The sequence below is a fragment of the Dendronephthya gigantea genome, unplaced genomic scaffold (genome assembly GCF_004324835.1).
Source record: "Dendronephthya gigantea isolate DGI-Jeju-01 unplaced genomic scaffold, DenGig_1.0 000036F, whole genome shotgun sequence".
In the NCBI taxonomy this organism is placed as follows: Eukaryota; Metazoa; Cnidaria; class Anthozoa; order Malacalcyonacea; family Nephtheidae; genus Dendronephthya; species Dendronephthya gigantea.
Genome location: NW_021163046.1, coordinates 1699474 through 1771562, shown reverse-complemented (window position 1 = coordinate 1771562; position 72089 = coordinate 1699474). Strand labels below are relative to the sequence as shown.

Genomic DNA, 72089 nt, shown 5'->3' with positions numbered 1-72089 from the left:
CTGATATGCTGAATTTCCTGATTCTATTCTATTTGGTTTACTTCAAAGTTGTAAAAGCTGTATGACGCTCCTCGTGGAAACCAGCGCTTTGCTGACAAAGGCCAACGTACATAAATAAAGTTTTTGCTAAGTATTGAAATTTTTCGCGATTCCTTCGATCTCCTGCCAGGATATCATTTCTAAATCTTGAACTTGGTCGTTTGCTTCAACACGTTTGCTTCAACTCTTTGGATAATATTTTTCCCGGTATTCATGCGATGTTGCAAATGTTTTTACGGCGACGTCTTCTTGTGCTAACTGAAGCAGTTTGTTGACTATTCTTTTTACGCTCAATAGCCAGGTTATTCTAAAAATTAAAAACATCAGAATGATTCAGCCCTGATTATTCTAAACTTTCAAACAGTTTGGGACTTTCTTCCATTATGTTAATTTTACGGCATTATGATAATTTAACCCATGCACAAAAGTAGCTCCATTAGTCCTTGTTTTTAATTATTTTAATTATGATATAAACGAGGTATTCGTGCATTAATTTTAACCCTATCGTCGTAGCACCATTCTATCGTGCCAAAAAATGTCATACCCATGCAAAATTGACTGAGTTGACACCAATTCTGTCAGTTAGCTATGTTTCACAAATGCAAAATATATAGAAGACAATTTTTTATATGAGTATTTTAAGTTATTTGACCTGTTCATAGATTAGCTTTAATTTCGGATTTATTTTTCATATTTCTTTTCGGATTTTTGTTGACATTTTGGGAGAAGCTTGGAGAATAATTAGTCAATAAATGGTACATGTTAATATTTTCGTTCTGCCCGACGGATTTTTTGTTCGTATATACTGTACGTTTGCATAAGAAATGATCCCCCTAGTTTCCTGCAGCTTTTGTACATGTTAGCATATGAAGTACAGAAAAAATAAAATTTTCGAATTTCTGCTACTGAACCGCGAAATTCAAACTTATTCAATAATTGTTTCATTATTATTCGCTAAATACAAAATATCAAGCCCCGTTTACACTACACTCGATTTATTGGTACGGCACGGCTAAAATGGGTACCCGTGCCCATTTCATCTGTGCTCGGCCTTTGTTTTGGTAGCCTGAACACTAATAAAATTGGACACGGGTACATATTTTATCCGTGCCGTGCCGATAAATTCAGTGTAGTGTAAACGGGGCTTCAATCAAATCTACAAATTATAGTTTGTGTGGAATTCTTGAATCCAGAAAAAGTCGGGTTTTGATATATGGCGTGTTTTGCCACAGTTTATAAAACCTTATATTTTACAACATATTTCAATGAATTAACCCTACGACACAGCTTAGATTTTCCAAATGTTTGACGTCGAAGATCGACTTGATTTTAAAATACAATAATAATTTTTATTGAATCTGTTTTGATTTGCGTGATAGAGAGATTTTTAATACGGGCGTCACGCCTTCATGATTAAATTCTAAACTCTCTCGGCAGAAGTCTCTGACTAAGCTAGGATCCAAGAACGTCAGTTGACGGAATTTCACGTTCACGATTTCAAAGCAAACGCTGGCCAAAATCTGCGTTAATAATTCTTAATAAAAATTATGGCGTTCAACCACATCCAATAACTATTTATTGCTTGCGGCAAATACGTCAATTTCTAATATCGTGGATATTAAATCAAGCAGATTACGCACCTGTTCCAGGTTGTTGTATGAAGTGGCCACGTCAGTATGCTTCGGTTCGAATTTCTCTAATCGAATTTTCAGAGCCCGTTGATAATAATCATTAGCAAGATCAAAATCACCTTTACTTTTACACACATCACCCATGTTGCTGTATGAGGTAGCAACTTTTGCATGGTTCGGTCCTAGACGATCCAATTGAATTTCCAACGCACGTTGATAATAATCATTAGCACGATCAAGATCACCTTTACTTTTACACACATCACCCAGGTTGCTGTATGAGATAGCAACATCAGTATGGTTCGGTCCTAGTCGATCCAATTGAATTTCCAAGGAACGTTGATAATAATCATTAGCACGATCAAGATCACCTTTACTTTTACACACATCACCCAGGTTGCTGTACAAGGTAGCAACATTAGTATGTTTCGGTCCTAGTCGATCCAATTCAATTTCCAACGCACGTTGATAATAATCATTAGCACGATCAAGATCACCTTTAATTTCACTCACATTACCCAGGTTGCTGTATGAGGTAGCAACGTTAGTATGTTTCGGTCCTAGTCGATCCAATTGAATTTCCAACGCACGTTGATAATAATCTTTAGCACGATCAAGATCACCTTTACTTTGACACACATCACCCAGGTTGCTGTATGAGGTAGCAACGTTAGTATGTTTCGGTCCTAGTCGACCCAATTGAATTTCCAACGCACGTTGATAATAATCATTAGCACGATCAAGATCACCTTTACTTTCACACACATTGCCTAGGTTGCTGTATGAGATAGCAACACTAGTATGGTTTGGTCCTAGTCGATCCAATTGAATTTCCAAGGCACGTTGATAATAATCATTAGCAGATCAAGATCACCTTTATTTTGACACACACAACCCAGGTTGTTGTTTGAGATGGCAACATTAGTATGTTTCGGTCCTAGTCGATCCAATTGAATTTCCAACGCACGTTGATAATAATCATTAGCACGATCAAGATCACCTTTACTTTTACACACATCACCCAGGTTGCTGTATGAGATAGCAACATTAGTATGGTTCGGTCCTAGTCGATCCAATTGAATTTCCAAGGCACGTTGATAATAATCATTAGCAGATCAAGATCACCTTTACTTTCACACACATGCCCAGGTTGTTGTATGAGTAGCAACATAGTATGTTCGGTCCTAGTCGATCAATTGAATTTCCAACGCACGTTGATAATAATCATTAGCAAGATCAAGATCACCTTTCTTTACAACAATCACCCAGGTTGCTGTATGAGATAGCAACATTAGTATGTTTCGGTCCTAGTCGATCCAATTGAATTTCCAACGCACGTTGATAATAATCATTAGCAAGATCAAGATCACCTTTACTTTTACACACATCACCAGGTTGCTGTATGAGATAGCAACATTAGTATGGTTCGGTCCTAGTCGATCCAATTGAATTTCCAACGCACGTTGATAATAATCATTAGCACGATCAAGATCACCTTTACTGTTACACACATCACCCAGTTTGCTGTATGAGGTAGCAACATTAGTATGCTTCGGTCCTAGTTGATCCAATTGAATTTCCAACGCACGTTGATAATAATCAGCAGCGCATTCCAGATCACATCCTGTTATACATGCCCGACCCAGGTAAACGTATGAAGTAGCAACGTCCATGTGATTTTGTCCAAAATGTTCTACCCGTATTTTCAGTGCGAGCTGATGGAATTCAGTGGAAAGTTTATAGTCAGAACTGTAGTAGTTAAGGGTTTTCCCAAAAAAATCGTATATTCTGCAAATTTCAGTTTTTTCAAAATCGAAACTGATGACGTATAACGCTTGATCAGGTAAAATGTTGTTATTATTTATTTCCTTCTTAAATGCTTTCAAATGCGGAATTAATTTGCTTTTATCTTCTCTATCACTGAAGTAACTCATTGTTTTTACAGCGTCGTGAATAACTTTACTAATGTTTTGTGGGCTTTTTCTGTCCTTGTTTTGAATACCAGTCTCGGAAATATTATCTCCTTTAGTTTTGTTGAAAAGTGTTTTAACAGCTTCATGAACAACACGATGAAGGCGGATATCACCATCATTACAAACTTGAACAAACAACGAGCAGTGTTTTAATGTCGGAATAATATCCTCGGCCTCTAAATCTTCTTGCTGCTGAACATATTTTACAACAAGATCAAGTGGTAGTGGTTCAAATGATATCAAAGAGAAAAGGTTGAAAGCATGTTCAAGGATTGTGTTATTTTCTGCACATTTTTCAACAGCTAGCAGCACTGCTGTGCTCATGGTGGACGAATATGCTGCTGAATTTATCTCATGAAGACGTTGTTCCGTTAAACCTCTTTTACCTTTCTCAAGCTTTCGTAAATAATCTCGCCAAGAAAAATCTGGGCAACTATTGGTTACTTCTCTCATATACACGGCTGCCGCGGCCATTGCCAGTGGTTGACGATCTAACTTCTCCGCCACCTCATCTAGTATTGGGTTATCGACTTCGGTACTCGATAAGAGGACAAGCAGCTGGCAACACTCTTTGTCATTCATTCCATGAATAAGTGAGATATGCTTATTTGAGGTGCTGTCTTGTGGAACAGCATTTGTGTTTTGTGTTGTTAATATAACTTGGCCGTCCTTCCAAACTTCGTCTCCTTTCAAAGGCAGTAGTGGAGATACGAGTTCTAGATTTTCCACATTGTCTACGACGATCCACCACTTTTTCCAATTTTTAATTCTGCAAGATATTTGCGATCTTAAATCTTTGATTTTCTCTTCTTTAGTTTTAGATGAACTTGAAACACTTTGCAATGCGCTCTCGTTACAATTCAGCCGACGACAAAAATCTTCATATGAAGAAAAAAGAGAATCTAAATCTTTTCCGTTCAATGTCATTACAAACATTACTTCGTCCTTCGCATGAACATCTTTGCAAATATCTTCACAAACCTGTCTGGCAAGTTGAGATTTTCCACTGCCTGGATTTCCAGAGATGTAAAAATATGTAAGTTTGCCATCGTTATCGCTTCGCAACTTTTCAAGGTCATTTCTTATCTCGTGTATCTTGTCAGAACGGTAAACGACTTCATGGGCTGGTTCAGGGGGAAGAATTATAAATGATGCAAACAGGTTTTTTATTCGAACGACCTCGTTGATTGACAGTCCCAATGCAGCCAATGCATTCTCAACTTTTGTTGTCATGGTTTGAAAGTCTTTATTACTTAGCGTTTTGTCAGGTATATTATGAGTTATTTCATTTCGCAGTTTTCGAAGGATATCGATTTCAGTCTTTTCTGTTGTATTAAGACTACCACCGATTGAGTTGGAATAAAGAATTGCATCAAAAAGTACGGTACAATCCCACTCATTTGTATTTCCATTTTGAAATTTGGACTGAAGCATTGTCTTACTTGGCCTTGTTCGTTTTTTCTCCAGATTAAACAACTGACTACCACTTACGTTTGTGTCATCCCACGCTCCGAGAGAAGCCTGGTAACGTTTGTTCCATTCCTGAATAAAGAAATCCCTCAATTCCTTCCTTACAGCATCAGTGACAATGTAGTCCGCTCGAATATAGTTTTGACCTTCCTCGCTTTCCCATGGCAATCCGGACATTCTGGTTCCTAGAAGTTTATAACAATTTAACCTAAATATTATAAGGAGCAAAATGAAACAGTCTTTATGGAAGTGTTCTCGTAACAAAAACGGGCGCCGGAATAGGAAAATATTCCATTTTCAACTAAATAGGACTTAGTTAAACCACTCTTGACGAGAACTCTTTATAAAAGAGTTTTGCCGTATTTGCTACTAGTAGATTAGAAAAACTAGAATTGTGTTTCAAAAAATAAATGGATTCTTCTAGACCTATTTTCGACAAGAGAATCACTTAATTGGTGTCTGCCTAAAAAATCCTACTTATAATTGTGATATCAATCATTGCATGGAACGGCTTTTTTCAGGTTCGGGTGGTTTATTTCAGGTTAAGTTGTTAAAGTGGTTTGTTTTATACGAAACATTGCGCTACCGTATCAATCAACATTTGATTTAAATACATTTTGATGATTGTAAATTGGCGGGAAACAAACTTTTACAGCTTTTTGAAACAAACTTCAAAAACTGATGAAAACTGCCACAAAACTAACTCAAGAAAGCCCGTTTTTGAGGTCTTCTGTATGTATTAATCGTTTCCACTTGCAGCTCATGAATTCGGGCTTCGTTCATCTGTATATTTGTCAAATTTAATGTATTATCAGATCAGAGATAACGACAGAAATAAAACCGTATATTGAAAAGGCTATGCAGGCCCTACCTGGGTTTTCGTATCTGAGTAGCTTTTTTTTTAGTATACGGTATCTAGACGTTTACTACCAGTATATTTGATGAGCATCATATATGCACGTAGGGTGGACAATTTACAATGTATACTTTTCATGGTACTTATTCATGGCGTCTGCTTCCGATCCCTTTCGTGCATTCTGTGTTTCTCCGTTTTAACAAAACCTTATGATCGAAATTTAATTAAAGGGCACTCGACAATAAGGAGATTGAAGACCTTTTTTGTCTTTCACTCAACCTCTCAGCACATATACCGTGCGTGTCTGAGAACTCTGCAGCAAAGACAAAACTGGAAGAAGAAGCTCGACGATATCAACATGAATCCTTTGCGTCAATACCGTGGAAAAGAGGGACAACGAGGACTTATGGATAAAACAAAGGCGACGGCCAAACGAACATTGTTATTTGATGGAAATGAAGACCCAATAACTCTACTTATTGTTCGTCAAGACGAAAGCACACACTGTTCTTTGGCTCCTGTTGAATATTTTCAACTTAAGTCAACTTCGACGCCTCGAAGACAGCAACATGAACATGTTGACGCTTCAAGTACCACTGTATCCGTAAAAGTGCGATGGAAAAGCAAAACTTCGTCTCGAATTTTGCCGGGAAATCTAAAATCGTTGGGTAAAATGTTGTGCAGAGGAACATACACACAAGCTGCCCGGGGAGCCTGGCACTGTGAAAAGATCAGAGAACAGATCATCATTTTATTTTTGAAGGGGATAGATCGAGAGTGTGCGGACATGTTTTCAAGAAAGAATCCAAGTATTTTGCGCAAACTGCATGGTTAAGAGGATATTGTTAATTTCTACTTAACAAAATTTGACGGAGAACTTAAAAAGCGAACCTTTGCTGAGAAGTGTTTTAATGGCAGCTTTCGTCCGCAAAAGTAGCTTGGAAAGAACCCAGTTATATTAGATGCCAGCTGTGTGCATGGTCTTGTCAATCTGCATGAAAAATAGCTCACCATATATGACCGTCGTAGAGTTACTCAACACAATTTTTATCTCAAGGGATCCACAACAGGCCTATTTGGAACAGGTTTGTTAAATCCAAGTATGAAATGGGTGGAAACATACCTCTTGGCGTACATTGGAACATTATAATAGTGTGCTAAAAGAGGTTATCAAAATTTTAAACGCTAAATTCTCGAAAAATAAATAATATACATTTACATTATTATCACAAATCACAAATCCCGCCGTACCGCGATTATAGGTATAGCCTAACAATCCGCACGGCGTGACATATTACTGTATCAATGCTTGTATATATCGACTGCAGAGTGCAGTGTTCTAGTTCCGACGAAAGCCTTAAAAAAACTAGTTGTATTATAGTACTGATTTGTATTGTTCATAATGTCAGTCGTCAGTTGACACATTCAGGGGCCGGTTGTATAAAAAGGTAGTTAACGTTTAGGGGCAGAATTGGCCAATCAGAATAATGTATTTTCTAGTAACTACGATTTATCTACTTAAATGTAGTTAAGAGTTTTATACAAACGGTCCCAGGTATTTAAGTATCATTTATAAACATTTGAACGTCTAAGCCTAGCCTGCCAAAACATCCATGATAAATCTTGCTTTCATATAGCCGGAAGTAAACATCGCACCAAACAATATGTAAACGTTGCACCGTAGTAATATGTTCTGTGCATATATATTTTGCATCCTTCGTATATTGTTTGTAAAATGTGGCTTGTATTGTCAGGTATCGTCACTCCTCGCAGCAGTGCCCATATTGCGAGATTTCGATACAAGTGCGCAATGCATCACCGGGTCATCGAGGTCCAAAACGCGACTTACATGAAACCTAGACTCACGCATTCCCCTAGAGCGCGAGTAATAATTACAATTTGTTCATAAATTAACAGCGAATCACAATCGATCATATTCGAATCCCATTTTTTTGGGAATACCAACGTGATTGAACAAGGATCGGCGCTCCAATGCGCAGATGCTTATGCTTGTGCTCCTTTGTAATTCGAAGCATCTTCACCGCAGGCTGAAAAATTATCGCTCAGCGAATGATTCGTAAAAGTAAATTTTGACAAATCAACAATCTTATGAAATATATACACGGACACAGGGGAAAGATAAACTACAAAACCTTCTTCGCTGATCGCAACCAGCCACAAACATATCAGTGTGTATACGATCAAGCAATGAGTCAATTGAGACTCGTGATCAAAAGAATAAACACAAAATATCAAATTCAAATACAAACCTCGTTTTGTACAACCAGGATATTATTGTTCTATAACCAAAGTGTTCCTCAAAAGACACAGTTTTTAATGGAAGAGTTTGTCTTTATTTACAGCCTAATAATTTCGAAACGAATTACTACGAATATTGTTCCGCCTTCGGGGAATTCCAAGCTATTTGATATCCTGTCTTAGGGCCTGTTCATATGAGCCGGGCCAGCCCGGTTGAGCCGGGCTAGCTCGCTTTTGCTGTTTTCATATGAGCCCGTTAAAGGCGAGATCTCGCTTTGTTCAGGCGAGATCTCGCCAAAGCCGGGCTGGCCTGGTTCCATATGAATGCAATTTTACAAATAAAGTAAAATAACATGTGAGGCGAGATCCCGCCACTGCCGTGCTAGCCCGGCTAAACCGGGCTGGCCCGTCTCATATGAACAGGCCCTTAAATAAGAGGCCAATATCATGCATGGTAATGAAACACTTTCATGGATGTTAAGTATCGATTCATTCATACTCTGTTGCTAAACACAATTTTAAATCTTAGTTCCCGTTTACACTACACTTAATTTGTTAGCAAAGCACGGCTTAAACGGGTACAGAGCGGCCAGATGTTTTGTGAGCAAGCACTGATTGGAATGTGACTCGTGACCAAAACAATCAAAACAATATATATCAAATACGAACCTCGATTTTATTTCATGTTCAACCAGGATGGAATTGTTCTATTAACCAAAGTGTTCCTTACAATGGTCTCAAGATAAGATTTTGAAGGATTACGGAGAAGTTAGAAATCGGAAGACCCAGTCTTCACAGTTTTGTCATATAATTTCAAAATGAAAGCGAATATCGCACAGGGAATTTCCCTTGTTATTTGATATTCTATCTTGAATACGTCACGTACGTCTGTAGCAATGAAGATGGCTTAACGGTCCAGCAGGTGATGCACGGAAGTTTTCATATCGTTTGGTCGCCATTGCCATTTTTGTTCTTTCATTTCGTACACTGAAGATTGATTCGAATTAATTTCTTATTAAAACTATAGAACCGTAAAAATTCCGTAAAAAGTAAAAATAAAAAGTAAAATTTTAATTTTGTATATTTCAACTAAAATATAGGCATCGTCAGGCGAAAAGTGATGATGAGAAGTGAAAATTTTCAAGTTTCAACTAAATAGGACTTGTGCATCAAATGTGGTATAACAACTTCCTAAAATAGACAAAACACTTCTCTACGCTTCGACGTAACGGCATTCGTCAGGAGAGTTAGTATAAATAGGACTTAGACTTAGTTAATCCACCATTCACTACAACTCTTTATAGGAGAGTTTTGTCATATTTGCTACTAATAGATTAGAACCGTTGCACTAGAATTGTGAAAATTTTTCGAGCAAACTTCAAAAACTGTAAACTGTGGGTTTGATCTTCTCCAAATTTCATAGGATTGCCAATGTACAGCTATCATATTGGGAAAGTTAGGGTGGATTGTTTGAGCACGCACACACAAATTGCAATAACAATCATAAACTTCCACTTTAATTCAATCTGCGAGCAGGCTAATTAAAAGCGTGTCGCTGCGAATTTTCTACGAACCGTCCTTCGTGCTGGCATTATCCCTTTTATCTTTTTACCACTCAGGCGTCCCTGACCATCATCATACGTCATCAACATTTCGATGAACTGACCGCAGTATGGCAGACACATCACTGATTATCACTTAATACCTGCTAGGGCCGCATTTGCCCGCATATATACCGCTTCATTTGGGGGGGGGGGTATACTGTATTTTATTATTTTCCCTCTATCTCGATCGAACAGAACAGGAAGGGGTTATATCCTGCAGGGTGATGAGAAGCATGATACATGAAACTTTTAAAATATCACATAATTAAATTTACAATAATTTTGCCCTGGCTGAAAACGAAATGAAATCTCGAGGTATACAGGGCCGTCGGCTGTGTTAAAATTATATATTATGTATTTTTTCAAAAGTTCTTTGTTTCTCTAATAGTTTGTTTGTTTTTTGTCATTACTATCCCCCTATGAGGGCAGCCATATGCAAATAAGTTGTAAAACCCTGACCGGAAGCGGTGGTACACTCGACTACCGCACCACAGCTCTTCGAGGAATTCAGTCATTTTCTTTGTATTATTGTGTTTATTATTTGTGATGTTAGTTTGCTTGATATATAATATTTCTACAATAATTTCGGGTACACCAAATGGCTTATTTTATTTAATTTAAGAAGCGGTTATCAAAATACTTTGTTGTCCTCATATTATTGTATTAATATGAAAACCCTTGGCCTTGGTGGAATTTCAGAATTCGCGATTTTAAGAATACGATTTCTCAGCAAAGTTGGAATTTCTTGGTAGCGCGACCCTGTGACTGTGGGACTTTCATATACATACAGACACAAGGGGCATTAATTACGTGAGTACAATTCCTAGAAGCAAAATATTTGTCAGGGCTTTATTACATATGGAGCGTTTTCAGCCTTGGATTAAATATCTTATGCTTGTGTGTGTGTCTATTAATACAAACAACCATAAGTCTCTTCGTTTGAACGATAACTTGTCATGCATTTTGAGCTATAGCTGCATGAATGAAGCTAATCCAATTTGGGCCCTCAAGTCGTGTAGCTTAAACTTATATAGCAATGAAGCTTTGGTAAAATGTCAACCCTAAACTATAGTCACCCAGGCTGAATTCAATTCTGGGTTCTTAATGACACATTTACTTATTGGAATAGCCTCCTTGACCAAAAATGGTTAAGTGGTAGCATTTTTTAAAATGGAAATCCCCAGGAGACAGATTTCTTGGGGTTTAAATTTTAATTCCTCCAGAAGAAAGATTGAGGAATACAACTCCTAAAGGGTAAATTTCACCACTAATGCATAATTCAGTAATCCTTCCACAATTGCCATCTCTCATTGACAGTCCCAAAATGCATGATTTGTAAACATCTTTCCACCTGGATTGAGTTGGAGAATTGCATTTTTCCCATCGGTCTATCAGATCTGCCTGCCGGTAATATATTTTAACATTTTTCTATACCGAGGAGTTAAGAACAACTTGAATTATAACCAACCTCACAGCTGATCCTGTAGATGTAGATTTTAATGACATTTTCTGGTCATTATTTGAAGTTAAATCATACAGGATTATTAGCAGCTATATCAATTATTCTTCATTTTGATTGCTCTTTGTCTGAAAAATTTCCAGTATACAGGTTTAAAATAATTATTTTTTCTATTTTTTAGCAATAAATTCTGATTGGTTGAAATGAGTACAGTTTCCCAAAATGAATAAAATGACAGAAAGGTATTTGTCTAAGTGTAGGTGAACAGATTGCAGGGATTAACAGTGGCCTAGCTTGGGTACAGTCTCAGCATATTTGCTGAAGACTGATTAATAGCCAATAAATGCATGCAGTGTAGATTACATTTCTGAAAGAAGAATAATATTACATTGTTGTTCACATGCATCATTATATTTTGCAGGCTAACTTTATAATCACAGAACCAGAATGATAGAAATCCTTGATTCTTGTCTAAGTGTACTTATTGCACGTTGATCTTGTCAAGATTGTTGAAGCAAAGATTTTGTCAATTTGGACAGCAGGATTCTCTATAATTGTAAGTGCTATATTAGGTAAGATTACTTTCTGTGTGGTTTTCCTCATTGGACAGGATAGGTGGGGTAGTATATAGCACTTCTTCTAGAGGAAATATATACTGTGTGATTGCTCTATTAGCAGTCAAGCATATATTACTTGATGCACACTTGGGGTATAGTAGCACTTTGGCGTTGTTTCTCAAAACAGGGCAAATCTCGCAATCACCAAATTTGCGACATTTGCAAAAGTGTAGAAAAAGTAGCAATCAATTGCCCTATTTGCACAATTGGCCATCGCAAATTTAGAATTTCCCCAGTATGTCATGAATATAGTACTGTGCACTGTGGTATGATTATTGTCATTTATATAGTACTGTACGTGAAATTCATGATCAGTATGTCATGTATATAATAACATAGTACATGTATATTGTGTATAGTACAGTTGTATCATAAAAAAACTGACTGTTTAGGTGCTTTTACTCATGCTTATACTAAATTTCTTACTGTTGGGCAGTGTTGGCAAATCAAGGCAGGGATTTTAATTATTTTATACTGAGGAAAGATTGAAAACTACCATGCTCGTGATTGGTTGAGACAAAAATTTATTGTTTTTTTAAACACACTCAAATGCACATGCGAAGTTTTTGTGAAGTATGTATAATTTCAACTTCATGATCAATATATGGAACATATTCGCTTTCTAATTCTGACGTCACGGCTGAATGCTATGTCTCTCCGAGATTTATGGATGCAACATTTGCCTCGCTTTCGTGTTTTTGTGTTTGCTTCGACTTCCGGGTTTTGTATCCAGTCCTAATTTCACGTGCTTTTCGTATTTTGCGATAAATTAGCACCGGGTATTTGGGCTTTCGTATTCGCTTGTTTATTAAGATGTTGTAGCAAAATTGTATAGATTTTTTTATCATGAATTGTTTGAAATGAGTAAAGATTCTTATCAAAGTATTCGAATCTTGTAGTGTTTTAGCTATGACAAATCCGGAATTTTAATTTGCTCACAAATTATTAAAGAAACCGCATGAGTTCACAACAGAAATAACTCACTCTTCTTGAAGAATTTCAGAACAGACTTAAATTCGCTTTGCTTTAGGGATTTAGATACACCACAAGGATATTCTCTGTGCCAATTTAATTTAATAGATGTTGAAAAAGTAGTGGAATAAATGTTGGCATTTTATTCTCTTTTTCAACGTTCTGCTTGACGTTCATGTTTAAATAGTCAGTTCAAACCTAAGCCAAAAACTTTGAATCGTCAAATCCGTTTTTCTATAATCAAAATAGGATATTCGGCGAAGTTATATAAAATGGAGCAAAAACATTTAAATAGACTGAATGGTGTATATTATTCATTTAGCTTAAAACTATGAATGCTTCCCAAACTCTTTCATCTTACGTTATTTACGATATTAAGAGGATTTGACTGTATGTTTTTAGAATCCAAAATGTCCACTATACCGTGGGAAGACAACGAAAAACGAAACTATATTTTCATGGATGATATTTTTACGAATGTTGTAAGTGAAGAATTAAGGAAAATTTTTGTTCGGGAATGGAACAATCGTTACCAGTCAAAGTTGGGAGCATGGGACAACACCAACATAAGTGGCAGTCAGTTGTTTAATCTGGAGAAATCACGAGCAAGGCCAAATAAGAACACATTCCAATCTAAATTTCACGACGGAGATACAAACGACTGGGATTGTTCTGTCCTCTTCGACGCAATTCTTTTCTCCAACTCGATTGGTAAAAAAAGTCTTAATCCAACTGTCAAAACTGAGGTAGACAATCTCAGAGCATTAAGAAATGAAATTAAGCACATATCTGAAGGTAAACTCGCTGATGCGGATTTTAAAACCATGATAACTCGGGTGGAAAATGCTTTTCAATCTTTAGGACTTACAATAAGAAAAATTATTCAAATGAAAACGAATAGAAGCAGTTTTAAATCGTTTCAAGTTCTTCCTCTTAACCCGGATCATGAGGTCGTTCTACGTTCTGAAAAGGTACATGAGGTGATAGAGGTTCTCGGAAGGTTACGCTGTGATAACGGAGATAAACTTACCTATTTCTATATCAGTGGGAATCCCGGAAGTGGAAAATCTCAACTAGCTAGGCAAGTCTGTGAAAATATTTGGAACGGTATTAATTGGCAAGCTGAATCGGTGTTTGTAATGACATTAGACGGAAGAGACGTTGACTCTCTTTTCTACTCTTATGAAGATTTCTGTCGTCGGTTAAATTGCAACGAAAGTGTATTAGAAGGAATATTAAGCTCGTCTAAGTCAAAAAATGAGAAAATCAAAGACCTAAGATCGCAAATGATGGTTCAAATTAGGAACTGGAAGAAGTGGTGGATTGTAATAGATAACGTTGAGAATCTCGAGCTTATTTCGTCACTTCTTCCTAAGATGGGCGATAGGATTTTGAAAAATGGTCAAATCATATTAACGACGCAAAACAGTACTTCAGTCCCACCTGACAGTTTGTTTTGTAAGCATGTTTCATTGAGCCTGGGCATGAATGACCATGATTGTCGCCAGCTTCTTGCTCTACTATCGAAAACGGATAGCGGAGATCCGATCTTAGATGAAGTTTCAGAAAGGTTGGATCGTCAACCTCTGGCAATGGCCGCAGCTGCAGTGTACATGAGACAAGTTCTCGATCCAGACTGTAATCCTAATTTTTCATGGCTAGACTATTTAGAAAAGTTAAAAAAAGGTAAAAGAAGAATAACAGAAGAACCTCTTCGCCGAATAAATTCTGCATACTCGTCCACCATGTCCGCAGCAGTGCTTTTAGCCGTGGAAAAGTGTCAGGAATGTAGTATGATTTTAAAACACACATTCAATCTGTTTTCTTTGATATCTTTTGAGCCACTGCCACGCGATCTTGTTCTAAAATACATTTTGCAACAAGATAAAGAGTCCGATGACGAAGAAATTTTTCTTGCGATAAAGCATTGCTCCTTGTTTATTCACGTTGGAAATAAAGAGCGAGACATCCGCCTTCATCGTGTTGTTCACGAGGCAATCAAAGTAGCTTGTCATGGCAACAGACGAAATATTGTGAAAGATGTTGTCCAAACAATGCATTATTTTGTGGATAGGGAAGATAAAATCAAATTAATACCACATTTGAAAACATTTAACACGGAAGTTAATGAATTATTTGAAGAGGATGCATTACATTCCATCAGTTTATGCTTTGAGCCAGCAGAAATTACTCTGATCTATTTATTTTTTGGGCAAACTTTACGTGTATTTTCTGAGTTTAGGCTGGCTATGGAATTTCAAAATTCCAACATGCGACTATGGAAGAATTCTGAAAAAGACGTTCGTTTAGCGATTATTTACAACGAACTTGGTTTTTTACATAATGATTTAGGAGATTTCAACGAAGCGAAAAATTATCTACAGAAAGCATTGGAAATTGAATTAGAGCAACCAGGACCGAACTATATCAACATTGCTTCTTCGTACAATAACTTAGGTACAGTATTTAGTGATAAAGGTGACCTTGACAGTGCTGAGAATTACCATCAACGTGCGCTGAAAATTCAATTGGACCAATTAGGGCCAAACCATCTTCATGTCGCTTCCTCATATAACAACCTCGGTACAGTGTGTAGTGATAAAAGTGACCTGGAAAAAGCTGAGAAATATCATCAAAGGGCGCTAGAAATTCAATTACAGGAACTGGAGCCAACCCACATTGATGTTGCTTCCTCATACAACAACCTAGGAACTGTGTTTAGCGATAAAGGTGACCTGAAAAAAGCCGAGAACTATCACACACGCGCCTTGGAAATCCAATTAAAGCAATTCGGACCCAACCATGTCGACGTTGCTTCCTCATATAATAACCTAGCTACTGTGTTTAGTGATAAAGGTGAACTTGAGAAGGCTGGTGATTATCATGAACGCGCACTTAAAATTCAGTTAGAACTATTGGGACCAAACCATATCGATGTAGCTTCTTCATACAACAATCTTGGTACTGTATATAGTGACAAAGGTGATCTGAAAACTGCCAAGGATTATCATGAGCGTGCTCTACAAATTCAGTTAGAACAATTGGGGCCAAAGCATATTGACATTGCATCTTCACTGAACAACTTAGGAACTGTATGTAGTGATAATGGTGAACTGGATGAAGCTCAAGATTTTCATCAACGTGCGTTAGAAATTCAATTAAAACATTTCGGGCCTAACCATGTTGATATCGCTTTTTCTTACAATAACCTAGGCACTGTGTTTAGTGATAAAGATGACCTGGAGACAGCTAAGGATTTTCATCAACGTGCGCTGAAAATTCAATTAGAACAATTAGGTGCAAATCATATTGATGTCGCCGATTCCTACCATAACCTGGGTATGGTGTGTGCGGATAAGGATGAATTAGACCTTGCCATTGATTGTCATGAACGAGCACTGAAAATCAGAATAGAACAATTAGGAACAAGTCATGATGATGTAGCTTCTTCCTACGGGAACCTAAGTCGTGCGTGCATGCGTAAAGGTGAAATGGAGAAAGCTAAGGAATATCAACAAAAAGCACGCGAAATTAAATCAGAATTACCAGGACCAAGCCATAGCACCAGCGTTTCCTCTGTTGACGAACAAGGTTCCTCCTGTGAGAGTGAACAGAGTGAGGATGGGAATGATGAATAATGAGGAAGATTTTAAATGGGATTATTGTCGGGTTCACCACTGATTTTACGAAATGAAAGTAATTTTAATGTACAGAACGCAACACTAATTAATTTACTATTACATACTAATTCATTAATGTGCACAAGATTTCGACTTTTTCCAATTTTAGCTAGTAGAAGTAGTTTTTATCCTTGTAATGATCGGCTGGAAATATAAAAACCGATTTACAAATGCCATGCTGAAATAATTTATATAATATGACATAATAATTAATATAATAATTATTCTCTCTGCGGCTATGGTTAATTAATTACCCCTTAACTGACCCCTTACGTTATTATATCAGATAAAATTTGGCTATATTTTTATACTATCCTGTTTCAAGCGGGCTTTTAGCGAGAAAAATATAGGATTTCAAAATACCTTTTTGGGATCGTTTCAATTTTTTTTCGATATGAGTTGAAGGAGACTGGTATATGCAAGTCAAATCCAGTGCTTTAAGACTGTTTTTTTATTTACACTCCTTTGACATTGTTTTTATTTATTTATTTATTTATTTTGCTTTGCCACTTGAATACAAAGAGATGCAGTACTACAAACACAAACGGCATAAAATTAATACAAATACACGAGCATTCACTTTTCACAAACTGATATTCGTGGCAGGGTATTGCTATCGCTCACGCCAATTACAGCTTCCCTTTCAAAACAAATAAAACCGACATCATACAATCTCCACACCATATCTAGTTTACACTCACGAAAATCTTCCTCATGATAGGAGCAGTATAGAAATGTACTCGTGAGTTTACGAAAGTAAAATGATTGCTCACATCACACAGGAAGGGATATCCACCTGTTAGGAAGTTTACCTGTAACAAAGCTGGACAAAACGAACACAAGGACACACATTTTAATTAATAGCAGCGTGAGTTTGAACACAGTTAATAAAATATACATGGTTTGGAGACCATATAATACTACAATACAACTACTTAACTATGTTGAGGCACACTTATGCAAAAAATTGTTCCTTTCGCATCACATGTCTATTGTATTTTGCACAGATAAACCAATAGCAATCTTATAATTAACATATTTTTCAAGTCAAGGTTGATGAGCTTAGCAAGACGAATGCCATTGGTACGTTTGGCTAAAATACAATAGACACGTGACGAGAAAGGAACCATTTTTTGCATAAACGTGGACAATAGCATAGTTAATGAGTTGTATTGTACTTTTATTTAGTCTCCAAACCATGTACATTCTATTAACTGTGGTTTGAATTAGACAAATTACGGGACGCGTTACAAGAAGCAGACTTCCAAGTTCTAGGATTTTCGGCGTCATATATACTCAAGGCCGAATGCTAATAGTTATAGAGATCGTTTTTGAATCGACAAAAACTTATGTTCTTCGTTGTCAGCCCTTTTGGAAGAACAATCCATACTCTCGCGCACCTAGAAAAGAACGACTTCTGGGATGTTACATAGAACACCAGATCCAAAAATTCATGCCGGTAGCAAAGTGGAACGAGGTCTAACATTTCGAGTCGCTTACTGTAGTTCCACAGTTTGCGGCGCCCAGATTTGAGACGCATAGCATAGCTTTGAGCGTACAAGAGTCAAATACAAAGTACGAATGAACCGAGGTAGATTTTATATCAGTGAAGACCACCTAATGTATCCGAGCATTATCGTTGATTGAGCACATTGGTTTTCAACATGTTTGAACCAAGTCAAATTGAAATAAGTCCATGCTCCTAAGTCACGCTTTTGAACGGTGCTTTCTAGGACGGTATCATGTAGTTTGTAGGGATATTCTATTTCCCGGTGTTTTCGGGTTATTTATGCCCGTGATGGCTTTAAAACAAAAAAAATACATTTCCAAAGTCGGTGAACCAAATGATAGATTGTATTTGTTGACTGCAGTTTTGAATGCTTTTAACCAGTGTTACATTATATCGTAATATCATGTAATTATGATATTGTATATTAGATGAACTTTAGTAAACTTAGATATACATGCATGAGTAAGCAAATATTTATATTCAGAACAGGTTTCTTAAACGCATGAGTAAGCAAATAGCTATATATCCACATGCACCTTATCGTACAAACGTGTAACAAGGCCTCGGCCACAAACAACGATAGCGTGTGCTGCAATGCACTGTATTGCGTAGAGGAAATGACTTGTAGTTTTATAGTTTCTTCTCCTAGCAAGCGTATAAAGTCTGGGCACAACCAGAGAAATCATGCATGATTCATATAAGGCATTAGCCTGAATAACATCACTGTGAAAAGAAATACTGCTAAATAGAAGAAGGCTCAATCTATATATGGCCATACACCTGACGATGATAATTTAAACTGACAAAATGGATTTCGAACTACAGAGCTATTCGCTGTTCAAGTTATCAGTCAACGTTTGAATTATGTTGATCAGACCAGATAAGTTATTATTATGAAATAGGATAATGTTAATCTACTATGTTAAGTTTAAATTACTATCGGTTCACTAAAAGTTTTAAGATGCTCAACACTGTTCTCATTTTTTGTTCGTTCTCACCGGCGAACTTAACACGAGGGTCCTGACTTTGAGGCACGGGGAAGGGGCATGTGCGCTTAAGGATGTCGGGCGATATCCCCACCGATGTGTTCACATATCCTTAGTTACACATTTGATTCACCACCCATTGTCAAAATGTTTGTTCCTTGGAAACAAGTGCGTAGATTTATATCAGATTTCTCTGAGAGTTGTAGCTATATATACACTATAAATACCGGTAACTCGGAGGAATTTTGTTTTAAACTAATCGCTATATTTGTTTACATATTTTTTAGGCAAAGCCAATCACAATACCTTAAATTTAAATACTTCATGTAAAATGGTATATATTGTAGCTTTTCATCAAAACTAATGCATTCTGATTGGGTTATTGAAAATGTATACAAACTTGCTGATTGGTCTAAAACGAAATTCTACCTTGTGGTTCTCGGTAATATATTCAAAGCTTCGGGGAATATCAAACATTGTTTTCGGCAGACGTCCAGACTCGGTGTACGTGATAAAGGCAATTCCAATCAAATCGAGGTAAGTATTTTTTATTCATTTCATTATTACTGTAGCGAAGTGTCAATATATGCGGGGTCTGTTGTGATCTGAGAAAAATACTTGCATGAAAGTTGTGTGCAGTCACCGGGACATACTGCTATAGCATTATAGAAGTAATAAAATATATTTGATGATGTATTCTTCGGACAGTAATTGTTTTAACTATTATAGACTCCCACTCAGTGCCATGTTTTGTTTAATCCGCGATTAATTGTGTGGAATTATATCATTGAGACTCGAGTTTACTACTCAAAAAAGGCATAAATTTATCAGGCCTTAGCATAAGCATAGTCTGTGTGCATTAGTGCATTAAAATTTAAAGGCGTCTGAGCGGCAGTGATTTTTAATCCAATGTATGAAATCGCGTCTTTCGATTTATTACAGGTTCACACAGGTTTTGAGATTACAATCCACAGAGTAACGCGTATCTTATGATCTATCACAGTATTAATTCCTAAAATATTCTAGTCTTTTCAATCAAAACAAACACGATAAAAGATATTTCAAAATAATTCTATGAAATACGATGAGGGCACTTAATGATATCTATCAGATTAATGTAGAATAGTATTCCTTACAGCATGCACTGATGCATATCGATTCTTAGAAATCACTTTCAAATATTCCAAAGATTTTTAGCTCCATGAACATTATTTTTTATGTAACTTGTTGGGAAATAGGACAAAAGAGTTAGAAACTGTCAAATATCAGATATTGTATTGGATATTGTAGGTTTAATTTTGCATGCATTTGTATATATTGGTATCAATTCCGCGCGGTATTTAATTTTATTTCATCAGACAGAATGCTTTATTGTTAAGCTTTAAACTGCTTATCGCAAACCAATAGCAATGACCACTTGGACTTTGGGAACGATAATTTCACGCCATTTTCCAAATACATAGATTCAAATAGACCAATTGCGAAACTTAGTGACCGCGCCTTCGTGCAACATGGAAACGAGGCTTATTATGCAAAAAACAATATTTGTATTTTTTGTAGTACAAAGCTATTCGCCGAGTTATATGCCGTTTTTCGCCTTTGTTTTACATATTTTTCGATACCTTTCAGCTTGGTTTTATCGTTGTTATCATAGTTTTCAGGTTAGGAAGTTTTGCCTTCCATTTGAGGCGTTTTTGTGGTGTTTTCATTAATCTTTTCGGCTGCTTTCGTCGGGGAAGTATGGAAAAGGCCGACACAAACTCAGGTAAAAATTTAGTTTTTCCAAACTATTTCGTCTCAAGTTTTGAAAATGTATTTCATTTTTCTCTCTCTTATTTGTGCAAAATTTGGCGATATATATTTGGTGCAAAATCTATGTTTTTTTATGTCAAAAATTATTGAAAAGTGACAGTCAGATTATATAATTTCAAACCTGATGACTGAAATGGCTTCATTTATTCAAATTCATTCACAAATATCACTGCATTTTTTTCTTTATACCACAGTAATACTGTTAAAATGGTCAAAAGTAACTGACTGAAATGTTTTTGTTTATTTTCGTTTTAATAAAGTATAGACGATGCATAGCTTGCATGCCGACCTGAAGGCCGAATTTTATAAAAGTCGAATTCGAATGCATCGAATGCATTCTGCATTTTTGTTAGTACAAAACACTATTCTTTCTATCTACTACCATGCAATAGATGTTTAATAAGGGTTAACCAGGAATACTTGAAAAGGAAAGGGTCCGGTTCACCATCGTAAACGGAAAAACTCTGGTTTAAATATTTTTCGCTTTCGGCTTTGCCATCATGTAAAGGTGTATCTTAAAAAACGCTGCAGCTCGCATTGTGGCTACCTTTATAGTATGTTATTGCCGGAAAAGGAATATTCAAATGGCAATTCAAAATAGACAATGATATTATGTTTTGGTTATAACTTATAAGTATTTTACTATCCATGTCATGCATGTGCGCCAAGTTGAAGAGTTGTTTTGCTTTTCAGTCGGCATCACATCACATGTACTGTACTCTGTAGTCTACCCTTACGAAAAAAACACATGCGAAAACCACATGTGGAATCACATGTGACTCACATGTGAAATTGGAACCATTATATCACATGTGGTTCACATGTGGTGGTATCACATGTGGTTCACATGTGGTAGTATCACATGTGGTAGTATCACATGTGAGTCACATGTGATTCAGTACATGTGGATCTGGAACAACCACATGTGGTTCACATGTTAGTCTGTTTTGACGTTCACATGTGGTTCACATGTGATCCACACAAACTACTGCATGACACCTTTAATTATCATTAAATCACTCAGACACAGTATTACCAGGTGAAGTAAATTAATGCACATATATTGAAAACCATATTACAAAATGAAGTGAAACATTTGACTATGTTAAAGAGTAAAAGATACATCTGTAAATATAAAAAAATGAATTATAATACTATAATTTATTTAGTCATCCTACTGTCCTTAATTGTTGCTAAGATCTTCCTGATTCTTTCTTCGGTTTTCCATTGACAGCCTAAATTCTTTGCACTCTTGTGTCATAACAGCTTTTAAAATTGTATTATTTGCTTGAGGAAATTTCATGATGACAAAAGCTGGAAAAAATATAAACAGGATTGTTAATTAATAGCAATTGCAGTTCATCGCAATAAATAATTTAAAGTCAAATATAATTTCATTGCCTACAAAATAAAACATTAAATGGAAAGTGAGAATGTTATCTACTGTATACAAAAACATTAACAAAATAACAATCCATTCTTCTGAGAAACTGCTGTTGTTCATGGTCAACAGTGAATAAGGTTGTGCAGACCTAGGGAATGGCTAAGGGAAGGAATGGCTGAGGCAAGAAAGAGGCTTGAATCTTAGGAAAAGATGGTGGAACTTTGATGGTGTACATATTTTCTTGGTTGCAGCAAGTGCTGCTAAAACTGCCTCTTTAAAGTCTTAAATCCATCTGGCCATGTTGCTCAGTTGGTAGTACCAATCTGATACTGTGAGGCTTTTAGACCCAGCCAAAACATACAAAATATTTGAAATATCATATGTAAAAATACATTAATTTCTTCTAAATTAGGTGTTTAGAAAAACAAAATTCTGCTATACTGTATACAGAATATTGCTACTGTTTATAAGACTCCAAAGGTTATTGAATTAAGTTAAGGTGCAAGGGGTATTCCCTAATTTAGACCATATTGTGTACCGGTATATATCAAATGGTAATATGTTTCAAACCTTTATATTCTTCTTTGGTTTCTTATTGTCAGCACTGGTCACATCTAATCGCCTCTTCTTGGCTTTATTATCATCACTGTTATTATCACTGTTATCCTCCAACTGCTCAATTCAAGCTAAGTTTTCATTAGTAACTCATTCTTGCTATCTGTGAAAAAACACAAATACTCGCTTTAGAAAATTTATATATACACAAATATTTTATTGCTATACACAACTAAGTATGAGCGAGCGAGATGTGCACATGTTTGGAAGATAACATTCCACACGACTATATATCCCAGTCTCAGTTGGAAGGACATGTTGATCTAGAAAAAACTATAAACAATATATTTCTAGCGCATATAATGTCACTATGTTCTGCTTCTTTCTTTGCTAAAACATTATTACACCGCTATTGAGGATATTTCCCGGCTATCACTAGTGTGTATGAGCGAAGTATTTATACGAAGATGAATGATGATTGATAAAGTTGAATAAACAATCTTCTGATTACAATAATACAATTCGATGCGGACCTAGGTTAAATTATTATTTATATTATTATTTAAGTGTCACTGAGATGCTTACCACTTTCTGCCAAAACGTTTCAAAATACGATTTCCATGCCGTCTTTGGGGAATTCATCTTTGAGTATCCAAACAAAACCATGCGATCCTTCTCGGGATGTTTTAGCATGCACACTTTTGTCTTTAAATAATATATTCTTTCTTTAAGATGCTTGTCTTATTTGACTCAATCCAGTGAACCAGCACCTATTTCATTTCCAATCGTATTAGGAGAGTGACAAAGATTATCCTTTTATGTCTTTTATCAAATAAAATTGCAATCTCCTCGTAGAACAGCCAAGAATGTCGTTGTAAAAAATTTGAATTTTGAAACGAATGCGCAACCTCGTTCCCAGGGTTTTCGCCTAATGTGGCGTCACACTTGTCGGTCGTTGGGGTTATTACACCGGTCGGAGATTGGCCTCAGATTTATAAATATTAGGACGAATGTATTATTACAACGAGGCTGAGTTTACTATTCGCTCATAGCCAACGAGGCTGAGTTATCTTATTGTTTTATTGTAAACTATAGCATTTAATAAGCAGCAGAATTTTGATATAATTTAAATAACCCGGCATATATAGACAATCCAATGAATATCCACAAGACATCTTCTGGATTGTCTTAATCAGCAGTGTTTTGATGTAAATAACTTTATTTGTAGATTACCAAATATGTTAGATAGAGATTAATTGTAAATAAGAAGACAACTTAAATATACAGTGTTACTTAAACTGAGCAAAGCAGTAACTATTATTTAGATGATTATGCACGTGTATTTGGGGAATAGGTATGTGGTATATGTATGCATTCACATTACAGAAGTTTGCTGATTCATTATTAGTTTGAAATACATTTTCATGTCAACCACATTTCGTTCACATAGGTTTATACATTTTCACATGTAAGCCTTGTGTGATCGCATATAAACCACATGTGATCACATATGAACCACTTGTTTGTAGAGACATTTCTCATGTGAACCACATGTGTATCTCATATAACCACATCTGCATCACATGTGGTTCACATGTGCCCTCATAGAACCACATGTTTTCACATGTGAACCTCATGTGTATCCAATATAACCACATGTACATCACATGTGGTTCACATGTACCCTCCATATAACCACATGTGAACTACATATAATCACATGTGATCACATGTGATCACATGTGATCACATGTGAAGCACATGTGATCACATGTGAAGCACATGTGGTTCACATGTACCCTCCATAAAACCACATGTGAACCACATATAATCACATGTGATCACATGTGAAGCACATGTGATCACATGTGAAGCACATGTGATCACATGTGAAACACATGTGAAACACATGTGGTTTGCATGTGTTTTTTTCGTAAGGGTATATACACAGGGATAATAAACATAAAACTCCGTTGCTTATTTTATCTCTTATAGATCTTTATCTCAACAGATTTCTACTATTTTTTTTGCTGAGCTAAAAAATTGCTGTCAAATTACATCTTATCGATCGATAAAATTGGTATAAAAAAATTTTAGATGAGAAATGTGAACATATGGTGGTTTGTTCGATCGTGACTTTTCAATAATTTTTGACATAAAAAACATAGATTTTGCAGCAAACATATATCGCCAAATTTTGCATAAATAAGAGGGAGAAAAATGAAATACATTTTCAAAACTTGAGACGAAATAGTTTCGAAAAACTAAACTTTTACCTGAGTTTGTGTCGGCCTTTTCTATATTTCCCCGACGAAAGCAGCCGAAAAGATTAATGAAAACACCACAAAAACGCCTCAATTGAAAGGCAAAACTTCCTAACCTGAAAACTATGATAACAACGATGAAACCAAGCTGAAAGGAATCGAAAAATATGTAAAACAAAGGCGAAAAACGGCATATAACTCGGCGAATAGCTTTGTACTACAAAAAATACAAATATTGTTTTTTGCATAATAAGCCTCGTTTCCATGTTGAGCGAAGGCGCGGTTACTAAGTTTCGCAATTGGTCTATGTACAATAAAATTCATGAAGTTTGCAAGACGTCTCCTTCCGAGTGATGTACTTTTGTTAACAGTTCTGATCATGTAGCTATATGGTATTATATATGTAGTTTCACGATTCAAAAATATTAGTCGGGTCTCGATCAGGATAAAACTGATCAGGCTTTGGGATGCACACATATAGTGAGTGATCGAATGAGTGCGCGCATGTCATCTTAATAAAGTCATCCAGAACGGCACGCAGAAAACATACTCCAGTATGTTTTCAACGAACCTGTCACAGTTTGCGCTGGATATTATTATATAAGCTATATAATCTGTTTAATAAAAATATTTGCTTCGACTTGCAAAACGGACATTTTAAAAAAACCCGTCTGTATTGAGCCACTTGAGCATTTGGATGTTTGAAACAGAGATTTGATTGGATTGCGGAAATAGTTATAATTATCTAATAAATATGAAATTGTGTTCTCGAATTTATTAGCTGTTACAGGTTCGGGCTCGTTATATGTATCTCGCGGACATTAAAATCCACAGACCTCTGAATATATCTTATGATCGAATATGATATAAAAGAAATGTTTCTAAAGTTAACATGTTATTCGGTCTTGCACGATCGATATACGCGTGATAACTGTCATTTTAAACTTTCATATTCCTGAAACTTGCGAATTAAAATGTTTCAATATATCTATACGAAACATGATATCCATGCATGTACAATATCGATATTAGATAAATAGATAATATAGCCTGTATTATCATGGAAAAACTTGAAACATGCATACGTTTAAGTTTCATGTTTTTCGTTTAAGTTTATAATATAGCTAGTATAAAATTTTCTGCTATTTACGCCATAATAATGTAAGTACTCAAAATTATATATAAATATAAAAAGACTGTTAAAATATGAAACTATATCAAATGACATTAAAATTCCTTAAAAGGCACTAGCTGTTGTATATCGATTCTCAGTAAACTTGTGGGCTTCGAAGAACATTTGGAGCGAACTTTGTTATCGATCATTTTGACATAATTCATTGGGAATTTGAAGAAAACGTGTTTGGCTTGAAACCGTGCATGTATATGACATGCATTCATACTTACTTCTTTATGTGATCAGGCGGATTGTTTTTTCATATTTGCCTTGCGCAAACCTATATGACTGACCGCTTGTGTTAAAAATAAGCAACATCTTAAACAGCTGATATAGCTAATCAGCGATTTTAAAATGCACAAATATGCACAGTTCTTAGTGCCGAATGGAATATATTTATACCAGAGATTGTGATAAACGTGCGATAAAACTTGCCCGGACGAGTCCGGTGAGAAAGTGCAGAGCTACAATTGTTTCGTTTATTTTGTCAATCTGTGACGATTATTTTTTCTCCCTAATTTTTTTCTAGAATTTAGAAATTTTCGAGCACTGCATGTCTTTAAAGGCGCGAAGATTTTGGGTAAAAGAACAATTTTGTAGACGCCCTCGCTTTTTACAAGTGAAATCGAGGTTTGTATTGAATATTGATTGTTTTTAATTTTTCGGTCACGTCTGAAGAGGTGATCTTTAACCTCTTTTTAGTTGTATACACAGATATAAGATTACGCGGGATAAATGTGCAATCCTTCTCATAACTATATATACCAGCCTTCTCCTCCTACGCGAAATTTTGATGAACGCTCTAAAATGTATAATGTAGTTATAATGCAGATTCAAAATTCAATTGATAGGTTAAGACCCTTAGCATATAAGCATATTCTTTGTGGTAGCTATTTGAATAAGACCGAAATTGAATAAAGTCTAGATTTTCGACACACGTTTTCCCTACAAAGAACTCACGTGAAACGCAGATTTAAGCTTCTCTGAACCCGACGCACGCCACCAAAAGCCAAGCGCACACGACGCGTTTTTTGTCGTACGATTTTATTTACTTTCTAAGCCACAAAAATCGCGTCATGCATGTGCGCCTGGCTTAAGCATGAATCTTACATTAGCTACCATCGGCAAAGCGAAACAGGATAAAGTCTTTTAAAAGATTTAAATTTCACTATAGTTTAAATCGAAGCTTGTCAAAGTTAATATGTACTTCAAATAATTAAACGAAAGCGGATTAAAATTATTTCCATTATTTTTCAACCTAAAGAAAACATTCGACCTTAAAAAGTATACACAAAGTATGTACAGATACATTATTTTAATACCTGGGACATATAGAGCTGCAATACGTTCAAATGAAAAGGTAGCACTATAGCAGTGCGATAATAAGATCTGGTCCAATATAAACAGGAAAATATTTTCGAGCTGTCACAGATTAGCGCAGTTGGGGAAAAGTTGTAGTATATTAATCCGCAGTTTAGAATACTTTAGATGAATGTTTTTCTGTAGACGTCCTCACTTCTTACAAGTGAAATTGAGGTTTGTATTGAATATTGATTGTTTTTATTTTTTCGGTCACGTCTTTAACCTCCATGCAGTTGTATACACAGATATAGGATGACGGGGAATAAATGTGCAATCCTTATCATAACTATACTGATGTTCTAGTCTTCCCTTCTTACCCAAAATTTTGATGAACGCTACATTTGTATATAGTTAGCTATAATGCAGATTCAATTTATATGTGAAGAACCGTTTAGACCTAAGCATATATAAGCATATTCTTTGTGGTAACTATTTGAGTAAGACAGAAATTGAATATCTACCAGATTCTTAACATTTGCTACCATCGGCGAAGCGAAACAGGATAAAGTCTTCTAAAAGATTTAAATTTCACTGTAGTGTAAATCGAAGCTTGTCAAAGTTGATAAGTACTTCAAACGATTAAACAAAAGCTGATTAAAATTATTCCATTATTTTTCAACTTAAAGGAAATATTCTACCTTAAAAAGTATACATAAAGTGTACATAGTACAAATACGTTATTTTAATACTTGGGACTTATAGACGGCTGCAATACGTTCAAATTAATAGTAGTGCGATAATAAGATCTGGTCCAATATAAACAGGAAAAAATATTCGAGCTGTCACAGGTTTGCGCAGGTTGGTGCAGGTGGTATTTTAATCCAGAGTTTAGATGTATGTTTTCTCAATGATCGAATATTTTTCCCCTTAACTTGTCAACTTTTGTACCCGCCAAATGTATTACCTGAAGGGAAAAGGTAGTTTTCAGGTATATAAGAAAATCATACGAATTTAGCAAATAATATTAAATGACTAATGGCACTCTTGGTAGCCTATATATTTTGAGAGATATATTCCCACATATTAGCGGATTATCCCTACACGTATTTTGTTTCTTATTTTATCTATAATCTGCATGCATTGATGCATGTCAACATCGATTCTCACCAATTGTGTCAAACTCCTGGGCTTTAAGTAACAGTTTATGATTATTTTTTATCAATTGAGGATGCAAAATTTAGTGGGAAGTAGCGCAGAAATAATTGAGGCAAATTTTAGAAACCAGAGCGTTATATATTAAAAAGTATGGACCCAAAAATTGCCTTTTATATCGTTATTACTAACTGTTCAGTGCTAATTATGCATGTGGTACTTTTTATATATGTTTGCCTAGTTGCTGAACTATTACAATTAAAATTGGTACCATAATAATATTTTGGCGAACTGTTAATATCAAATACTTACGAGCTGTCTCACAAAAACAGTCGCTATTTTACTTAGGGTAAACCATACAAACGAAATACAATTCTGTTTTTTCATCTCCGAGACAAAAGTGTTTAGTCAGTTCTCAAAATATTCTCAAGTTAGCTTTTATACTTTTTAACGGCAATGAGATTTTTCGTTCGCTAAGAAAAACGTCAAAAGTTGTGCATATATTTATAAATTATGCGGAACAATGAGAAAAATTTAATTTATAAATTTTATCCAGTATTTTCATAATTAGATTTTTGATTTCATCACTTACGTTGAAGTTATGTATACTTTTATACAGAGATCTGAACAGTCAGCATGGATTTAATTGAGAAGAATATTGATATTCTGTCTTTTGATGGTGGTGGAAGCCGAGGTATCATGGAATTGTGTATCCTGGACGATGTTTTCCGATTGGCAACGATCGTGTTAAGACGACCAGATACTGTGAAGTCCTACCTTGTGAGGGGTGAAAACGATGAAAACGATGAAAACGATGAAAACGAAGAAACTACTTTGACATCTCTTGAAATTCGAAGACGGCTAATCGATGATATGAAAGCAGTTACCGACCCGATTCATCCCACAGACGTGTACGAGATGATTGTTGGTACCAGCACCGGCGCACTGATTGCTTTTGGTTTGGTTGGAGGCAAAGAAAGTGAAGATGGTGAAAGAGAATCGATGACTATCGAGGAGTGTATTGAGATGTATCTAAAGAAGACCAAAGCGATTTTTGCTAAGTCGTGGTCTCACTGGTTTCTTACACACATTCCTGGTTTGTCCAGTATTCCGGTTACAACCTATTCACAAGATAACGTTAAGAAAGCACTTGAAGAGCAGTTTGGTGAAAGTAGCTTAGAAGATTTCCGTAATATCAATGGTTCGGAATGCGTCGCCGGAGCTGTTGCGAGGAAAATTGGTAACGAGGAAGAATTGATTTTGTTCGATACCAGAAGCGAAGACTATCGTCTTTATAAAACTTACCAGGTTTTGCTTGCTACTTCTAATGCTCCAGTTTACTTCCACACTCCGGTCAGAATTGGCAACAACGAATTTGTCGATGGAGGTGTCGGTGGGAATTGTCCCTTGGCACAAGCTATTCCGAGAGCAAAAGAGCTATTTGGAAAAGATGGTCAAGAAGCTAAAATAACGTCAGCTTTATCAGTTGCACCTCCTCGGTCATCCAAAACAGAAATTCCGCATCGATTTCAGATAAAGTATTGGTTGAATTATTTCGTAAACGAGTCGACCGATGGGTACGCAGTTTTCAGAGACGTCGTCAAGCGCAACGGTCGCCAAAAAACGTTGTTTCACAGACTGTCGCCACGAGGGGAAGAATTGAAAGCATTCAAGCTTGATGAGATTGATGCGAAGAAGATGCTGGATGCAATGGAAAAGGAGAAAGTTCAAAACGATATGTTCCTTATCGATGTGATCGCAACTGCAATGGACGTCGTTTTTACGTCTATCGACAAAGTAAAAGATTATGACGAATCTTCTCTCACGGTTGCTGCACAACTAGCTCGAAGTGCAGGAAGTGCCTACAAAAAGAGAAAAGAATATGAATCTGCGATTGCTTCTTACAAAACAAGCTTGCGTCTGTTTAAGAAATTTACTAGTGAAAGCAGCATAAGTTTTACCATTTCCAAGATATATTATGACATCGCGAACTGTTTGAAAGAAAAGGGAGACTATCAGAGAGCAATTGAATTGTTGAAACCGACCATTGAAGTCCTCACAAACCGTAATTACGAAAACAGTGCTAAACTGCTTGTCGATACCCTGATTTGCCTAGCAGATTGCTACCTTTCAACATTTCGCTATAGAGATGCGGAGACCCGTTTGCAGAATTTCTTGGACAAAAACGTCATGCAAATGGACAAACTCGTGAAGGCGCTCAATTTCATGGGTTGGTGCAAGCAAAAACAGGGGAAGCTCGACGAAGCTGTCAAAATGTATAAGAAGGCAAGCAAACACCTTCCAGCCAATGATACCCTTGATAAAGCAGAAATGATGAATAACCTTGGATTGTGTTTCGTATATCTTGGAATGATGGATAAAGCTTTCCAGTCGATTCGCGAAGCCCAGGAAATGAGAAATCGCCTATCCAAAGATGAAGTCGATCCTTTAGTTGCAGAGTCTCTCAACAATGTTGGATGGTGCCTGCTTGAGAAAGGTGATTACGATGAGGCGCACAAAAATCTAAAGAAAGCTCTCGAAATGTACCAGAAAACAGAAAACGAAATTTTCATTTCAATCGTGTTGCAAAATTTAGCACGATGCTTGTCGTTAAGCGACAAGGATCATAATCTTGCCCTGGAGTATGCACAACAAAGTCTGGAGACGATGAGAAAACATCTAGGTGATTTACACAACCCTGAAATTGCTAGAGTCCTGGGCATCGTTGGTTTGTGTCTTTACAAAGCAGGAAGCTTTAGCGAAGCCAAAGAAAAGCTTCTGGAGTCGTCGAGAATGATGAAAAAGTTGTTTGGGCCTGAGAGTCATCCATGGCAACTTGAAGTTTACAACATACTCTCAGACCTGTATAAGAAAGACGGCGAGCAGACGACAGCGCAAGATTACGAAATGAAAGCCAAGAATATTGCCGACAAAATACAAGAGATGGCCAAAAAAATTGGCGAATGATAACAATCTGTAACAGTGCATCATCAAATTTAAGGTCCCTACCTTAATCATACTTGAGGAAATTTTTTTTACAACAATTGATTGTGATTTTTGACAGGTTGTTTTTCATGAAAAATGGTGGTATGAACGTTCTGCAAATTTTCTACACAAATTATTTTCGACTGTCCGCTGCGTGGCAATAGTTTTTGTAATACAGGCATTTGTGTCAAAAAAAAACAAGGGCGGCTTTCGAAACGTGTCAAAAAAAAACGAGGGCGGGTTTCGAAACGACGTAATTTTTCCTTACATTTGCAATGCAATTCTACTTCAAAGATATGCCAATTAGTGAAGAATATTCAAAATGTAAGTGAAAGGAGCATGTGCATGTCTATAGAGTGTAGTAAACACAAAAGTTTCAAAATTCCATCCCTCAAAAGTAGAATTGTAAGCGGGCGAAACAAAGCAAAGTTTTGCTACTGTTTAGTGATCAAAATTTTTGTTTGATCATGTTTCTTATAAAAATATATAGAAATAACGTAAAAATATTTTAAACGCAAAGGAAAATTTGCAGATATATAATGTTAAACCAATTATACTTTTAAGAGAAAGAAATATCTGCCACCATTTTCTGCAGGTCTAAAATTATTAGATGAAATATATTTATGTAATTGAACTGGAAAACACTAGAACGCTATCTTCAGATTAATGTGTCTGCATGTCGCTTCCAAATTTTCAGCTAAAGTTAGCGTCTCAGCTCCTTTTAATTTAAATGGCAATTTTCACGAATAGACCTAAATTTCAGAGAATTAGCTAATTGCCAATTAAATATAGAAAGATTTAGATTGTGTCCCACAAGAGGACGTCTGTAGTCTGTAGATGTAAAAATAAAAATAAATAATGTAAGGTTCCAATTTCACATATATCGTAGCATAATTATTGTAACGTCATTGAATGTTTAATGAACTTAGAACGAACTGTTTAAACATCTGATATTTTCGATTAGACAGTGATCTAGATAAATTAAACAGCTTTTTCTGAATTAAACAGCTTAAATCTAAGATGCGTATTGATTCAAATATTTGGAAAATATTTATCGAATTTTCAAGCTTCGAGAGTTCATGTTCACTTTTAATGCCTCTCTCTGCCATCTCCCCCTCATAATCAGGCAGCATAACGGGCGCCCGCTGGGCAGGCTAAATTTAAATTAAACATTGGCGCGCTTTTTGATGTGGCCTGGGGCTATGATGTTTCAAAACAAATATGGCGACGGCCATATTTAACAGCTGAGAAATGCTTTTTTATATAAAATCTTTTATACAAATTCAGTTGACGCATCTAGATTCACTTTTTAAAGTACGGTTTGAAACCTTCTTTTTAAAATAAGTTAAATTAATCCGTAGCTCTCAAGGACAAAGCAAATTAGAGTTATTATCAAACAAAGAATCTGAAATCATCAAATATATAAATCACTTGGCACTGCACGGAACATTATATAAAAATGGGAGGGGAAGTGCAATAATCATTGGTGCTTTCGATCTATGCACAGTTATCTATATGCAAAGCAGATGATGGCGAAGAGGTATGTACACTGCTGTAACGAAATCCCAGTTTGGGGCGATATGCAGCTCACGAAAAAATTCAAAATGTATAAAGTTTGAGCTAATCCTGTCTCTTTGTATAAAAGAACCATATATTAAGAGATGTTTGACTTATATTAAGTATTACACCGAATTGAATGGATAGTTTAGTGGTTATCGATGCTTTCAATCAACGTAAGCAAATTCAGATGTGGAGGTATGCACCCTGCTTTTTAACCCAATGTAGAAGCAACCGGAATTATGTCTATAAGTGTACATGCTCTACTTTAGAACATTCAGTGGTTTGGACAACCACTTCATGCAGCAGATATTGCTTGATTCTTGAGCACAAATGCAAATAGCTCGGGTTGTCAATGATGTTAGCAAAAATTGCGTAAATTTCTAGTGCAAGTTGGCCAACTTGTCAACAGCCAACTTTCAACTCAACCACCCGCTTCATACGCCGATATCCCTAACCTGAACCTGAGAATCTTTACGAGAGATTATGTCTCCTACTGGTGCTCCAAGGGGGGAAGGGGCATTTTTTTACCTACATCTATTTAATCTGTTTACAACTTAGAAAATCTGTTCGCGCGAGGTGTAAAGATAGGAAGAAATAAAATGTAGCAACTAAATAATTGTCACAAAGCAAATCATAGATCGTAAAGATTAGGTAAATGAACCTAACTAGGACGTCTAAGTGCATTCCATATTAATCGAAATATATCGATACTTTTAGGAGATGAAGTGTTTCTTGTGCTTTTTGATATCAACTCAACACGTGAGAAGAGAAACAAGAGAAAGATGGTGTATCATTGACTCTTGAAGTGATGCGGAGTCACAAATCGAATCGTGTTGCATTCATTTTGCGTATTCATCAACAAGGAAGGCACAAGTTGTAAGTCTGATAGTTTTTATCGTTGTTTTATGTATCTCGCTACACCGTAGAGTTGTAGTTGGTTACATAAGGAGGTCTTACAGCGCGAAAACATTTTTTAACAAATCAAAAGCGTTTTTTAGCGAATCTGCTTCGAAAGTTAATTGCGAAAAGCCAAAAGGTTAATAGCAACGCTCAGCATATCAATCAATTGATCGTGCTTTTAATGTGGTTTCATCAAAAGCATGGCCAAAAAGGTTTTCGTCAGCCAATCTGGCTGAACCTTCTGGCCGTCCATGACGTATTCATTTCCGAGTGAGGCCTAGTTTATACGTCGCTTTTAGTAGCGTTGAATACAATTAAAACAATGGATAATGAGAAGATAAACCTCATTAATTTATCTAATTATCTGTTTTTTGAATACATCCGATGCGACCAAAATGCGACGTAGAAATTAGTAATTCGTATTTAAATTGTAACAATGGAACTTGATTGAACGAGCTCCTATTGGCGAACAAGTTTCATTTAGTTATGTACGTCAACAAGCGTTAAAATAAACAAAATACATAGGATCGTTACATCAGTGAACACAATAGTTATCAAATATACCTTATGGTGTATATTGACCCAATAAAGTATAAATATACACTTTTCGGTGTAAATATTCCCTTATAGTGTTACCCACAACTTGGTGTTTAAAAACACTCATGGTGTATATTGATACGGTAAGTGTAAATATACCCCTTCCAGTGTAACTATACACCATTGAGTTTTTGTGTAAATACAGAGGCAAGAGCATTTACACCAAACTTGGTGTAAATATACCCCATGAGTGTATATTGATTGTAGGTGTATATTTGCACCTCTTAGGGGATTTGCACATATGTTATGTGTAATGCATTTATTCAGAAAACATGCAAGGCGAATTCACAACAATTTTCTAGCTACTTTTATTTATCCCGTCCGTTTTTCTATTATCCCGCCTGCGTTGTCTTGCCATTACAGCTGATCTAAAGTGAGGTAAAGAGACTCAATACTCATATCATTTTTGAAACATGACGAGAATTTGTGATTCGTCTATCCGTGGTCCAAGATTCGACGAGTTGCTAAACGAAAAGTCCTTTTGCGGGAAGGTTGATGCAAAAATGACGGATTTTGGGAATTTCAGTACCTCATTAACAATTTCTACATTCTCCTTGCAATTTTCAGCGACTTTTCTCTCCGCGCAAAACCCGTGCATTTTGAGTTGTTCACACTCTCTTGTTGGCCATGCATCCGCACAATTTTTCATCCTGTCAATACATATCAAACGGTACGGTAAACATGGACAAGTCGTCTTAAGAAGTAGGGAGCACTGTAAACATTGAAGCACTATGTCTTTTAAACATTAGCGGATCATTATATGTTGAATAAACCAATCAATCTTGAGAAATATATAATATAGGGCAAACAGCTTAATTTAAAAAAATCTGGCTTATCAAAAGATATAGTTTGCTAATTGTGCTAAATATGATCACTCTAGTTGATCCCTTATAGTCGACAGATTGATGAGGATTAATATAAGCTTCTCAGATTTTGTGAGGGCGAATTTTAACATTTAAATCATATATAAATAAACATATTGATATCAATACTGTGCATGGTCTTGAATGGTTATCGAAACGGCGAACAATCGTGTGCGAGATTTCTGCTAATAAATAAGCCACACCAAAGCGATGCACATAATATACCACTTTATTATTGTTTTAAAAACCAATTGCCCCCGAGATTTCCAGCCCTGAGTTACATTCTCAACTTACCCTCGGAAAAATCACCTTCAACCATAATATCTTTTGGCCATTCACAAACCATCGCAACTGTTAACACAAAGGCGAGAACGCAGAGGAACTTCATCTTCTTAAAGTTTTCGAAGGAGAAATCACTTCACCATGCAAGATTAAACGATTACTGTATTAATCTGACACAGTTTGAAGCTAACTTCTGAATGCACCTAATTTTAATCGCTTTTTATCTGTATCTTTGGAGTTTGAGTAGCTTTCTCAACCTATTGAGGATTTTGTTAAGAAACGGATCCCCATGTATTCCGACGTGTGCAGTAAAACTTGCGACGCATTGTAAGTCCTAATATTTCACAAAACAATCAAATTGACAAAGATTTGTTTTCGAGGTTGATCTCTAGATCTTTTGCTTCAAATATTACCTTGGAACCATATAGCAGTGAGTAAAAGCGGAAACTGTAAGCGTTACATAGCCTGCATGTGCACAGGTTCTCCGTGTGAAAGTGGAGCCTGTATGAGTATATGATAGCATCAATGGCTCGTAATTTTAAATATTCGCCTCTCATATCTGGAAGAGGATGTCTTAATGCTGGATACTGCAGTATACATGTTGCTGAAAAATTGTGATCCTTAGCATGTATAATTATCAATAAACCACGTTTCAACCGAATATCTTATCGATCTGATTGAATCTCAATTGCGCGACCAAAATGTAACGTATCATATTAACTACGCCTCAGTGTAACATTATTTGTACTGCCATTATTGCAGTCTGATTTATTCTCCATCTGAGTAGCATAATATTATATTTTTGTCGAGATTTAAATGAATTTTTAAAGTGTAAAATTTATATGCCGGATTTTTGGTATGTTTCAGAGCTCTTCTTGTGCGAAAAGCACTTAAGCTGCGTCAAATGTAGATTTACAGCGCTCCCATCAAGTAACTTTTCGACCACAGTTTGAGATTTTAGTACATGATATTACCATACAAAAAAATAATAAGATTTACAAACGTAGTTACGTCTATAGCAATCTAAAGTTGTTGGTACACTCTAAAAAATAGTTGTGCTGAATAACACACCAAGGTGTGCTAAAAAGCACAACTGCTGTGTTATTTAGCACGCAAGGTGTGCTATAAATAATGAGAAATTAATTTTAACACGCCTTAGCGTGCTGTTGAACACACCAAGGTGTGCTGTACAGCACATGTTACTGTGTTATATAACACACCTTTTCATAAGCACATCTTTGTCTTTAAATTTCAACACACCTTTTTTCATAAAGGTGTGCTAATTTAGCACACCTTTCAAATTCAACACACCTTAGAGCCAACACACCTGTTAAAAAACACACACCAATTTTTTAATAACACACCCTCTCACTAACACACCTTTTGAAAATGGACCTTCAGCACACCTTTTAAGAACACACCTTTCTATAAAACACACTTCTGCAAAACACACCTTTTTGTAATTAAGGAAATAGCACACCTTTGCAAACTTTATTCCTAATAACACACCTTTTTTTAAAACGTTTCTATAATAGCACACTTTCGGATTTGTGCACAAACACACATTTACTCGTTAAGGATTAGCGCACCAGGTTATAATCCGACATCAGCATTTTATCATTTAGGTGACAACCAACATAAACCACAATTAGTCATGATACGCGAAAGCAAGACTAGTAAATTATTGTAGTGTATTAGCTATTTTTCTAGCGCGGACTATAAAATGGTCGCTGAGTTTTTTAAGGTGTCTCAGGCCAGAGAACGCGACTTTCTATCAAGCAATCGCACACTCAGTTGAGAATGGCGGATATTTTAAAACATTTCGTTAAAATTCTCCAATTATGGCAATTCCCACTGATTTTTGCAGGTCTTTGTATTATGCCTCTACCAATTTTCTGCAACCCTCAGCCGGGCGAACGCCTGAGTATAGGCTTATTACGCGTGGATTAAAATACAACCAGATGTGTCAGGTGGCTATCCCGTACGTCGGGTTAGATTAATATTTCTGAACAATGATTTTCATGTAGAAAAACTATTAACGCAATAAATAATACTATTAAATAATATTCTTATATTCATTATAATAAGTGGCAAATCACGTTTTTAGCACTGTTTCTTTAGTGTCACACCAGTAATTCCTCAATCATTCTAGAGTTCCTTTCTACAATAAATAATTTCCCTTCCTTTTTTATTAAATTTAAAACCCCATGCCATGGAAGTTGGTTGGGAGACACAACTCTTTTCTCATAGCTTCTACCAACTTCATATCCCATGTAATGATGCCAAAATGATGTTACATGGAGAAGATTGACAATAAAAAATTTTTCATCATTCCATATGATTATTTCATCCAATAGAGCATACAGGGGGTAATCTCTTCCACAATCTTCATCTATGTCAAGAAGCCGCAAGGCGCAACCAATCCTGAATTCCACTCCATGAATTGTCACAGACCCCAAGCTGTAATAAATTCAAAAAAAAAATATTTAATATTATACTTATTTCACCGCATGTTTTCCAGATTTCTTCAGTTTTTTCGACCCAACTGGTGGTGCTAGTTTCCTTTGTCCTGTCCCCTCAGTGAACCTTGAAAATAAAATGCATACAATGTAACTACTACAACAATAGAATACCTGCTTCCTATTATTGGACCATCAGTTTCAGGTATCTTAGCAGACTCTCGAATCATGTTGATTTGAAGATGTTCCTTCAGATTAACATTGTGATTACCTAAACAAGTAAAATATTTTATGACTGTTATTATATTTTATGTAATTATATTTTATATAATCAACCAAATTTTCACTCAAAATATGCATGATCATGCTAACCACACTTACCGGGAGGAACTATATCACCATCATATAGAAAATTTGTAAATATCTGCCCTGGCATTTTTAACAAATTCCAACACATATACCTAAACAGAAAACAGAGTATCTGATTTTATTTACTGACTGATCTAATTTACTTGTTAATTACTGAATACATACCGTTGGTGACGATTTGCCAGCGTCTTGCAAACATTTTTAAAACATTTTGTCACACATTGCTTCATAAATGAATGCTTGGCTTCAAATCTCATGGACCAAAAATTTCTCGGAGGCCCAAACCTAAATAGAAAACACATTACATATTTATATCGATCATTGTCATTTAGGTGTAATCATGTTTCACATCAGTGTTAATCTGTGCTTCATAGAATCCTACCTAGACATATCATCAGGTATATGAATCAAATAATGCATCTTAGGTATAATAGATGTATTTGGGTAAATCTCTTTAAAACTCCTGTGGTGTTCCTCAATTAAAACCTTTAAATAAGGTACATCTTCTTCCTTTATAGCAGGGGATGTGCAAACTTGAACAATATTCCATAATTGTAAAAAACAGTGCCACTCCTTTAAATTCTTGTCAATCAGATCCCCCACGATTATTGGAAAGAATCTGAAAAGGCACCACATCTGTGAAGCTAAAATAAAAAAGAATTGAAGTTTCTGAAAATGTTCTGTTGCCTTACAATTCAAGAAGGAAAATAAATGAATTTTCTATCATACCACTTTGCTTAAGTTTTGAATCAGAAGAGTTCACAGTCTCCCGGACAATCTGTGATGGCTTGTTCTTTGCATTCATGTAACCATAATCAAAACTTTCTATTCTGTGGTTTAATTCCTTTAGGGAAATGAACTTCTTTTCATCTACTATAACCTTAAGTAGTAGCTTCATTTCGTATGGAATAACACCTTCAAACAGAACATGCATAATATCCTGTGGGAAGCATTGACAAACATCAAAGTTTCCAGCATTGACCAACACCGACTTTCCATTAACACCATAAGTTGTTGAAATGCGATCTTTCACATGACTGCTATTTTCTGGATCATCCAACATGTGGCAAATTTGGATGTGGGTATTTAAGGTTCTTGGCTGAAAGTTCTCTGATCTGAACTGAAGAGACATAAAAATACCCTATTGTACCTAAATTTGCACATACATATACTGACCTAAATAACCAAAAACCATTACCTGTTCATTACTCTCTTCTCTTGTTGCCAGGCAAGACCTACAAAAGCGAAGTGCACCTCCAACTCCCTCTTTAAACCCTGCAATCTGTTGACTTGCTAAAGTATCCCCACTCCAAAGGAGTAGATCCCCTTGAAACTTTCTTTCAACACCATCAATGATAAAGCTATATCCTTGCTCCTATAAACAGGAGAGGGTTGAAATATTCCTATCAAGTTGCCTATACAAATCAGCTATATATGCATCAATATACATATCATTATTAACATATGATTGCATTATTATCAATTAACATACCTTAGTTAATTTGTTAACTTCTTCAACAGTTGGCGCAAGTAATGCATTTATGCCATACAATTTCAAGTCAGAGGTCTTCGCAATAGAAAGCAACTGAATTGTTCTTGTCGAGGACCGATATAATGGTCGTATATTCCCAAGCATGTAATAGAAAACACCTATTAATAAAATATGTTAAAATTTAAAAAAACAATATAAACTTATAACAAGAATAATATATTCACACTTACCAATTTTGTGAATCTTTGCCTTGGATCCCAATGGATTTGCTAATTCTAAGTCATCATAATAACCAAGAAGCTGTAGGGCTTTATTATTTTTGGAAAATATTGGATGGTTTCTGAAAAATTCTCCATCCATGATATCTCTCATTATACCATCATCAGAAGAATGAGGATTGTCAACTTCATTCATAACATCTGGATTGTTCAAAAGTGCCTGAAGAATCCAATTTTGGGTTTAATCATTATGTTATTCAGTGCATGACAATAATTTGATATTGAGCAATTGAATTATTGAACAGCCACTTTGATAAGCTCTGAATAAAAAAGGACAATCCACTTAACAGGCACAACAGTGCGGACTAAGAAGCATCCCTCATATATGATATGCCCATAGTTGCCATAGGCACATTTAACACACCCAATGTGTTTAATAGCACACTTTGGTGTGCTAAATAACACACCTTAAGTTGTGATTTTAGCACAGCAAGGTGTGCTAGACAACACACATGGGTGTGCTAAATAACACGCCTTGATGTGCTAACTAACACACCTAATGGTAGAACACATCTTAAGGTGTGTTAAAATGAGGACAAGCTAACAACACACCTTTTCATGTGTTATGAAACACACAAGGTGTGCTATTTTGCACACCTTAAGGTGTGCTGTTTTGAGGACAAAAAAGGTGTGTTACTACAGCACACCCTTTTTTTAGAGTGTATAATAAGCGTTATAATGAGTGTGAGCATGATCTGTTTTGCGTGACAAATCTGTCTTTTCTATGAAAGGAAAGAAGATGCGTAGAAATCAAACAACATGTTAAAACATATTTTCCAATGCATAAATGAAAACTGTGTTATGTTGCCAGACTTTGTTATTCCCGTCTTTTGAGACGTGTGCATTCAGAAAAAAATAATCTAAACTAAAACTAGTCTTTTTCTTTTGAATGGACACATTTCAAAACCAAATGTTGCTAAAACGAAACTCCCCTTGTTGTTTGTGCATTGTTGCAATTCTTTTGAAAAGTATTTTTGTCATGGCACGATATTTCAAGAACAATTTATCTTTTTCGTCCGCCATGATATATGAAATATGCCAATGAGAAGCATGCAGCGTGTAAAAAGATAATATGAATTCTAATTACCATACTGTACGTGAATTACTGCGCACAATCATGGTCGTAAGAAGAACGACTGCCCAATAGCACATCATGTCTAAGTACTTACATCAGTGTGGACAGTATTCGAACACGTATGCGCATGACCATATTCCACCATCAAGACATTTGCTGAAGTTAAAAAAATAAAAGATTACATTTTTAGATTTGGGGGTAAATGGTCGTATATTTGACGCCTCTCAGGAAATTTAAATTTTTTTCGGAATAATTTAGCGGTGAAGCAGGTGTATTTACATGTCACCGTATACAAATAGAAATTTGACTCATTGGAAACGCCATACTGCGGTAGTGACACTTGTTTACTACAAAGAATTTGGACTCACCATCTCAAACATTCACAGCGAACAGTTTCACCTGCTTTGAACCAAACTAAAACGCCCCAATGACAAACTGAAAAATGTAAAATCAGAAATTAGAATTTGTCTCCCGAAGCACCGCATTACGCATCATTGATTAAAATTATTCGTGCCATTCCACGCTATTAGCTTTCTCGTCATTCAACAAACATAATATTTTTTATGACCTATTTAATTAAAGTATAGTCCTATAGTAATGACCAAAAGCAGAAGGCTTAAATCCCAAGGCACAGAATACCTATCAGAGGGACAACTCTATTTTTTTTGCATGACTCAGCAAGTACTGTTAATGGAAGCTTTCACCCCCATGGGCAGGGGGTAATTGCTTCCATTTACGGTACTTTCTGAGTCCCTTACGCAAAAACTAATGCAGGTGTCCTTCTGATATAGGTATTTTGTGCCCAGCAAGGGCATGACGGAATCACATGAGATCTTCAAACAGTGTGTAATGTTCAAACAGCGTGCATAAATATTATGTATGTGCATGCATAATTATACACGCCTAAAAACGCTCAGGTTGATGCAAGTTGATATAAACAGGATGGAGCAATGTTGTGCTGCCCACATTGTTCAGAGTTGTTATCAATATTGAACAATATTGTTAAAACTGAATCGGGTGTAACAATATTGTTCAATATTGATAACAACTCTGAACAATGTGGGCAGCACAACATTACTCCATCCTGTTTATATCAACTTGCATCAACCTGAGCGTTTTTACGCATGTATATGACGTGGCTATTTTGTGTCGTAATTTTAAATCCAGTACTCCATATAAGCTGTATAAAAGTTGTATTCTGTCTTGAAATTTCCAAGCGACGACAAAATTATCGCGCTTATAGTTCACGCGTGTATAACGTAGCTAACTTACATCCACGGCTACGTTTCACAACATCGGAACGTAGTTTCCTCCAAGCTGCGGTAGTCTCCTTCTTAAATTCGTCTGCTATAATGGAATTATACAAGTTTAAACCGGGAAACCAAGTTGAATACAACTGTAATTTTAAAATATACGAATAAAAGCATACGTATACATACTTCGGGCTCCTTCCTAATGTCGTGTTTTTTTGCACGTACGTAAAAACTTAAAGTGGAAGTCAAGACCGTAAAAACTTCCAAGATGTTGTAGAATTTAATTTTATGCCAGAAAAAAAATCAAATCATCCACAAAACGCAACCCCATGCATCTATTCAATCGTTAATTTCATAAGTAACATTTAAATGATTTGAAACTTTTACGTGTGCTTGTACATAGGTAGAGAAAACGCGACAGTGGAAAAAAGCCCTTACCGAGCATGATTCTGGCAGTAATTCAGCCATCCTGATGATAGAAACCTTAAGACTGGCGTTATGGCAAACGCTAAACCGCTGACAAACTTTGTGTTTTAACTTCTTTATCTTTATGTTGTGATAAGACTAGTGATATACGAAAACAATTGCTGGGATTTCTGACGTAAAAGCAGTAAATTCAGCTTTGCTCCGTATGTGCATGTCACGTTTGCCATTTAAAATTAATTTAATGCTTAAACTGATGTAGGTGTATGCAGTCCTTCAAACATGAAGTTTTATAGGGCAAACGTGAAACACATACGGCAAATTTAATTTTCTACTTTGCTAAAAACATCAGCAACGGCCAATTGCTCTTTTATATCACTGCTGAACGTCACAAATTTTATGTAGAACGTTTGTAATTTAGCAAAACCCTGCACACTTTAAGATATTGGAATTACAACACAATATGTCGGTTTGGCGTATCCCGTAAACGTCAATCTTAAGGTTCCCAAATAGAATGTTCTTGTTTGGTCTCATATAGACTTATTTCGACACTCAAAGCCATCACACGCTTCGTTGACTCTCGGCTAAGCGAGATTTATAATATTTAAATTTACAACCAGGGATGACGATAGAAAGCTCACGCAATTATTTTAGGAATGTGAATGTATGAATATGCAATCCCACCTCCATTAGACATCTAGCTATGGCCGTATATAATATGTTACATGCTCTGGGGAAAATATAAAAAGCTGGAAAGGTTCCTGAATTTTCAGTAAGTTGCAGTCAAAGAACAACAATCTTCTGAAGCAGCACCAATGGAAATATAATGACGACTTAAGATTTAACAATGCAAAAATTCATAATGATTATTAATTTCTTTTGAAATTGATTGTTTTCAACATTGCAGAGTTTTAATTTGATGTTTTAATCATCAACCGCTAACCGCAAACCGCGGCTTGACGTTGAAATTTTGCCGTTTGACGTTTAAGGTTCACGTTTTCAATGCGTTTACCGATTTTCATTAAGAAAGCGGCTACCACTATTCAATAACACGGTTGGCAATATGGTGGTTTACCATGATATCGTAGTTCGATAGCTTATTAAAATGTACGTTCTTTTCGACCTAGGTGTAAGCGACGTTTAAAATGCGTTTGCAGTTTGCCATAAACGCCCAACTAAAACTCTCCAATAGCAACACATATGCATAGCTAATTTCAGGCTGGCTTATGCTGCTGATTTGGTGATCGAACATGCCATTTTCACGGATAAGAAATCGTGCCCATGTAAATTCGAATTTACTTCGGTATTCCGGCAAATGGCTCATTGCATGCTAACCGGCTACACATCACATCAACCACCCTGACATGTTAACGATACCCACGACTAAATGGAAACCATAAGCCTCGCAAGCCTTACCGTTTTGACCAATGTTCGCTGCTACCTGGCAAATTGCGCAGACCAAGAACACCGTAATGGCTTTCATGTTGCTTGAACTGTCTAGAAATCAAATTTAGCGTTTAGTTTTCAACGCCGGCCTGTGTTTTGCTGCTGCAAGAATAAAACTTACACGAAAACATTGAGTTTTTGCATCAACGAGATCTGCCACAGGCAGTTAATTATCGTCTGCTAAATCCACCTTCTACACCCACCTTTACGATATTTTTGCAGACTTGCAGTAACTCTCAATTGTACATCAATTAAAATATCTGTAAGTAGAAAGCAATGGTTTGGTGTGACTTGAAATTGATAAAAGCACTGATACAACTAGTGCGATTCTTCAATATATACGCCCGATATTTATAAACACAAAGGTTAAGGCTAAAAAAATTTACATTTATTTTACTTAATCATTAATAATGATTAACTTTTAAAATAAGGCGCCCCTGTGCTATGAAATTTGCTATGGCCTTTCTGCCAGTAAATGACTTAATTTCGCTTCCATGCATATAGCAAAGGTGATTCATACTTACGATGCGGTTCCAACTGTGTAAATTTTGAACTATTAAAATGTCGTGATAGTTTGTATCCTTATCAGCTATGAAAGCAATGGATGGATGCATGGATGCGTTGTATACAACAAACCAACCCGCGTCACATGCAATTATATCTGCGTGAATTGTCACATAAACAGACGTTTTCCTTGACGTGAGTAAGACGTAAGAATAAAAATTCCGAAATATTCAATTTGGGTGCATGAACGAAAAATTAAGGAACAAGGCCAATTTCTTGTATGTGTTTCGTTTATTTGTCGTATTTCGGTTGCAATGAATGCGACTGAAACGATAGATAAACTGATAAAGAGATGATAATGAAGGTTATAATGAAGCGTAACTGTTGTCTTAATGCACTCAAATTCCAACTAAATTGCCATAATCAAAATTGTCGTAAACACGGCAACATGAAAAGAATATTTAACATATTCCAGGCAGTTTTGGGGCACTTTATGAACATTTTTCCTACAAATGAAAAGCTAGCATCTTAAACAATTTTAACGCCAGCTGTCACAGCAGAAAACATTAGCCATTTCCCAAACTAGCAGGATACTGGGTCTAGTCGCGAACTGCAAAGCATCTATGGACTGTTTGGACTGGCCGAATGATTTCAGAATTATATTTCCTGTCCCTCTAAACAGTCCATAGATGCTTTGCGGTTCGCGACTAGACCCAACGTGTAAAAGCCTTTCATATCCGACTGTGACTTTGGAAAACGGTGTATCAAGCTAATTACATAAATAAACTGCATCCTTCATCACATGCAGCAAACACAGAATATTATAAACAACTATACTTTATAGACACTTACCTGATTAAAACATTTTAAACCTTTATAGAGTACAAATCCTTCCTTTTTCGCTTTTTATTCTTGAAGAGCAAACCTTTTTGTTTTTGATAAATGCTTCTTGATGATTTTTACTGGATCTTAATTGTATTATTTTCCCATTTTATTTGGTGTAATTTTTAAAAAGAGTTCTAGCAAAATGTTTGCGAATTTGTAGTTAAATTGCTGACGTTATTATTGAAATATAAATTTCTGACTCCACCAATCCGTACGCCGCTGATTAACGGTTTCACTCATTAAGTATTTACGCATGCGCATAACTAAGAAAACAATCCAACGTCCATGACAGAATTTGTACAAATTTTGGATTCCGCTATGTTCTGTCACAATACCCGGGTGTGATTCCTAATCTCCGGGGGGATTTATCAACAAAATCATGCTCAACAGCTCTGCGACTACGTCTTTTGGCTGATGGCGTAAGCAAACAGACGTGAATGACAAATCTTGTACTCGTAGTCGCGTACTCGTTGTCAATTGGTTGTCGTTATCAAGACGCACTTGTATATAATGACCCTATTTTGGCACTAAAAGGCTAATAAATATAACAATTCATAAATGCTAGCGTTCTTTACATATTTTTAGTGCATCACGAACAAGTTTTGATAATGAGCCTATAGGGTCGTTTTCCTATAACACCATTATTATAAACGGTTTCTATCGTTTACCTTACCGTACCGAATATATTAACTGTTATTCGGCTACCGTTAAATATTTAATCAATAATCATTTTTTGGGACACCCTGTTAGGACACACTGTATTAAGTTCGTTTTCCACTAGGCGAATTTATTCGCGCGACGCGAAACAATTTTTAAAATCAGGTGGTGTGATTGGTTTGCGAAAAAATTCGCCGTAAAAAAGTAGAATCGCTTCCTATACTTTTTATTTGTTCGCGCGAATAAATTTCCTAGCTATTAGAAAACGGGCTTTAGACGTCTTTGCTATTAGTATCCTGTATTTAGATAGCACGTCTTTGCTATTAGTAACCTGGTGGTGTACGATATAGGCTTTTATTCGTGTTAATATAATATAAAATAATTCGAAATTTACATGACAGGACAAAATCGTCAGGCTTTCTACGCTATACTGATTTCACTACAACTTAATTTTCACAATGCACAATATAAAAGTGCTGATACTTCAAAATACTGATGATTAATGTAGTCTTTATAACGTCCATTTGAGAAGCCTGTCGATAACCTGTAGGCAACCTGCGACAGGTCTTTAAAGTGGGTTGAAATAAACGTGTTTTCGTGTGAAAGTGCTACATGTGTTTATTAATTAATTAACATAAAATTATGTGTTGTGTTCGAAAACTTAATCTTCGTGAAACGTCTTACCTTCAAGAAAATCTTCCCTTCGAGGAAAAATCTAGTCCTGAATATATCAATGGCATTATTTTCATAACTCCATTAAATATAAATTGGCCTAAATGCATGCATTGGCAATGATCTAAAAAATGCCGTATACGAGACTACATAACGCCATTATTATGGTTTGTTAACGTTCATTCTTCATTGTATCAGTCTCCATGATTATGATAACTCCCAACTGTGTTGCCTCGTTGATTTAATTATCCTCATTATCCTCATTAATGGTGTTAACCTCACCAACTGTTATTAACCACATTAATTGTGTTATCTTAATTAATTGCCCTAACCTCGCCAACTCTGTTATTCTCGTCAATTGCGTTATCCTCATTAATTGTGCTATCCTCATTAAGTGTGCCATCCTCATTTATTGTGCTAGCCTTATTTATAGTGGTATCCTCATTAATTGTGTTTTCCTCATTAATTGTGTTTTCCTCATTAATTGCGTTATCCTCATTAATTGTGCAATCCTCATTAATTCTGTTATCCTCATTAATTGTGTTTTCCTCATTAATTGTGTTTTCCTCATTGATTGTGTTTTCCTCATTAATTGTGTTTTCCTCATTAATTGTGCAATCCTCATTAATTCTGTTATCCTCATTAATTGTGTTGTCCTCGTTAATTGTGTTTTCCTCATTAATTGTGTTTTCCTCATTAATTGTGTTTTCCTCATTAATTGTACTATCCCCTTTAAGTGTGTTATGCTCATTTATTGTGTTATCCTCATTAACTCTGTTAGCATGATTAATTCTGTTAGCCTCATCAACTATGATAAGCCGATTCATTGTGTTAATAACTGCGTCTGCCACACGATCGTCTGTTGGTGCAATTCGTGTTCGACGCCATGACCTGAAGTACCAGATTGAAAAGACTGTCCACAACACCAGTCCTCCCAAGATACAAGATATTGCAATCCGCTTAACTGTTTCATCATATTGTTCAAAAGTAAGGGACATAATCAGCATTAAAATGTTTTGAATTGCCAGAGAAAGATTCATCTTCAGGATTATTGGCCTTCTGTCAGTTGAAACACGCAATAGTGCTTCAGATATGTAAAAAAAGTTGGACGTGCTTAAAAGGAGGAAACTGAAAACTCCCTCTAAATCTAAATGTAAAGGTAAACACAACGTCGCTAAAAGCCAATGCACCAAAATAAATAAAAACACGTAAGGTCCGAAAACATATGCACAATAAACAATCGCAGATAATCTGGACACTACAGCGAACAGTTGCCAAATCACGAAAAAGACCCGCGCAATTTTCTCGCGCGCAATTTTTTTGTTGTTCTTCTTTAGCCGCATGTTTTCAAGGTTGTAGATACTGCAGACTATAGATAACAGTGAAAAAGACCCTGAGATAATTCTGTTTGTTGTGAAATGCCACTCACGTAACATAACGTAAAGTTGCAGACACAATTGCGGCGCAGATTCCGTAATTGTCTCGATGTGGCGAAGCCAAGCGAAATCATATTCAGACTTTACTGATTGATGCTTTTTTTGCTCACGATGCTCTTTACATTGCCCACAGTTTTCATTTTCGCAATTTAGTGAGCAACGTTCAGTAACAAGATTCACGCGATTGCGACAGGGTATAAGTTGATTCACATAATAAAGGAAATAGTGGATGGGAAAGCAGATTCCGAGGTATACTCTTTTACACCTATTGTCAGGGTATTTCTTTCCTGCCTTACAAACTCCAGCAATAATGACACATATCAATGAAAGACATACGAAAATTACTGTCCAACCGAACCACCAGATATCACCAGTTTGGTAATATTCTTTTGCGACCCAGACATCGGTGGCTATGTCAACCATGTATAGCAGCGGCCCACGCATCAGTTTAGAAAACAACTTGATTTTTTTTTTTACTTTTGAACGCCAGGCCATTTTTCTAAAAACAAAAAAATCAATTATAATGAACTGTCCAAGTAACCTGCATGAGCGAAGTTATACAGTAATTTACAGTAATTAGACAATAAACAATATGTAAAAACGTATGACAAATATATATTTGGCGATCAGTGGAAAACATGATTATTACTCCGGCGTCAGCGACGGAGTTGAAAATTCGCCTCGGTTTTGTTTTGTTTTTGTTTTTTTTTTTATTATTTTTCGTCGTCGCAAGTCTGAAATGGCGCGAACCATTCTAGTATTTGAAATGTGTATGTAACCGTATTTATCTACGTTCCAGTCTTATCTTCTAAGAGTTGTGGTGTACAGCTTTGGCTAATTTTCCGATGCGCGATTCGATTTCGCTCGCAGATACGGCAATTCCTCCAAGAGGAACGAATAAACCGTTGTTTTCATGCTGTTCGACTAAGTTTAGATTGAATTGGGGTGAGAATATATTTAATACATGTAGATTCTGTTCCTATTTTAATAATATCGCTGCTATTTCGCCGTTTAATAAGATGATGTGGTCGTGTATGGGCGCGTTGACACGTCGTAGTTTGCACAGGATTGAAGATTTAATATAACTGTATAAGCGCCTATTCCAAAAGCAAAGTGTAAGACAAAGCGAATGTATCACGCGGTTTATTTACATTTTTGAACAATTGAACTTCTACACTTTTTAAAGTACGGTGTGCTTCTAAATTTCGCAATCGAACATTTATAGGTTCGCAACTCGCAAGGCATCTAAATGCGAATATGAACTGTATTGTTTATGTTCAGAAGCTCTATATTAAAGACTGGCACGTGCGCCGGAGTTAACGCCAGATCAGGCGTCTTGTTAAATAGAAATTGGGCCAAAAATCTTTATTAAAACTTCCGGAATGCATATTTACGTACACAGGCCAAGGCAAACAACTTGGGAATCCCGTTGGGCTGAACATAAGCCAGGTATTAGGTCGAAGATATCAGCTCATATTATAGTGAGTAGCAAAAACAAAATGTCGGACAATTTTGCTTCAGAGTGATAAAGGAGAAATTGGCGTCTCCCTACAGTTTCTCGAAAATTTTAATGCACATTTTAAACAGGGATATTCAGCATCTAAACGTTTGACTAGAAGACTAAAATTTTATATATCTTTCTGGCAACATACCTAGAGCCAAAATCTATTCAAAACTTGTGCTTGGCAGTCGTTGCTATAGCATCAGAGACGTTTCAAAATGGCCGCTAAAAAGCATTTAATCGAGTTTATATCGCAAAGGAGTTCGATGACTCCCAATTTTTTTTCATCATAATATTACACCCTAGATGCTTTATCGATAGTAAAGTTTTCAAAAAATTCTGTCTAGTGCGATTTTTTCTATTGCAAAGAACGTTATTTTAGCCTTTTAAAAAAATCGCACCAGACAGAATTTTTTTAAAACTTTACTATCGATAAACCATCTATGGTGTAAAATTATAATGAAAAAAAATTGGGGGTCACCGAACTCGTTTGCGATATAAACTCGACTAAATGCTTTTTAGCGGCCATTTTGAGACGTCTCTGTTCCTATAGCAACGACTGCCAAGCACAAGTTCTGAAAAGATTTCTCCTTTAGGTATGTTGCCAGAAAGTTACATAGAATTTTAGTCTTCTAGTCAAACGTTTAGATGCTGAATATCCCCGTTTGAAATGCGCATCTAAAAATTTCGAGAAACTTTATGGAGCCACCTTAACATGTAAACATTCAGCGAAAGATTGACAGAAATTAAATCATTTTTTTGTAGTAGGCAATTTGTTTTCGATGGGTAAAGTTGACAGCTTTGAAACAAAAGTGCAAGCGAAATCATATTCAGACTTTACTGATTTACTGAAGATTTCCGCATATTTTGAGTTTCTTTACCCTTTTCCAGTGCAAAAATTCACGAACGATTACAGCGACGCACAATTTTCCATTTTGTACTTGGAATATGTACCTCAGCAAATCCTGGGGAAAAATCTAATTCTGCACAATAAGTCAATTATCAACTTACCAAAAAATATGCTCGTTGTTGTTTCTCTGTTCACTCTTTATAATGATACTCAGAATACGACACTGTGGCTTGGAAATGACGAAATTACGGTCATTTTTCTTCTTTTGAACGGAACTTGAAAAGCCACTTCTTTTGTTGCTTGTTGCTTGAAATAAATGTTTAGGCTTTTGGCTTCCATTGCGTTGTCATTCACTTTTTGAGATGATTTATTAATGCTTTCGGGTACGGACAGGTGTAGATCACAAAGTAAGGTTGTATAAGCTTGATATTTGGGGGGTTTTTCCTGAAAAGAAAAGCATGCGTATAAATGCTTTATAAATTTGCGTCATGAATCTTCAATTCAATTTCTGCTTGTGAAAGCTAACAATATATTTATATACCGTTTCCATGGTGACTTTAATTCGTCAACGCTTTAAGTCACAACTGTCTTACTCAGAAGTGGGGTCGTACTGTACGTATGAAATAAAACATGAATGTTGAAGGTGATGTCGAGATGATCAAGGGGTTATAGACTTTTCATGTTAAACCTTGACTAAAAACAAGTGCAGTGTCTACACTTGTTATGGAAACCGTTTCCATGCCATTTCCAAACATGAATTTCAGAGTTTCGTTAGTGATTTAGTTCGTTAGTGAAATATTTTCTCGTAAACAATCGTGTACACATGCACGGCTTTCAAAATCACATCTTCTGTGAGCGTTCTCAACAACGTGTTTTCTTCTTTTATCATTTTATATGGCAAAGAAAATTCTCTTCCAGCGTAATAATGCATGCAGCAATAAATACGCTATAACATTTCATGCCTCAAAATATAGTTAGTTTAGCCTGGTAATATTTCTCTACGTTTTAAAAGATTTTTATAACAATCTCACCTTTGGTAAGCTGACGCTAAATTAATCCAACGTTTCATGCGCTAGCTCAAGCCACAAATGAATTTGTTACCTGACTAACATGCATGCTGTATTGATATATCTATGCTTTTTTCATTAATTTGTTCGTAATCGAGACATCATGCTGATTGCTTAGCGCTTTACAAGTTTTCTAATATTAGAACTCTGTTTAAAATTGAAATCCGGCGGTAATGGTGACAAACAGCCTTGTTGACGATTGACACAGAAGATTAACCAATGAGACGTACATACACCAGAATAATTTGTTTAAACATTTTGTATATACGCAAAGTCTTAATGGGTGACCTAACTTTCGGACAAAGCATGCATGTACTTAATTGGCCAACTATATAGCTATAGCCTTTTTATTGCGTTCTGGCCACAGAAGGGAGGAAAAGGGCAACAAGCATGCTATAGGCGACGAACATAGAATTAAAATTTGCCTGGGTTTTCTAGGAATCCCGTCTATACGACAGAAAATTATACAAACTAAATATAGTTTAATTAAAAAAGGCATAAAATAATCAAAGCAATATCCAAATATCCAGTTAGTTGTTTCGTTTATACTGTGTATGTATGTAATAATGCCGATGTCCCGCTATTCTGGAAATGCAGATCAACATTCCACAAAATCGAAATAATTCCAATATTCAAGAACTGAAGTACTTGCAACACCTTCTCAGCACGCATATCTGCGATTCCGGGATCGTACATGTAGAGTACCACGAGACACAGAGAGGATGCTTTTTTTGGTATTGGGCAAAACAGCCATATTTTTAATAACGCTCAAGTACTGCGGTGGGTAAATTGGTTTTTCTAATGCATGTTTACTCTGTTACATATATTGCAATATATTTTAATTAAAAAAATGAAATATATAAAAAAATAATATTAAAATAATCAAATAATTAAAAAATAATATTAATATATTACTAAAATAATTATGTTTCCAGCTGTTCTCTTCCGTTTTTTTTGCACTACTCCACCGAATTCACTCATAGCTGCTCAAAAGAAGAAATTGTGATTTGTACCTGCCATGATGCATTGATTATTGGGAGCAGGATTTCCATATTTCATAAAACTAATACTAGAAATACATGCATGCAGCAACCCCTCGCTATTTCAAACCAAGTACACAATTTCCTGAGTTAACCTGACCTAAACTTATATTATGAAATGACACAAAACTCAAATCAGTCTTAAAGTTTCCATCATTCAATACAAAAATATTCACAAAGCTAGTGTAAACATTGCCCGTTCAATTTTGCTGCATTATACCATGCCAGCAATTAAGTAACGGTTTAAAATTGAAGTTTCAAACGATTAAAACAGTACAAAATCTTCACAGACAAGAAAAACTTCAAATGTTTTTTATTCTGTAATTGCAGTCAACGCCGGCGGCTAAAAGTTTCAGTATACTTTATAAATATAGTGTGTATTTTTGATACCAAAATTCAAATTGCACTTTCAAAATCACTTTTTGAAGTTAAAGCAAAGGTGTAATAGCCCTTCACAGGTTTATGCGTTTGCAGAAAAAGCTGAAAATTTAACAAATGAACGGCATACAAAGCTGAAAAGTATTCAAATACGCTCATTCTTACCGTGAAACAAGTACGAGATAAACAAAGTAAACACGTGCCCTTTGTCTTTGAAAACATTTATAAGCTTGCAGATTATGAATTATTCCTCTTACACGGCTTTGTTTTGACTGTATCCACGTTCATCTTTGCTATCTGTCATGCTTCATATATCTTGTTTCTTCTCGTTTTACTTTCTTTGCACAAAGTTTATGAAACGCTTTTACAAAAATGTTTACGAAATGACAGTTAAATTGCTGACGTTCTCATTGAATTACAAACTTTCTGTCTTAGCCAATCAGAACGTTCGTTGATTACCAGTCTACACTCGTTCGAATTTCACGCATGCGCACAAGTACCATGACCATTGAACGTCCACGGTCCACGGTCCACGACATAGAATTTGAGCAACTTGGGATTCCGCTATGTTCTGTCACAATACATGGGTGTAATAAATCTCCCAGCGGAATTAGTACCCTTGCACGGTGCTTCGCGCCGGCTCGGGGATAAATAACGATTTATTATCATGAGGCGATTAGAATGTCATGAAAAAGTAATAATGACAGGTAATACCTGTCAATAGGTATTATATATAGGATAATGATAGGTATATAATACGTAGTTATACTCAATGTCACAATGTGCATAACGTTTTTATACTTTTTAAGAGGAGATTTTTTAGAAAGTCGCGTATTTTTGCCTAAAATCGCTCAAAACTTAGCAACCAGGCCTTCGCTTAAATATGCTTCGCAGCCATTTTGAATTTACAAGTTTGGTAAAGTTTTCGTGTTGAGTGACAGCTGTTTTACTAACTTTTGGGGAATTTCAAAAGGCGAAAAGCTCCTTCAAATAAAGAAGAACATCAGGTGAGTGTTCGTTCAATTTTTTTAGTATTTTGAAACATATAATTTTCCATGCGTACATTTTTATTCGTGCGAAGGAGTGACACACAGTCACACACTATAAAAGTATAAACATATTGAAATATACTGATTAAGTTTGATTTTATTGATTTAGAATTAACCTTGTGATAGAATAAAATTCTCAAATGTAAACGTATTTATTCCTAGGTCTCCAACACATATTGGAAAATATGAACAATAGTTTCAGATACCAGTAAACAGTAAACTACAAAACTCGCATAGTGGATGGTTTATGGTTATGTCACTTATGTGTAATAGCTTGAAGATACAATAATAAAAAAAGACCCTAAATAATCTATTTCAAGAAACAACACAAGAAAGAAAGAAAGTCAAACTATTTTGATTTATTTCAAAAACAACTGCCCTCTCTATTTTAACAATGAATTTCTTGTGTGGTGGGTACATAATATGGGACATGTAGGACAATTGGTGGGACAATCATGGGACAATTTATTCCAAAATTATGCAGCTGTTCATATAGTGTGATATATGTGTACATATAGCTGTACATTATAATGTGACTTTGTTGTTAAAATGTTATATAAATAATTTCAATAGTAGTGTACCACACTCAGTCTACACTTATACTGTAATAATTAGGAGGAAGTCAAATACTTACAAGTGCTTTCAAATTATGATATTCATCTTTGTGAATAGAGAGAAAATTTGATTGGAAACATTTGCATTGTTTTTTTTATGGTTAAACACAAGGAAATGTGATGTAATACATAATCCTCGCACATTTCTTTCAAGTGAAAAAACCTAACAAAGCCACCTTAACTACATTGGCAACTACCAAAGTTATTGTGCCACTAGTTATTGTTTTCACAGCAACCCTTATAAATATAATTGCCTAGGTATTTCCATTGTATCAATAATATTGTTAATACAGGTGCCACTTCATTTGGTATACTAATGCCTAAAGTAAATATACAACATATGGTTGATTTTAAAAATGTCAAAAAACGACCACGGACCTACCACCCAAATTTGAACAAAATTGTATTTTTTGCACACTACAATAACTGGGGCTTATCATAAAATATAATTAGTTTGATCGGAAACAATTCTGCACTTAATTTTAATGGCTAAACTTAAGGTTCGCATAAAGTCCCTTTTTGACAAAAGGACCTAAATAAAAACCTATGGATTTTTTAGATGAAAATTGTTTATTCAGTAAATTAATTGCTATGGATTTTGTAATATGAACTAAGGAAGGTGTCTATATGGCTCAAAGTATCTCTATTCAAATTCTACTAAAGAAGCAGATAGCTATTCTGAGATGTCAGGTAAATATGTGCTGTGATAATTGGAAAATTACTTGATTTTGAAAATGTCAAAAAACGACCATGGACCTACCACCCAAATTTAAATCAAACTATACTTTTTGTAAACTACAATACCCAGGGTGTATTGCAAAATATGAATTAGTTTGATCGGAAACAGTTTTGGTGTAATTTACCAGTGTTGAACATAGGTTTTAGCAATAGACTAATGTTTTAAGTTCATGTCAAATCAAGCAAAACCTCAGCAATTAGTTTAGGTACATCTAATGTTTGGATTTTAAAACTAATGCATGCTTTTACATAACATACATCTATTGCAAAAGAAAATCACGTACAATACAGTATTTCCGTCTAATATTTAAGATATACGGTCAAAAGTGCTGATTGTAATACATTTTCCCAATGGCAATTCCAATATTGAATTGTTTGTAAAATAAGATGGTATATTAATAAGATTAGGCACTAAAAGTTCTACGAAACTGCAATTTTTGAACACTGATATGTCAAAGGATTACATTATATTTTATTCATTGTGATCACAGGCAGTTACCTAGCTAAAAAAACAGTAAAATGATAATCATACAATCCCAACTTCTATGAACTGCAATCATAGCGAACTCTTGTATAACATTCCGCCGTCCTTAATTATTTGGCAAACCGTGAATCCATTTTGTCTAGAAGTTTCATATCTTTAGATGATCACATGCTTTTATTTTCTGTTAATTTGCATAACTTTCCGAGAGTTATGGTAGTGAAAACGGCACTGAAACACTCATACTATTTGAAATCCGGCCGCCATGTTTACATGGAATTGCTTCTATCAACTTCCATACTCCAGGCTCTAGCAAATAGCAATCTGATTGGTTTTGAGCGCTAAATACGCGAGTTTGTAAAAAATCTCCTCTTAATCCTTACGTTCACGAAGCTATTTTTTGTTTTATATTTATCCGCGAATATCTGAACAAGGATTATACTATATATAATATATATTAATATATTTCATTACCTGAAACTGCGTTCACACGATATACCTACCGCGAATTTGCTATATATTCAGGTCACTGAAAATAAAAGTCTTCACTGCCTTTTATTAACTATAAAATTTGACCTATTTACATCCATAAAGGATAATATGAAACCAATGCCAAATCACCTATACTTACTGGAGTGTGTGCATTCAATTACATATTGCGACCTCAAATAATTCACTACATTCAGTAAATCAATATATTCACTTCGATATTCCAATCAAATCACAGTCCGAAGATGACTTTGAAATATAGTCGAAGGTTTGGAATATCAATCTGCAAACAGCGCCTTGTTTTGACACAAGATTTTTGTATATGAGTGCGAATTAATATCGTATTCTGTCCGTTTTGCGTACCCTACCGCATATTAACTGATGGTAAAATTGAGAACTGAAAGATAATAAATTACGAGTCTTCAAGGGATTGAATTTCTCCTCTATAAAAACTAAATATTTTTTCCCTTGTGCATATTATAAGTAACCCTTGCGGAACGTTGTATTATTACACCGTCACTTACATAGCGTCGGTATTACTCGATCTTCTTCTAATTTAATTGAAAGTCTTCAAAATGTTTTTATCTCCAAGTATTTTATCATGATTTGACTGTTTAAAAAAATTGACGATAAACAAGACGTGTGTAATCATTGGACCGATTTATAATACAGACGGATATCCGTCTGACATGCAGATCATTCGTTTGAGCATAAACACACGACACACTATGCGAGAGCTTTGATATGAAAATAACCGAAATTTAGCATGTCTAGAATTTTTCATGTTATTTTTAAAAATTTTTAAACATGTTATTCTAGCTCAAATTTCAATTTTGCTCTTGTTGACTTCCCTTGGCTTCTTTTTATAATTGTTATAAGTTAAACGTACTTTCCCTCTCTTCTTTTGGAGGGCAAACACTGAAATATCATCTTAATGTAAGACGCGTAATAAACTCACACCAGGACAAACACCATGCAGCATCTATATATATTTTTACCGAGTCAACCTCAAGTATTTACAAATGTGATAATTGGAGAAAAGGTGCAATTATTTGTTATACAAAATTCTCAAAAATGTTGAGAAACATACATTCCATAATTGTGCTACAATTTAAGGCGTGCGCTGTTTTTTCTATGGAGTATTTCAATGCTATTTTATTGTAAATGGATAAACCGTTAATTGTTGTCGCCATATCAACCATGCAAGCAATGACTTATTATATAGGGCAAAACACTTTCCTTAAAAGCGATTGCACCAATAGTAAAGACAAAACAGACAAGAACAAGTAGCTTCCTAACCAACTAGCTACCACTTTAGCCACCACCGATTTCCTCAATTTATTTTACGTGTAAAGATAGTTATTCTGCTTTCTTGCTACCAATGTCTTATTTATTTAATAATACGCGGAAATGACCAAACAATTGTGTATAATTATTAAAAATTGCGGGTATAAAACCACGTTCATTCACTGCTGAGAATCGAGCAGACAACTCATAATAGACTCATAATGAATTCAAATTTTCTTCGTTTTGCCTTCGATCGTGCAATTTTCATTCCGATCAATAATTTTCATTTTAAAATTATTTGATCATATCTTCCTTTTATGAACTGAAAAAAGGTATCACTATAGGAAACTACTAAATGTATCTGCTCTTTCATACTACAAAAAGTCTCAGAGTTTATTGAATTCAATACACTCTGCGCGAAGTTCTGTTAATTTCCAATTTGTTTTTTTGAAACATTCTTTATTTTTAAGTCGCGATTTTTTCAAGTTATAAAGACATAAATGAGAAAGTGGCAAGAGCAGCAGTTTTATATTAAATATAGATCAAATTTTGAACCTTTTTTGGAAAATAGATTTAATAGTGTAAGGCCATTTTAAAAATTCCGCTTAGTTGAATATGGCGCAACAATCAGAGGTGGTTTGACAATCACTTCTATGATACTTACTATATTAATTTTAACGGTGATCAGGTACTAATGGTGAGAAATCTAACTACGATTTTACAAAAAGTGGTGAATACAAACTCGTGAGATAAATTAGTCATGATTAATGTATTATCCTATAGTATAACAAATATTTCTTTTAGGTTTTTTTTAAAGCTCAAGTGGTATGTGTTTAAAGACGTATACATGTATGGTGCATTAATAACATTGTTTTGCTTGAAGAAAAAGCTTTTTGTAAAGAACTGAGAACTCCCTTACCAACTTATTGAGATTCATTCCCTGGTTGCACGCTTGGGAGGCGAAGAGACTTAACATAACAGAAACTTAGTATAATCCCTGCTAATATTCCCCCAGCAACGAGACAGGTTACTGTCAGCTTAATATCGTACAATCTTGTCGCATCACAAACCTGAGATGGAGCGTAAACTGATGTAACCAATACCGCAGTATTAAGAAAATAATGGAAAAGACTCATGTGAAAGGTTGCCTTTTTCCATTCCTCTGGATTTTGGAGACGAAGAAAAGGATCAGGAATGTTCGAAAAAAATAGATAGTAAGAAATTAGAAAGTCAGAAAAGAGGATTTTTTTATGGAAGTTATTTCTAAACTGAGGAAGAGTCAAAGGTAGAATCAAACGCAATAATACGAACCACAGCACGTTGAGTCTTAACATATAAACACAAAAAACAATTGCAGTTAACCTAGAAACATTTGAAGAAAGTTGCCAAAGAAAAAAAAAGATGATTCGACTAATCTTACAGCGATGAAACCGGTTATCATTTACATTAGAATTAGGCTCTTGATTAGCAGTGATATGAGCATCAGAGTTGGGGTTTACGTCAGGATTAATGTCTCTTTCATCAGGAGCTTGTTCGCTGTTAGTGTTTTGATCAGGGTTAGAAATAGGCTCTTGATTGTTATCAGGATTAGAGATGGCACCAGGGTTGCTGTCAGGGTTAAGATCATTTCTGGCTATATTTTTCTTCCTTGCCCTTTCGAGTGCTGCCGTTGTCAAGGTCAACGCCGTAAGTGAAAATACACTTGAAACTAAGACTTGCCATGGGAAAGTCCACTGACGTAACATGATGTATACTTGCAGACACAATTGTGGAGCTGATTCAGTGACCGTTTCAACATGACGGAGAAGCATAAATTCATACGCAACCCGAGCGGTCTCTGGCTTTAACTCATAATACGACTTACAAGGATCACAAGATTTATTACACTCTTTATTTCCGCATGGTTTATTTTTACGATATTGACATCTCCATTGCTTAAACTCCTCTTTGTAGCGACAGAAAAAATAAAACAGTTTGCAACAAGTCGGCTCATCATTAAGTCGTCGAAAAGCTGCAAGCGTGATTATGAAGATGGGAAAACAAATGAACATCACCGTCAAGACAAACCAATTCCATTCATTATTTCTGTAACGCTCTGCAGCAACATACACGTCGGAGCCGAAGTCAAAAATATGCACAAGCAGTCCTGCGATCAATAGGGCTAATGACAATTTTCCTCTCATTGTCAAAACTGGTCCGTCAGCTTTCTGAAAATGAGAGAAAAAACTTAAAATAATGTGAAACATGCATGGATATAGCGCTAGGTCGAGTGGAGTGATCGAACTAGATAGAAGCTCACATAAAACGAGAACCATATTCAATTATATATTTTAATTTTCAACCCCAATAATTCCGAATGCGCACATAACTCCACGGACAAAGAGCTAGCAGTGACGAATACAGATAATCTTGTGGTCATGCACTCCAGAAACTGCATAAGCAATAATGATTTGTACTCAAGCAATATGCATTGATACTCGGTACACCTGGGTACGCATTAGTCATTGCGAGAGTACTAATTCCGCTCGGAGATTAGGAAATACACCCGGAACCCTGGAGAACATAGCCGAATCCTAAGTTGTCCAAATTCTATGTCATGGATGGTCGACGTGGAGTGGTTTTGTAAGTTATGCACATGCGCAAGTAATGACTGTAATCAACAACCGTTCTGATTGGCTAAGACAGAAAGTTTGTATTTCAATGAGAACGTCAGCAATTTAACTGTCATTTCGTTAACCTTTTTTGTAAACGCGTTTCATAAACTTTGTCGTGACTTTGTGGAAAGTAAAACGAGAAGAAACAAGATGTATGAAGCATGACAGATAGCAAAGATGAACATTTCTACAGTCATACAGTCAAGACAAAGCCGTGTATGAGAAATAACTCATAATCTGCAAGCTTATAAGTGTTTTCAAAGGGTAAGTGTTCGTATTTTTTTCGCGGTAAGGATGAGCCGTATTTGTATAATTTTCAGCTTTTTATGCAAACGCATAAACCTGTGAAAAGCTATTACACCTTTGCATTAACTTCGAAAAGTGTTGAAAGTGTAATTTGAATTTTGATATCAAAAATACACACTGTATTTATAAAGCTTTTAGCCGTCGGCGTCGAATTCAATTACAGAATTAAAATGACATTCACATTAGCTATAATATACTCGATAAAATAATAAGACTGATTTGAGTCTTGTGTCATTTCAAGTATAAGTTTAGGTCAGGTTAGTTCTGGAAATTGTGTATACTTGGTTTGAAATAGCGAGGGGTTGCTGCATGCATGTATTTCTAGTATATGTGTAGTTATATACTGTGAAGACTTCTCACTTGAATTCATGCATGAATTAGGGTGGGAATACCTTCCTTCACCCGAGTGTCACGAATAAAGGAAACGAGACACGGCTTTGTGGTATATATTCAATTAATAAAATAATTTTCGCAGTGTCATAATCGCTTGGCATAGTCGCTAAAAACTGTAGTTTGAACGAATCTTTTCGCGCCAGTTTTTCAAATATGTGGAAACCACCACGTTGTTCAAATTTTTTTCAATTAAAGTTAGGGATCTTTTTCAATTTTATTCATGTTCAGTCTCCATGGTAACCTTTGGCATTATACTTAAAAACTATGGCTGATATTACCAGAACATAGTGCGTGTCCTATATATACTGCAACATTGCAAGATATTCATACATTATTTTATCGCCAAAAAAATCAAGAAATGAAGTGACTACCTTAACACTATAATTGGCTTGCCTCGAATATTGTAAGTTATTTGCTACTAACGATATTCAATTTCGGCTCGCATTAGCCTATAAGGTATTAAGATATTATTGCTATGCACATATACAGCGAAACGTAAACATTCGCTTGTTTATTCGCGGAGTCAACAGGTGGCCATGCATGTACCTAAGTATATAGCTACAAAACGAATACAACCACGCAATAAAATTTTATCTTTTAGATTTCCTCTCCCCTGGTCAACACATTTTACGTACTTTGGCATCGACCTATGTAGTTTGTGCACCGTCAAACGTAAAACTCCATATAGCCCTAGTTAAATTTTTCACTTTTTTCACCACGTTGTTCAAATTTTTTTCAATTAAAGTTAGGGATCTTTTTCAATTTTATTCATGTTCAGTCTCCATGGTAACCTTTGGCATTATACTTAAAAACTATGGCTGATATTACCAGAACATAGTGCGTGTCCTATATATACTGCAACATTGCAAGATATTCATACATTATTTTATCGCCAAAAAAATCAAGAAATGAAGTGACTACCTTAACACTATAATTGGCTTGCCTCGAATATTGTAAGTTATTTGCTACTAACGATATTCAATTTCGGCTCGCATTAGCCTATAAGGTATTAAGATATTATTGCTATGCACATATACAGCGAAACGTAAACATTCGCTTGTTTATTCGCGGAGTCAACAGGTGGCCATGCATGTACCTAAGTATATAGCTACAAAACGAATACAACCACGCAATAAAATTTTATCTTTTAGATTTCCTCTCCCCTGGTCAACACATTTTACGTACTTTGGCATCGACCTATGTAGTTTGTGCACCGTCAAACGTAAAACTCCATATAGCCCTAGTTAAATTTTTCACTTCTTCCTTTCATAGGAACCTAGTAATAATCCATGGATGGAATAATAATATTTATCATTTATGGATCCCTGGTTTAGTTTACCAAATGAAAAACTTTTCGTATTAAATTAATCGATTATCATTTTAAAGTTAGAATTTTACTTGCTTTCACGCGAAAGATTGTTTGAACACTATGACAGTCACCATGGTTACTATTGTCAATACTCAGAAAATAAGATGATAATACTTGGAAATAGGATCCAGTTGTATATGAAAAATATGCATTTATTTCGTTTATATCATACTTTATCACAATACCATTATCGGCATTCAGCGTATGGGGTAAGTTTATTATTTCCTACACAGCGCTTGCATATGTATATCTCGAATTTGAGACTTTGTAAAATTTTTGTTCAGATTTCATTAATCCAATATCCCTGTTTTATCTTAGTTTAGTACGACATCACGAGTTTTGTTATACATTAGAAATTTCTTTTTCCTTTTTTCTCTTTTACTCCCTAAATATAACCCGTGTTTATGAACTGAAACGAAGAGAGGTCGAAAACAATGAAATTGTTTGTGATGCTCGTTGGACTTAACAACCTGTTGCTAATAAAACACTGCGATATAACATATACAGGTATAGAGTACAAAATCGCCATGCTCTTTCAATAGTTTATTCATTTTCATACCCCAAAAAAGTAAGTTAAAGAGAATGTTCTCGCATTGGGTCTTCAATGTTTTATTTATAATCAATCCGAGAGCGGAAACTTGTTTAATGTTCAAAGTTGTTTTCGTAGTAAGAAATGTTTCAGAATTGTTGCATTTCGTGTTCTTTAGCATTATCAAGGAAAATTTTATATTATTTGCGCTGCATATATATAAACTATTTAGAAATTGGCAATTACAGAAAAAAACACATTATTCAACTCTTAGCTAGCTACTTTCTTATTTTCTACAAATCGTTATAAATCCGTGTTAGCCACACACTTTGTTTGTTCGCTTAGACAACAGGTGGTCATGCAGTTTAGTACAAAATTAAAGTGAAAAATATTAAACTAGAATCAGTTCTATGCAATCAGTTGATATACTGTTATATTTCTAAATAGCTCATTATTTCTACATTTTTTCAAACATCAAATCAGACTGATTGGTTTTCGCGAAACACAAAGTATCAATTTTGTTTTTCTGCATTATATATCGTAGCAATAAATAACCTTGTGAATATGTTTTCAAGAATATACAAAATATTTGTTTGTTTTCATGAACAAGTTCTTTTACGATTTTCTAAATGTTTTGATTTTCTTTAACCTTTTCCCCTGCAAAATTTGAACCTGTACTCACTGCAAATAAACAACTAGGATAGCTATATGCATGCATATAATTTTCCCTTTAAAATAGGGTTGTAATATGTTCCTTGAAATATGTACCTCACCATACCTCAAGACCAAAATTATTTCTGCGCAACAAGTTCATCATCAACTTACCAAAAAATGCACGTTGTTGTTTTTCTTTTCACTCTTTAACGCAGGAAAGGACTGTGTGGCGTCGGAATGACGAAAGACGGAGATATTTCTTCTTTTAAACGGTCCTTGAAAATCCACTTGTTTTGTTGGTTGTTGCTTCAACGAAGTGTTTATAGGCGTTTGGTTTCCCCTGCGGTGACACACGTTTTGAGATGATTTATTAATGCTTTCGGCACGAGCTAGGGTACAAACAATAAGTGGATTGTTAGAATTTTGTTGTTCGTTTATATTTTTCATAGGATACAGCAAACGTATATATAATTCCATTATAAGCATGCCTATATATATGAATCTTCAATTCAATTTTTCCTGTGAAAGAAAACAATTTTATTTCCTTCAATGCATGGTACAACTATGTAACATTGGTTTCCATGGTGACTTTCGTCAATACTTCAAATCATATATATTATTTTGTAGGATCGTATCATATGTGTGAAATATGACATGCATGCATTTATCTTTTGGCACAAAATGATATATGATGCAGATGATGTCTTTGCATGTCATATTTGTGATCAAGGGGTTATATTTTAGACAAAAACCTTAGACAAAAAACAAGTGCAGTTTATATACACGTGTTATGGAAACCGTTTCTATGTAATTTCCAAACATGAATTTCAGAACTCCGTTAGTGAGCTAGTTCATGAAATATTTTCTCGTAAACAATCGAATACATGCACGGCTTTCAAAATCACATCTTCATTGAGCGTTGTCAATAACGCGTTTTTCTGTTTTATTATTTTATATTGGAAAAGATAAGACTTAAAACGTCCCGAAATGCTAGCGTGCGCGCGAAGTGATTATTTACTCCTGCGGTTATTTTTTTACCAACCTGATACTATTTCTATAGCACGTTTTGACGCTCGAAAGACGCGAATGTGGAAGTTGATCGTAGGATACCTGAGCATTCAGCCTATAACCTCAGTTAACTAAACAATTGGCATTAATTCCTAGGAACTATGACCTCTTTCACATAGCACTTATGTAAAACTGATTTGCATCAATTTTTGTACAGTGCCTTTATAACAGGAAAACCACCTGCTGGTTGCGTTTGTTGTTTAGTTATATAATTTGAAAGGATCGAGCAAACTTATAATCGATTTATAATATATGCCTAATGAATGTTCAATATAATTTTTTATGAAAAACATAATAATTTTATTACCTATAATGTATCGTGCACCTTTATTTCCCTGGTGACTTTTGTGAATACTTCAAATCATTTTGAACTAGGATGGTATCATATGTGTGAAATATAACATGCATACATTTATCTTTTGAGAAAATTGCGCAAAAATAACATGTGTTCCAGGTGATGTCTTTGCATATCCTATTTGTGATCAAGGGGTTAGACTTTTCAGGCTAAAATCTTGGACTATAAACAAGTCCAGTTTACACACTTAATTGTTATGGAAACCGTTTCCATGCAATTTTTAAACCTGAATTTCAGAATTTCGTTAGTGACTTATATTTAATAATATTCTTGTATGTTTGCATGGTGTGAGTCAATAAGTAATTTAGCTTGTAGGTACACCACGTAATTATTTAATACTGCAAAGCTTTCGGTCCGTTAACCCCAGCCTTCATCAGTGCAATTACATGAATACACATTTACACGTCACTTAGATATCACGTTAGTCGTGATTTGTTAGCTCGCGCCAATAATTAAACGGTTTTACTTACCAAATAATTATGAAAAAGAAATAGCTCTAATTAATGGGCATGTCCTAAACACGTATTTAGCTAGCAGACATTGGAAAGAGCACGCCACGTACTATTGAGTGGCTTACCCTCTTGGGCGATAGTTACATGTTTATAGATTTCAATAGATTCTCTCATTTTACGAGAGACGGTATACTTATCATTCGCTAAAATGATTTATATTTAGTTCATGAAGTATTTTCTCGTCAACAATCGTGTAGCTACACATGCACGGCTTTCAAAATCACATCTTCTTTGAGCGCTGTCAACAACGTGTCTTTCTCTTTTATCATTTGACATTGCTAAGGCATAATTCTTCTCCAGTGTAATAAATTTTATTCTAAACTTTTGTTGTGAACTGATAAAAAAACTTAAAGCGCTATAAAGATGCGACTATAACGTTCGGAAATGATAGCGTGCGCACGAAGTAATTATTAGGCTACCTCTGCGGTCTTTTTTTATTCAACCTGGTGCTATTTCTAGCCCGAAAGACGCGAATGTGGTAGTCGGTCGTGGGATACCGGGCAATCAGCCTAGCCTCAGTTAATTAAACATATGCCAACACGGAGGAATAAAAACATTTTTGGCTCTTCTCACAACAGTTACGAAAAACTGATTTGCATCAATTTTTTGATAGTGCTGCTTTAGCGAGAAAACCACCTGATAGTTGCCGGAATTAAACAATTGTGAATTTTAGATTTAGCTATTTGCAGGCAGCAGCGGAGCCAGCCTGATGATATTCCCGCGATGCTAATATTTTAGTGCTCATTGACTGCGAAAACAATAGATTTCTAAAGACATGAATAATTATAATAACTCAAAATTTAAATAGCGCGAAAAATCGTCAGGCTGGCTACGCCACTGTTTGCAGGACTACAAGGAGAAGTATATAAATATGCGTATGACGTACCCTGTAACAAACTACTGGCCTTATGCACTGGATAAAGCAACTACATAATTATATATGTATGCATGCAGCCAGAATTAATGAATTTTCAAGCACCAATTTAAAATATTTATGAAATAACGCGAACCCTATGAAGATTCTTTCTGAGTAACTATGTATTTTAATAGCTAGGGCTTCTGTTCCATTAGACTCTGAGTCCTTCCTAAAGTCTTGTGTTGATAGCAATGCCAGTAACTTGTATTTTTCTCAGTCCAAGATGTCTGGAAGCTCATTAATTAATCTTGGTTTTATTTCGTAGTTGTATTTGCTATATCCAGTTTATTATCAGATCTGTGTTCTGCATGTGTATATGTGCAAAACTAAGGAAAAAAACCTGTGATCTGGTAAAAAGTTTGAAACTTATAACATTTCGTAAGTGGGGAAAAAATTTTTGGTGAAGAAGCAAGCATTTGGCATTAACATGATTTGCTTAAGATTATATTCCGGCGATGTTGTCAACATCAGTCGCTCGAGTGGATACGCCAAACGTCAACTTATCACATAGATTTTAATCCTATTTTATCTACTCTATGATTACACTCACAAAGTCTCGGGTTATGGTTTTTCTACCAATCTATGGTTTAATACAATAGTTGTGATTAAAAAAGCACAAAATTTATATTTACATAATTTATGTTTAATATTTCATTTACTCCATTCCAGGCGCAAGTAATTCTCTGATTCGCGATCGCCAACAGTATATTAATTATGCGCATGAAAACGAGACATGGTGTTGGGAAAAAATGTGACACAGCAGTAACCCGCGATACATGCCAGGTCAAGGTTTATATACGTGTTACATGGTTTTCTTGACCGTAATTTGATGGTCCATCTTTCCCTGCATGTCTTTTTTCTCGTACATTATCGTTTGGTATAATTTGCACAACTTGTACATCTTGTCCTGGGTTGTATGACTTAAAAAAGCATATCAATAACGCTGTCCCTAAAAGAAGTCCCCCGATGACGCATGCGGTGGCAATAAGCCAAACTTGGTTATCAAACCGTGAAAAGGCGAGGGAAATAGACAACATTAGGACGTTTTGAAATCCATGAGAAAATTGCAACATATAAATGAGCACTTTTGCTTCAGCGTATTCAAGACTTAACAGAGACTCGGAGATACCAAAGAAAACAGAAAAAGTTAACAATAAACTTATCATCAGATCCATGCATCCGTGGCCGATCGCAAAAATTAAACACGGTGTAACAAAAACTATGTGCACTACAACGATCAAAAACACGAAATATTTCAGCACATAAGCACAATAGATTATGGCGAATAATCTAGACACCAAAGAGAAAAGTTGGGAAAGCAGAAACACCGCTTTGCTTTCAAATTTTAACTCATCCCCGTTCTTTTTATGTCGTGTTATTTCGATGTTTGTGATACTCCAGACCAGTGTTAAAAGAGAAATCAAAGTTGAAAGCAGAGTATACCATGGAAAATACGACTGACGTAACATGATGTAAACTTGAAGACACCACTGCGGTGCAGACTCGGTTACAGCAGCAATATGGTGCAACTGTGCCAGTTCGTAGGAAGATTTTGCGAAGTTGATTTGTTGATCTCGATACTTCATACAATTGTAACAGGGACACGTTTCGTACGTTTGTTTGCATGTCGACCTTTTTAATTCATTCAAGATATTCCACCGCGTAATTTCTTCCTTATATCGGAAAATAATAGAGGTGCATGTGCAGAACGAGAAGGCGCAACATATCTTGCCGCTTGTTTCAGTTTCATTTTCGTTGGAACGTACTGGTCCGGTTTGAAAGCAAGCTGCGAAGTTGATAATAATTATCGGAAGGATGATAAATATCAAAGTTAAAATGAACCACCAGAAGTGGCCATGTTGATACAATTCGACAGCCACAAATATATCGGATCCCACGTCGAAAATATACAACAGCAGCCCAAAGATTAACATCGCTACATCCTTTTTTTCTCCCATTTCTAAAAAAAACAAAGTTGTCTATGAGCCATGTGAAAACTCACAGCGATGGAAGAAAATATGTAAAAAGTTCTTTTGCTTGAATTTGTTTATGTTGCCATGGATGTATTAAGTCTCACGGGGGCTTATATAATCTCACGTTAGTGTTTCATTCAGAGATATATGAATTTATACTCTGATCAGTTTCCACGATTACTGCCAGTGGCAGCCATCACTTCCGGGCTATAAAATTCAATGCTTTCTGTGTTTAGACATTGATAATTTTCCTTTACTCTTGTCTTTCGCTAAATTATTCATGTTTACCAGGAAACGTGAATATTAACAAGTCAACCTCATGTTGCTAATGAAATACTCCGCCGATAACAAGCACATAGCCTACATACGCACGTGACAAAATCCCATCATTTGGTAGTTTATTTATATTTACTATCTTAAATTGCCCGCATGGCATCTGACGTTCTACATCTGGTCTTCACTCCTAGCTTAAAATCGGTTTCTTGCAATTGGAAAAATAACTTAATAAAGTCCAATTTGTTTTCGATGTAAGAAGTGCTTTAAAGTTGTTTCAGGCTGCGCTCTTTTGCATATATAAAGCAAGGAATATCTTTTAGACTATATGCGTGCACTGCATCTGCTATTTAGATTGGCAGAAACTTGCAAAACTGTTCAAACACTCATTATTTCCGTTTTCCGCGTATTGCTAAATCCAAAATAAACACCAGTTTGTTGGCCTAGACAACAGGTGGTCGCCCACAGAAGAACAAAACATGTATAAAATTATCAAGGCGTGAAATATCAACTTATACACTTTTTTGTGCCATAAGACTTATTTTTTTCTTATAATGTCTGTTCACATAGCTAGATTATATAAGGTTTCGCGCTGTTCTGTACTGCGTATACTGTAGCGACGAAACTTGGAAACAAAGGCAAGAGAGTGTACGATTTGTTTTGTATGTTAGCCAATTTCATAAACAGACCCTTTGACGATTTTCTGGATAATTTGAGTTTTTAAACATCTTCCCAAGCATGTAGCCTCCATCTTCTATTTGCTATGATATGCCTCACTTTTTGTGCTTAAGGAAACCTGCACGTTTAATTCTTGTTCTTTCAAGAATCACCTTTTCCGTTGCGGAAAGCCTAACATCTCCCACACAATCCATTCAGTAAACTTACCCAAATACCACCAAAACTAGCTTCGACTCTCGCTTCAACCCATAATTAAAGAAACTCTTTGGACGTGGAAAATATGAATATGCGGTCGGCGATTTCACTTCTCTCGTACGGTCCTTGAGAGACCTTGTTTGCTGTTGCGTCAACGAAATGTTTTGGTTGTTTAGTTTTCGCGGCGGCCACATTCCTTGTTTTGAATGTTTTATTAATGCTTTTGCGTAAGCCCAAATATTGAATAAATTGAATAATTGAATAAATAAATGGTTGTTAAAGTGCTCATAAGAAAAATACGGTTTGATTTCATTTCGCTAAAGCTAAGAATTCTGTCTCGGTATTCCTTTAAGTGGAAGTGATCATAACAGTGTGAAGTCCTCAGATAGAAGTCTTGCCCATATTTCACATGTTTTCGATTTTTTGACCAATCTTAATTAGAAAAAGCGAGGATACAGTGTCAAAATCATGCGATTTTAAGCTTTTTCCGAGTCCTTTGGAAAAGTATTTTCCCCATTTTGGACCAGGGAAGGGACTGGACCCTAACCGCTGCTAATCTTCTTGTTGTTGTTGTAATTGTTGTTAGAAGGCGACGCTTTTTAAAAAAACCCTAAGGTTCTACCATTACTTGTTTGATCGGACTGAAACTTGGCAAAATTATTCTAAGCAATATTCCGCATCGATTCCCAGAATTTTTACTTTTGACCTTTGAAGCAAGTTACAAGCAATTCTTGACTATATTTGCAGCAAATAAGGAGTAAGGAATAATAGAGTAAGGAAATAACATCCTAAAACAACCTCTAATAGGTATATACGAGATTAGATTTGAGCCCGTCTCTATTTCTAAGTATAAGACTACAGTTAAAAAGTCCATTATATGAACGAAACTCTCCGATATTTCGCTGATGTTTTACCTCTACTGTGCAATATGAATCCGTCGAAACTCTAGCTCTTATAATGTAAGCGTTTGGTGACACTTTTTCTAATCAAAACGTGTTCATTGTTTATGTTTATACATACTTTCAGTTAAATTACTACCAGACTTTCTAACACAGAAATATGTAAGCGATGTCTGTTTCCCTTGTTTATACTCTACAACAAGAACTGTTGTCATTTTTCTAAGGGCTATTTGCAGTGTACAATCACATTGCACTTTAGGAGAGGCTGGGCTGCTTAGTTCCCATCACGACCCCAGCAAAGCAGTTTTCCTAGAGTATGAAAACCGTATTCACTCTTAGAACCAGTGTCTCCAAATCGCAGCTGTGTGACAGGTAACGTACTTCTGTCGATAAGAAAGCCACTGTCTTCATGTGATACACCATTGTTTTTATAGCAGTTACAGACCTGACCTTTAATTGCACAGCTGTTGTTCATTCCACAGGCACATTTTTCACTGTCAGCAGCTGCTCCTCCCCAGTAATTCATCTTCTTTCCTTGTCGAGAAACCCACCAGGATGTCTCGTGTAACAGATTTGCATTATGACACTCGTATTTAATAAACTGTTCGCAGTTTCTTGATTGGTTTATGATTGCGACAATCTGCTCCAAAGTGATTTCGTATTTGACATTCCTCACGTACTTACCTTCTCCTTCAAATCCTGAAACATAAGTTCTCGCTTCACTGTCGTGCGAGATTACTGTGACACCAACGCCGTCCTTCGAAGTCATGTCGCAGAAAATAGGAAATGACGATGAGTTCAAATTCTGAGGATTGATTGGATATCTTCCAGTGGTAAGGCTGGGGTAGTTCTTGCGAAGTGAAGAACACGTGACATTTTGATGAAAAGGGTCTAAAAGAGGTAAAGAAACCACAGATGAACCAGAGTTGATAGAAATATATACTGCGGATTAAAACATTTAGGGGTTTTCCATTGAGCAAATAGTT

The 72089-nt window shown here is 35.6% G+C and overlaps 7 protein-coding genes and 2 long non-coding RNA genes across 10 annotated transcripts in view; 3 read left to right on the top strand and 6 right to left on the bottom strand.

Annotated features, from left to right (window-relative positions):
• The first annotated feature begins 11795 nt into the window (after window positions 1–11795).
• LOC114525910 lies at window positions 11796–14209 on the top strand. The gene is made up of 3 exons (XM_028547369.1): window positions 11796–11863; window positions 13283–14119; window positions 14184–14209. The coding sequence occupies exons 2-3, from the start codon at window positions 13291–13293 to the stop codon at window positions 14207–14209; spliced, it is 855 nt and encodes a 284-aa protein (XP_028403170.1). The 5' UTR covers window positions 11796–11863; window positions 13283–13290.
• LOC114525972 (nephrocystin-3-like) lies at window positions 14209–16717 on the top strand. Its single transcript, XM_028547444.1, has one exon. The coding sequence runs from the start codon at window positions 14257–14259 to the stop codon at window positions 16516–16518; it is 2262 nt and encodes a 753-aa protein (XP_028403245.1). The 5' UTR covers window positions 14209–14256; the 3' UTR covers window positions 16519–16717.
• Window positions 16718–19420: 2703 nt separating this feature from the next.
• Window positions 19421–32242, top strand: LOC114526010. Of its 2 annotated transcripts, none has more exons than XM_028547490.1 (3): window positions 19421–19593; window positions 26775–26875; window positions 29319–32242. In XM_028547490.1, the coding sequence occupies exon 3, from the start codon at window positions 29336–29338 to the stop codon at window positions 31664–31666; it is 2331 nt and encodes a 776-aa protein (XP_028403291.1). In that variant the 5' UTR covers window positions 19421–19593; window positions 26775–26875; window positions 29319–29335; the 3' UTR covers window positions 31667–32242. The 2 variants fall into 2 exon arrangements, with proteins under 2 accessions (XP_028403291.1, XP_028403292.1); XM_028547491.1 differs by lacking the exon at window positions 19421–19593 and adding an exon at window positions 26367–26427.
• On the bottom strand, window positions 21783–24534 carry LOC114526011. The gene is made up of 3 exons (XR_003687290.1): window positions 23393–24534; window positions 22823–22970; window positions 21783–22182 (listed from the first exon to the last, which is right to left on the bottom strand). It is a non-coding gene; the product is annotated as an uncharacterized LOC114526011 (long non-coding RNA).
• Window positions 32243–39092: 6850 nt separating the features above from the next.
• LOC114525909 lies at window positions 39093–40620 on the bottom strand. Its single transcript, XM_028547368.1, has 5 exons — window positions 40437–40620; window positions 40207–40364; window positions 39913–40089; window positions 39444–39834; window positions 39093–39358 (listed from the first exon to the last, which is right to left on the bottom strand). The coding sequence occupies exons 1-5, from the start codon at window positions 40618–40620 to the stop codon at window positions 39093–39095; spliced, it is 1176 nt and encodes a 391-aa protein (XP_028403169.1).
• A 1042-nt stretch (window positions 40621–41662) lies between these two features.
• LOC114526034 lies at window positions 41663–45311 on the bottom strand. Its single transcript, XR_003687293.1, has 6 exons — window positions 45206–45311; window positions 44885–44941; window positions 44652–44732; window positions 42832–42906; window positions 41928–41994; window positions 41663–41715 (listed from the first exon to the last, which is right to left on the bottom strand). It is a non-coding gene; the product is annotated as an uncharacterized LOC114526034 (long non-coding RNA).
• A 2402-nt stretch (window positions 45312–47713) lies between these two features.
• Window positions 47714–48397, bottom strand: LOC114525908 (cGMP-specific 3',5'-cGMP phosphodiesterase 3-like). Its single transcript, XM_028547367.1, has one exon. It carries the CDS (start codon window positions 48395–48397, stop codon window positions 47714–47716), a length of 684 nt encoding a protein of 227 aa, XP_028403168.1.
• A 19191-nt stretch (window positions 48398–67588) lies between these two features.
• Window positions 67589–70359, bottom strand: LOC114526031 (XK-related protein 6-like). Its single transcript, XM_028547525.1, has 2 exons — window positions 70217–70359; window positions 67589–69045 (listed from the first exon to the last, which is right to left on the bottom strand). Exon 2 carries the CDS (start codon window positions 69041–69043, stop codon window positions 67877–67879), a length of 1167 nt encoding a protein of 388 aa, XP_028403326.1. The 5' UTR covers window positions 69044–69045; window positions 70217–70359; the 3' UTR covers window positions 67589–67876.
• Window positions 70360–71292: 933 nt separating this feature from the next.
• LOC114526032 (neurexin-4-like) overlaps window positions 71293–72089 on the bottom strand; it is a 1544-nt gene continuing 747 nt past the window's right edge. Inside the window, exon 3 of the mRNA XM_028547526.1 lies at window positions 71293–71994. Coding sequence (XP_028403327.1) covers window positions 71378–71872 — 495 coding nt within the window. The 5' untranslated portion in view covers window positions 71873–71994 and the 3' untranslated portion in view covers window positions 71293–71377. The remainder of the gene's footprint in view (window positions 71995–72089) is intronic.

Excerpts from the sequence above, each read along its gene's own strand:
- LOC114525910 (XM_028547369.1), top strand. The coding sequence starts at position 13,291 with ATGTCCACTATACCGTGGGAAGACAACGAAAAACGAAACTATATTTTC. Across the intron at positions 14,120-14,183 it reads TGTATTAGAAGGAATATTAA|GAACTGGAAGAAGTGGTGGA; the intron begins GCTCGTCTAAGT and ends GGTTCAAATTAG.
- LOC114525972 (XM_028547444.1), top strand. The coding sequence starts at position 14,257 with ATGGGCGATAGGATTTTGAAAAATGGTCAAATCATATTAACGACGCAA.
- LOC114526010 (XM_028547490.1), top strand. The coding sequence starts at position 29,336 with ATGGATTTAATTGAGAAGAATATTGATATTCTGTCTTTTGATGGTGGT.
- LOC114525909 (XM_028547368.1), bottom strand. The coding sequence starts at position 40,620 with ATGAATGAAGTTGACAATCCTCATTCTTCTGATGATGGTATAATGAGA. Across the intron at positions 40,365-40,436 it reads GGCAAAGATTCACAAAATTG|GTGTTTTCTATTACATGCTT; the intron begins GTAAGTGTGAAT and ends TTTTATTAATAG. Across the intron at positions 40,090-40,206 it reads AAGTTAACAAATTAACTAAG|GAGCAAGGATATAGCTTTAT; the intron begins GTATGTTAATTG and ends TCCTGTTTATAG.
- LOC114525908 (XM_028547367.1), bottom strand. The coding sequence starts at position 48,397 with ATGTCCCTTACTTTTGAACAATATGATGAAACAGTTAAGCGGATTGCA.
- LOC114526031 (XM_028547525.1), bottom strand. The coding sequence starts at position 69,043 with ATGGGAGAAAAAAAGGATGTAGCGATGTTAATCTTTGGGCTGCTGTTG.